Genomic DNA, 72089 nt, shown 5'->3' with positions numbered 1-72089 from the left:
TGTTTGGAGTAGGAGTAGGTGGTAAAGTGGTATGTGGGCAGGAAGCAGAGGCCTGGCTTAAGAGAAAAGGGAGGAAAACCTTGTGCTAAGGGGGCCCTTCTGCAGCCCTGATAGAACAGAGAGGAACTGATGGGTGAGCACTGGAGGAGCGCTACTGAAACACCTAGGAAACTCGCCAGAGTCTTCACCAGCAGGTCCCAACCCCATGATCTTTCACATTTAGTTATTTGTTTACTTATATATCTATTTATTTGACTGTTTTGGATCTTACTGTGAGCCACACAGGATCTTCAATCTTCCTTGCAACCTGCAGGATTTTTAATTGTGGTGTATGAACTCTTAGTTGAGACCTGTGGGTTCTAGTTTTCTGACCAGGGATTGAACTGGAGTCTTCTGCATTGGGAGCATGGGGACTTAGCCACTGGAGCACCAAGGAAGTCCCCCCACCCCATGATCTTATATCTTATCTTTCATATATCTTATCTTTAATCCTCAACAATGAACTCCAGGGAGCGAATGCTATCATCCCTATTTTAAAGATAAAGAGAACAAAGATCATGCCCACATGATGGGCCTTCAGTAGCAGACCCCACACACATACATAGTCATCAAAAGCAAGAGGACAAGCCCTATGCAAGTTACCAGCCAGCCCCACTAAAGAACAACTCCCTGCAGAATCATCTAAGACTACTATAAAGTCAAAAAGGACCCCTGGGCACCTAGCAGGGTCATGGGGAGGAGCCCCTCCCTCTTGTGCATGGGGATGAACTGAGATGACTTTGGCATCCCAACGTGGGGCAGTCACACCTCGTCACAGAGGAAGTAGAGAATGTTGTTCATCATTCCATCGTTCTCGTCCAGAAGTCAGATATACTACTGGGAGGTTGCCAATAAGGTTCCCTGAGCAGCAGAGAGAGACTGAAAGAGGCCTCTGGGAAGCCAGTTTAGGAGTCTACACCATGTGGTGGGACTATAGGAGAAGGGGGAAATATTTCATTTCAGACTTCTTCCTGGAGACAAACTATACCTGTTTAGAGGAAATACTCTGATAAGCTGCCTGTGGTTTGGGGGCAAGACTCCGGGAGAAGTTTCAAGTTATAAAGATGGCAAGCACACTGCCTGATAAAGAGGGTCCTGTGTAATCATCTGTATGTACAATGAACAAACAACAAGGTCCTTCTTTACAGCACAGAGAACTCTATTCAATATCCTATGACAAGCCAGAATGGAAGAGTATTTTAAAAAAGAATGTGTATATATACACACACCTATCACTGAATAACTTTGCTGTGCAGCACAAATTAACACACTCTAAATCAACTATTCTTCAATTAAAAAAATATTGACAAAGAGTATCTTATCCAGTGGAGGATGCTTTGTTTCATTGGTTTTGGGTTTGAGAGTTTGAGGGTAGGACTGAAGAAAGAGCAGTTTGGCATAAAGAGGAGAAAGATTTTGGATCCTGATATGATGAAGAGCCGGGTGCTGACAGTTGGGAATGCTCGACAGTGGTCATCAGTAACCAGAACTTCCTATTAAGGATGCTGTGCTGTGCTGTGCTGTGCTTAGTCGCTCAGTCGTGTCAGACTCTTTGTGACCCCAAGGACTGTAGCCCACCAGGCTCCTCTGTCCATGGGGATTCTCTAGGCAAGAACACTGGAGTGGGTTGCCCCGCCCTCCTTGAAGGGATCTTTCCAACCCAGGGATCAAACCCAGGTCTCCCACATTGCAAGCAGATACTTTACTGCCTGAGCTACCAGGGAAGCCCAAGAATACTGGAGTGGGTAGCCTATCCCTTCTCCAGGGGATCTTCCTGACCCAGGAATTGAACCAGAGTCTCCTTCATTGCAGGCAGATTCTCTACCAGGGAAGCCCATTGAGGATGAAGGTCATCATGCTATTACTCTCTCTGCCATCCCAGTGCTCATGAGTGCCTTCGGGAGTGAGGACTTGCAGAGTGCGAGGGCAATGTCTAAGTCAATACGTGCACAAAACACAAGCAGCATGCCTGGACACAGAGGCCAGGGGATGAGGTCAACTTGGCGTCAGGACTGGAGAGAAAACCCAGGGCAGGAGACAGAAGCTTGGGTGCAGGCCAACTCTACTGTTACTGACTTTTGAGACCTTGGAAAAGCTCCTTTCCCCTCTGGGCTTTATTTACCCAACCGTAAAATGGCCTCAGGGCCTTCCAGCTCTAACATTCTACAATTCTGATTTCAGTTCAACCCTCTGCACAATACAGCATGGGATAGTGCTGGCTATTAGCAGAGCATTTGTGCGTTTATATGGAATGTGTTTGCTGCCACTACAACATAATGAATTTTCTCACAAATTACATGTGCAAAGAACTGCTCAGATTGAACTGTAAGATCACTTCAGATGCACTATTGATTTTCATTATTTTCGTTTTCTCCATCCCTGAGTTCCCTGCCACCATCCCCCAATTTGATTTTTACCCAGCAGAAAAATCTCTGCCATCTCTAATAATCAGTTCATGAAGTCACAGAACTTGGGAGTCTGAGGAAGTAGGCTGGTCTGGATAGAATTTTATCCTTCCAGAGGAATGATGGTTTCTGACCTCCTGGAGCCAGAAGAGTTTCTCTGGCTAGAGCAGTAGGTGTCCTTCAGTGGCAATGTGAAGGACCGATCATGCAAGCACACCCAGTCTTCTCATATAATAAAGAAAAGCAACTTATGTTGTGAAAAATTACCCTGCTAAAGCACAAGTGCTTTTTTGCCCCTCCAATGCGGGTTCAATCCCTGGGTCGGTAAGTCCCCTAGAGGAGGGCATGGCAATCCACTCCAGTATTCTCGCCTGGAGAATGCTATGGTCAGAGGAGTCTGGTGGGCTATGGTCCATAGCACCGAAGAGTCGGACATAATTCAAGTGACTTAGCATGCATATGCATGCTGTACAACTGGGAGGCTGTACAGCTCTCCTCCATGGAAGCTCTTCCAGGGCCCAACTTCCCACACTTTTCACCTTGTTTCCTTGCACTGACTGGGCTTCTACACAGCATCAGTTTCCCAGAAGGACAAGCAAGCTGGTTTCCAGCAAATAAGCCTCTCCTGACTACAAGGGCCATCCAGGGGACTGAGATCCCTTGAGTGTCCATGCCAGTATTTCCCCTCTGATTCACTATCACCCCAGGACTGGTTAGGTCTGCATACAAACCCTGGGATATTAACACTGGACACTGCTCTGCTTCTGATATTGAGGAACAATCATGGATGACTGCTTGGAATGACTGACTTCAATGCCAGAGCAACAAGATCCACAACTCCAAAGCTATTTTTTGTAAAGAATAGAAAATAAAAGTAGAAGGACTGGCTCACCTAAAAACTTACAGGAGAGTGGGAAATAAGTCAAGGGACCATTAAAGGGGGAAACACCACAAAGAAAGAGGACTCATCGGGTGTTTAAAGGCTCAGGCACTGTCCTAGGTGCTGAATTTCTACATAGCCAAGAATAGCCAACAAGATCCCTGCTCCTTACGCACTTATAGTCTAGTAAGGGAAGACCAATGGTTAATTTGTAAACATATCATAGACAATTCAGAAAATGCTAAGAGGAAACAAAACAGGATGGAGTGATTGAGAGATACTGGTAAGTCAGAAAGACCTCTAGTACATGGGTGGTTAGTGAAGGCCTCTCTGTAGAGGTGACATTTAATAGAGACCAGCAGGCTGAGACCAAGCCAGCATGCAAAGATCAGAAAAAGAGCATTCTGAGCATCCATAACAGCCTATGTGAAGGTCCATCAGTGACTTTCAGGGCAGAAAGGAAGTCTGCATGGCTAAAGCACAGGGGGAGAAGGGTACTGGATGAAATTGGTAAGAGGAAGGAGCCCTGGTGAAAAACTTGGATTTTATTCTAAGGGCATCAGGAAACCCCAAAGGTTTTTAAGCGGAGCAGTGAAACAATCTGCTTTTTGCTCTTTAAAGACGACTCTGGCCACTGTCTGGTAAGAGGATTCCAGGGGGCAGGTGTGGCAGCAGGGAGACTAAAGGGGAGGGTCTCACAGTACCAGGTAAGTGATGATGGTGACCTGGGATGATGGCAGCAGAGGTGGAAAGCAGCAGCTGGAGTCGGGTTATTTTTTTTAAGATGGAGCCAACAAGACCTGCTAATGGGTTAAATGGGAGGTGTTGTTGTTGTTCAGTTGCTAAGTCATGTCTGACTCTTTGCAACCCCATGGACTGCAGCACACCTTGCTTCCCTGACCTTCATTATCTCCTGGAGTTTTTTCAAACTCATGTCCATGAGTCAGTGATGCCATCCAACCATCTCATCCTCTGTTGCCCTCTTCTCCTCCTGCCCTCAATCTCTAAGTGGGAGGTATAGAAACAAACAAACTCAGGGTGACTTCTGGAGTTTTTTAGCTTGGACGGCTCTTTGATGGAAATGACTTATTGGTGTGTCAGGATTAATGGTAAAATCTGTCCCAGGATTCTTGGGAGGGAGGCAAAGGGGTTTTTTGTTTGTTTTTGTTATTTTGGAAGTTTAGGAGCCAACTCATAAGAAATATAAGTGCCAGTAGCACTCAACTCTGCAACACGAGAGATGTTTTAGCTTTTGTTTGCATACGATGATTTTTTTCCCCTACTTTTTCAGAAAAACAAATGCTGAGCAGAGGTTAAGAAACAATCTTGGCATACATGTAAACACTTACTCTGTGGAGACTCATCCAAAGGTAGGTCCTTTCTCTGCCAGAAATGTGTTTGTTTCTAATCTGCAAAGGGCAGGAGAGGCCTTAACTCAATTGTTTGGTGGGGGAGCCAGATTTTACATTTATCCTAGGGGGTCTTGAAGCCAACCTCATGGAGTGTCTTTGCTGAGGATTCTAGTGATTTGGTAGATGCAAATGAGCAAAAGCAAACTGAGGGTTCAGAGGAGGCATGAGGTTTTAAAAGAGGCAAAATATCTAAGAAGATAAACTGCCAACAGATTTGAGGGAATTGATTGGCTGCCCAGTAACAAAATCACTTCTGTGATTCCTGTGAAGGAATCATGTGACTATTTTCAAGTGCATTAGCTTGCTGTGTGGATGGCCTCTGATGAGACACAGTTTCTAGCCAGTTGGATTTCACGTTGCTCAGTGCCAGCCTAGTGATTTGTTTTGCATGAAACATTGAGGCTGTTAACCTGGTGAGTTACAGGGCTGGGTGGACAGCTCAAATCCCTCGCAGCACTTAAATACCTTTTTCTTAAAAAAAAAAAAAAAGATGGTCATGGTGATGAAGATGATGATGATGATTATAAAGAAAATGGGTTGTCGGGTTACCATCTTGAAATCTTGAACTCATCCAGCTAAAATGACCCAGATAATGGGCCTTTTTTTTTTTTTAATCTTTTCTGGATCATTCCAAGGAAGAGCTCAATCCATTTTTCAACCTTTCTCTGTCCTCTGCTCTTGTTGAGAAAACTAGGCCTGTGCATTTCCTTCCTTTCAGGCTGAAGATAATTTAGAGCCCTGAAAGAAGCAGGACACTTTGGGAGTTTGGCCTGGGGCAGACTGAGCCTGAGCAGGGGGTGTTGTGGGAGAGGGGGGGAAGAATTTAGGAGCAAAGGCAACAGACTTCATTCGTCTCAACTGTAAATGGAAAAGTCCTCCTGTGTATGACATCACCAGGAAAGCAGGTATTTTCTTCTTTGCTGCTGCTGCTAAGTCGCTTCAGTCATATCCGACTCTGTGCGACCCCATAGACGACAGCCCACCAGGCTCCCCCGTCCCTGGGATTCTCCAGGTAAGAATACTGGAGTGGGTTGCCAGTTTTCTTCTTTAGGGGACTGAAAAAGCAACGTCCCCAGCAGCAGTCTGTGCCTGGACTCTCTTGTTGATTCAAATGTACTTAAAACCTTGGGCTGAGCTGAGTCTGACCTCTGAGCATGCTCACTGAGCTACATTAGAGTCTGCCATTGACCTTGAAAAGTCTGTGGTTATCCTCTCCACCTTCTTTCTCCTCTTTGCAGAACAGAAGGGAAAAGGACATACTAGCTCTGATACCAGGAAGTGTTCAGAAATGCATGTCCCTGCTCCCTTTACAGGGGGACATTTGATGGGTTAAATAGCTCTCTTCCACGCTTCCTTCACACAAGGTCAGGGCAAGACAACTCTGGTGGTTACAGTCTCAGTGGAGGGTGAACCTTGGTTTGCTGAGTTTTAGCTGCAACTGCTACTTCAATGAGAAAAGCTAATCAGAACACTGGGCTGCTGACAGGAGATGATAAAAGCTACCCTCCATCAATGCATGAAACTTAAATGACAATTATGATAAGGTTTGGGTGGCAATAACATGGATTTGACTTATGATGAAAATGAAAGTTCTTCTTAGCTTAGAGAAGTCAGGAAGGAATGTGAGTGTATGCATAGGCACATGCGTTTGTGAGTATCATGCACATAAGTGCACACGAGTGTGTGTGTGAGTATATTTGTGGATGCAAGAGACATCCCCTCAAAGTATTAGAAGCCAAACTGTCCACTGATTTTCTGACAAGCTGTACAGTCCCTTTCAACTACCAAAAACAGAAAAATGACCACAAGCAGACATATACTGTTAGGAGGTTCAGGAAGTACACACCAGACCACCCCACGCACCTGATTCAACTCACATTGGCAACTGATCACAGATGGAACTTGTGTGCTCCCAGCCCTGTGTCCCTGTGGGCCAGGCCCAGAAGTTGTGGGGCTCATTGGTTTTATGCCAACATGGGTACATTGAAGGGTTGTGCCCTGGAGAACCACAAATTGCTTTTATGTTTTATGATCTAATCTTTGTGGTTGAGTATTTCAAGCAAATACAGTCATGTTCCCCAAAAAGCATATTTCTCTTGTGCCTCTTTCAAAGAACCCAGTGAAACAAAGCCATGTGGGACTTGCATTTTGCTTGGTGATGTGTTTGTGAGGTGGTTCCATAGCAAGTATGCATGTTAGTCACTCAAATGTGTCCGACTCTGCAACCCCATGAACTGTAGCCCACCAGGCTCCCCTGTCCATGGAATTCTGTAGGCAAGAATACTGGAGTAGCTAGCCATTCCCTTCTCCAGGGGATCTTCCTGGCCCAGGGATCAAACCCCAGTCTCCTGCTCTGCAGGCAGATTCTTTACCATTTGAGCCACCATTGGAGCTCCCCATAAAAAGTAAATAAGCTTTATCAAGGCAGTATGTGGCAAGGTAGACAAGAGTTGCTCTAGAATCCAATACAGAGAGGTCCTGATAAGGATCAGTTCTCTGGGTTATGCTCAAACTCAGCTCCAGGAGTTTAAAACACATGTCAGCACACAAAGGAGCAGTCAGGAGGCAGGTCCATTCTGAACTACATAAATACATGCAGTTGTTTGTGCAGTTCAAGAGCTTGTCTTGTTAGACCATTTTACACAAGCATCACCAAACATATTCAATCAGCCCCCTCAAACTGACACTGTCACCAAAATTCAATCAATACTTCTTGTGAGATGAGAATAAGTATTTTATCTAATAATCAACTTATCTGAGATTCGCAGTGCTGGTTGCTATTACCAAAAGGCATTTATAGATTATTTACATTTAACTGTGCATTACTTTGATCTTTTTATCAGTTGCATTGAGATAAAATATGAGCTTCTAATTTAATTTTGTTTCGGATTTCCTTTGACACGTCTATTGAGGCCAATTGCCCAGGAGGAAACGACCATCAAGTATAAGAACAGTTATGGAAAATACTTATTGAGTACTTTTACCATGCAGACTCTGGGCTCAAACCGTCACCAGGATTGTCTAATCTTTGGGCAAGTCTACAAGGAAGTCGTGATCGGTATTCCTATTTTACGGCTGACAAACCAGGGCTGAGACATTATGTGTCACATTCCTGGGGTTTGACCCAGGCAGTCTGTCTTGAGAGGCCTGCTCCTAACCACTGCACGGCTCTACTTCTTAGTGGGCTGAGTCATTCTAAAAGGAGATGCCCACGATTCCTTTCTTCTGTGAGTAATAATCAAATAAATAATCAGAGTCACACAGATGCCACACAACTGACAGATGACACAGGCCCTGAGTAAGGCCCAGGTCACTTGTTCACTGTTCTCTTAGCTGTGGTTTCCTTTAAAGTATTTGCCCCTTCCCTAGGAGTGCCGTACAAGAGATGGAGCAACAGTCCATTACATTCTTTAGACAAAGGGCATTTTCTGAGGGAGAATAAAAGGGGAGAAAAGGAACATGTGGATATGTACAGCATGTGGGTGAAGAATGCCTGTGCAAAAATCCCAGCCCATCATCTGTTAACTGATAAAGGTCCTGATAAGGGTCAAGCCTCTGTACCTCTGTTTTCCACTTGTAATATGGGGATCAGAATACCTATCACAAAGAACTGACTCATTTGAAAAGACCCTGATGCTGGGAAAGACTGAAGGCAGGAGGAGAAGGGGATGACAGAGGATAAGATGGCTGGAGAGCATCACCGACTCAATGGACATGAGTTTGATCAAGTTTCAGGAGTTGGTGATGGACAGGGAAGGCTGGCGTGTTGCAGTCCATGGGGTCGCAAAGAGTCGGACACAGCTGTGACTAAACTGAACTGAAATATGGGGATTGGTCATCACCCCTCTGCAACATGAGGTTAGGGAGAGGGTTATAAGAAACAGTGCCTGTGACGACTTCCCTGGTGGTCCAGTGGCTAAGATTCCATGCTCCCAGTGCAGGGGGCCCATGTTCAATCACTGGTCAGGAAACTAGATCCCACATGCTGCAACTAAATGTCCACATGCTGAAAAGCCTACATGCTACAACTAAGACCTGGAGCAGACAAATAAATATATAAATAATTTTTTAATGAACATTTTTTTAAAAGTACATGTGAAGCACTTGCCACATGCCTGGTACAGAGTATGTGTTCGGTTCTGTTACATGAGTCATGATCACCTGCCAGGACCCACACCACTACACCCTGCGTGGCGCCTGCTCTGAGACTTTGTTTATATACACCTTCCTTCTCCACTGCATAGATTCCCTCATGCTGTGGATTGTCTTCATTCATCTCAGGACCCCTAGCCCTCAACAGAGTTTCCAGCTCAAGGCAGGCACTCATGGATGTCTGCTGAGCAAGTGAATGATTGCATACATGCACTTCCTCCAAGGCCAGTTCACTGAAAAGACAAAAGAACCGAAGCTCACAGTTTCCAAGCCACTAACTGAGGCCACAGTACTGGATGGTGGCAGAGCTGGAAGAGGGATCCAAGCCTCCTGACTTCCAGTCCAACATCTGCACCCCACAGCTGAGAGTCTTAACTTTGCATTTTCTTAAAAAGACCACGGCCAGGGACTTCCCCAGCTAATGCTCCCAATGAAGCGGGCCTGGGTTCAAACCCTGATTGGAGAACTAGACCCCACATGCTGCAATTAAAGATTTCACATGCCACAACAAAGATTGAAGATCCTGTGTGGCACAATTAAAACTTGGTGCAGCCAAATAAAAAAATAAATGTGCAAATAAATATTTTTTTAAAAAGACCAAAGTCAAACTGATAACCAGAACATCATTACTATTATCAAACTAGGGACACATTCAGAATCTATTTTTCCAACTTCCTATAACTTACATGTCAACAATCCATCACACAAAATTAAAAAAAAAAAACAGTTCTAAAAATATAGGTCTAAACACTTTTTGCGTCTTGCATCTTAAGTAATTACACAGCAATACTATGATAATCTAATAGCAATTGACAAGACAAATATGCATAGTAGTCATGCATTGTACCTGACACAAGCAATATTACATCACCTAATATCCTGCCTTTTACACAACTATTTCATTACTTGGAAGCTCCCTGGTAATGAATATGCTATTAAGCAGGGTTTTTTTAATTTGCATGTTTCTCTTACTTCTCTACTTCTCTATTGAAGTAATTCTTCAATAAATTTTTCTGACTTCCTTCATAAATATGTTTCATTATTCCTCATTATAAAAAAAAAAAAACAACCACATTCTCCTTTTCTGAAAGGATAACATATATTAGATGACCCTCCTATATAAAATCATAAGTGAAAAAGGGCCAGACAACTTGCTGGCAAACAAGTAATCAGACAATAGGGCACTAAATAGAGTTGGGCAGATTATAAGGCATTATGGTAGAGTTTAAAGTCTGCAAAAAGAATATTTTACAAAGCAAAAAATCAAGAGAATCTAGTTTTACTACAGTGAAAGACAAACCCCAGCTTTTGCACAATTAATCGCCAATTTCTTCATTTTGTTGTTTGAAACATTCTTTTAAGACAAACTGGCTAACTAGTAAAAATTGTATACAATGCAAATGACATTTCAGATAAGTTTTATTGACTTAATGCTCTGATAATAAAATTATAACAATCAGTATTATTCTGATTTATTGCAATTTTTACTTTCACTTTGTAATGGACTTGGTGCCTCACAGAATTGAATGTAATGTTGCTGCCACCTCAAGGTCACTCACTGAAAATGAGATGGCTCACTTCTATCTAATGCACTAAAGCACGTGAGTAACTGAGGGCTTTATGGATGAAAATATCACATTTGCGGTCATGTCGCAGTAAATCTAAACTTTTATTTGCTGTGAAACAATGGGTTTTATATGCGATTTGCAACGAAAACATACTCTAGTAATGCTAGGACAGCATGGTGAGTACCAGGTCTGCAAGAAGAAAGGCTCTTATTATCACAGTCCAGGGGAAGAAATGTCAATTCATCAAGCTGAAGAGCCATCTGTGCATAACTGGCATATTGACAGGGCATAATCCAGATACAGTGGTTTCTTTAGGAAAAGAAATAGTCCTTGAGTTTATTTTTCTTTCATAAAGCTCACTTGGCTTTTTTCCTCTCCTTCTTAAATCTTTCCCAGTTGGTGACCTCTCTGAACCTGATTCTCTTCCAAATGGATTTATCAAAACTACCCTTAACATGAACGAACAGTTTACAGAGGAGGAAATGCCAAGGCGCCGACTCACTCAGAGAGATACATGTTTTGCCTAACAGATTGTCAAAGATCAACTTTTGATCCCACTGGTTTGGCAAGGTGGTACTGTAAATTAGAAAAGAGGGGAATGTGGTGATATTTTTCAAATTTTAAAATGCACATACCCTCTGACCAGCAATCCCATTTCCAAAGATTTGTTTTTCAGATACATACATATATGTGCACCAAGATGTCTGTGCAAGGAAATTTATTACTGCCAAAGATTGGAAACAAACTAAATGTCCATCAACAGAAGACTTGTAAAGTAAATTACAGTAAATGCATAAAGTGGAATACTGTGCAGCCTTTGAAATCAACAAGGCAGCTCTCTACGTACCAATATGGCACAATTTCCAAGATCATGTGGGGAAGTAGGGGGGAAGAAAGCAATGTGCAAAAGAATGTATATAGTATGCTTTGTATATATGTATTTGCATAGAATCTCTTTGCAAAAAAAAAACCACAATAAATTTAACAATGGTTCCTTTGTAGAACTGGGGGTAACAGAGGTGGGGGAGACAGTTTTCCCTGTATACCCTTTTTGTCTTGAATTTTATACTGTATATATGTGTTAACTACTTGAAATATATAAATAAAAATAAAACATTAGGCTGTAATTCAAGGTGAAAGCCCAAATTATGAAGAGGAGATAAAGAAGGTCCTGAAAGGAAGAGGGAAGAAGGTCAGAGGAAGGAGTAGGGTTAAGGGAAGGTGTGCTGGGGTCAGGGCCTGCTGGAGGTGCCGCCTTCCCCTAGACTCTTCCTCTGCTCTGATCCAGCCTGAACTGGCATCTCTCTTCTTTGTTGTTGTTATTGTTGTTATTTAGTCACTAAGTCATGTCCCACTCTTTTGTGATCCCATGAACTGTAGCCTGCCAGGCTCCTCCATCCATGGAGAATACTGGAGTGGGTTGCCATTTCCTTCTCTAGGGGATCTTCCCATCCCAGGGATCGAACCTGCATCTCCTGTATTGGCAGGCAGATTCTTCACCACCAGGGAAGCATTTTTTCTCTAGTCTCCCCATTCTGTTCATTCTCCTCTGATTCTTCTCCCAGCTGTCAATTCTCATTTCAATTTCTCTGCAATTCCTTGTGTTTGGTCTCTCTCTCTAGGGATCCTCACTCCCTATAGCCCCCAGTATGAGGAGGCCAAGAAGCAGCCCTCCTGCTCGTTGTGCCAGTATGTGGCCAGGCTTGCCAGGGACATTCCATGCTCACTCTGGACACACACAACGTGAAGCAGCAGCATGGCAGTGGACACCTCCATCGACCACCTGCCCTCAACTGGAACTCAAAGCACAGCAGAGACTGTGTGCATTTTGATTCTTCTCTAAGCCCAGACACCACGAGGATGACCACTATATCTGCCCACTGAACAGTACTGGCCAGGATGCAGACGAAATGCATTTGGTACAGAATCTAGGAACCTGGAGATGTCTCACAGTTTAGGAGGAGGCATTGGGTAGGGAGTCCACCCACCATTTCTTGAACATAGATCAGGGTCACCGGGCACTCATTGGCTGTCTGTGAACTATCTCAGTCGAGGTGGTAAAGAGAACCCAGCAGAGAGAAAACAGAGATGAAGAAAGGAAGTGAGTGCCTCCACCTGCTCAGCTCCATTCGTTTACTGGATTTCATTTGCCTTTCCCTTTTCCCTTTTAATAAAGCAAATCTTGTGCTATTTCTGTAGCTCCTTTCAATGACACATCATTAACAGTGAAGCCAAATTTCTGTTTGACATTGCTTAATAATTCAAATTCCATCAAATATCTACCAAAACACTAAGCCACTGATATACTGATAGGCAGCATCTTAAAAGCACATACATTTTGAAACTTTTGAAAACTCCAGAACACTGTAGTATTCAAAGAATCTTTCATCCAATTAAAAAAAATTAAGTAGATAAATAACTAAAAAATAAAAGCCCATGCATTTCCCACTGAACCCACACTTGGGCTGTGTGATTTTCTTTCAGTTATTAATCTGAAGTGTCACGGTTCAAAAGATTAGGAATGTTCCTGCACTGACCCATGAAATGTTGCAAAATGTATCCACTTTGAAAACACCATTATTTTTATTATATTTGAAGGTTACTGAAAAAGTTAGAGGCAAAACAATAAACTGGGACTATTTTAGCTTAGAGGGACTACCTTTGTAGATTGCTGGTATAGATAAATTCCTCTCCCTTTTTCTCAGAGAGAGGTGCCAAGGGAAGGTACCATACTAAACCCTGCCTCATCATGTGAGGGGGATCCCTCAGAAAGGAGGGTGGTGTAGAAACTGGGCCCCTGGCAGGACCAGTGAGACCCCGCCTCTGTTCTCTGGGCCCCATGGTCACACGACCTCATTACTTGTCCCATCTTGGAGATCCTTCCAGCCCTAAAATCCTATACCATTCTTTCTGAAATTAACAGCGATGGAAGAGAAAGAAAACAGGGACTTCCCTGGTGGTCCAGTGGTTAAGACCTGCCAATGCAGAGAACACAGGTCTGATCCCTGGTCTGGGAATGGCCCACATGCTGTAGAGCAGCTAAGCCAGTGTGTTACAACTACTGAAGCCCACACACCCTAGAGCCGGTGCTCCTCAACAAGAGAAGCAACTTGCATCACAAGGAAAGAGTAGCCCCCGCTTGCTGCCACTAGAGAAAGCCTGTGCCCAGCAATGAAGACCCAGCGCAGCCAGAAATAAACAAACAAAAAAGAGAAAGAAAGCAAAAATCAGAAACAATGAAAATGGAGCTTTGAACATTTAAATCAAGACACACTTAAATCTGACTCCAGCCAGAGTCAGAAAATAAGTTTTCTTTGTCTTTCCTTTCCCTCACACAGGGTTTTACACAGATACAAATTACAAGAGACATTTTACTGAGTACTTTTGCCTCCAGGTCCCTTCTTCCACCTTCTGTGCAATCAACAGCAATCATCTCAAACATATAAATAGACACATTTAAAAATACCCCCACCTCATTAGGTGTTCCCAATTCGGTTTTGAGATGGCGCTCCAGAAATCCAAGATCTCCTGAAGATATAGGAGTGCCATAAGTCAGAGGAAAAAGGACCAGATTTGGTCTCTGAAAGTAATGGCAGGAGGCTCAGAAATTCAAGCCCTTAGCTGAACTAGCCAACCCAGGAGGCTGCAGAATAATGGCCCACAGAAAGGGAAGGCTTCTGAAGACAGAACCTGAGGCTGGGGGAAGGAATTCTCTAGAAGAGAGGCCCTGAAGACAAGGACTCCATGGCGGGGTGCTGACCTCAACAGCAGGGATGCTGAGGTGAGGGCCTGCCATGAATAACACCGGTGATCACAGATCTGATGGGTGGTCTCCTGCTAACTACATCCCAGCATTATACAAAAGTGGGTCGGATGGCATTAATGAGTACAGCTGTTGACGTTATAGGGTTTCGAAGATTTTTATTCCGCATTTAAGAGATTTACAGGAAATCTCCAGGCAGTTAAGGCAAGGGGCTGAGCTTGTCTCTCAGCTGGCCCGAAGCCAATCATTCGGCGGGTAACTTTAATTCCTGGGATATGGAGTCATACAGTCAGGAAGCAGACCTGACCCCTGTAAGGTCAGTGTCATGGCCAACTACCCTGGGCTCAATTTAGAGACATAACTATGGCAACGACTGTGCCCAATCGGTTATTAGAGGAGATTTATTGACGGATATGCTTGAATAGCAGAGCCATTAATTGCAATTACCAGACAAGACACTTTGTTCATCTCAGGGAACTGGATGCCAAAATGCCCTAACAACTTTAAAATCCCATTTGCTCTTGGGCTCCCGGCTGGCGTCGCTGCACCTGCCTCAGCTTCCCAGTACTGGGAGGGAGAGGAGAAAGGGTTCAGATGGACCTGGCACCAGCTGCAGAAAATGGCAAGTGCTGGGCACTGGGGCATGAGCTCTAGGAACCTTAGAGTCCCAACAATGTCCTTCCCAGCAGTCAGGGAGGAATAAGCAGCACTGCCCTGAGGGAGCCCTTTGTCTGGGTCCCACCAACAGAATACAGAAATGCCTTCCTCCTTCACTCTGCTGGTCCATGCCTATCATTTTCTTCAAGATTGTCTGGGTCTCCTCTTGGCCTTCCTGTGCTTGGTGTAGCTCAGTCCAGGCTCTGTTCACTCTGTGGTCCCCCAAGCCTGAAACAATCAGTTCCCAGATTTCATCCCTCTGGTCTGCCTCTGGGCAGCCTCTTCTGAACACCTCATTTGTCTATAACAGTGACTGACTCGCACCTCCCCTGTACTTTCTAACCTCTCATTTCGCTCTTATTTCTTCTTAGATTGCAGCCATGCTATGCTTGGTCTGCCTGTTGACCTGTGTGTTCACTGGAAGGACTGTTGTGGAAGCTGAAGCTCCGATACTTTGGCCACCTTATGCAAAGAGCTGACTCACTGGAAAAGACCCTGATGCTGGGAAAGATTAAAGCAGGAGGAGAAGGGGGCAACAGAGGATGAGATGGTTGGATGGCATCACTGACTCAATGGACATGAATTTGAGTAAACTCCAGGAGATAGTGCAGGACAGAGGATGCTGGTGTGCTGCCGTCCATGGGGTCGAAGAGTTGAACATGACTGAGAGACTGAGCAAAAACACTAGATTATAAGGCGCACAGAGGCAGAGACCTGGTCAGTCCTTTCCACGGCCATATTCCTCATGCCTCAAATAACACCTGGCACACAGCAGATGCTCAAGAAATATTTGTATTTTATCTACTTATTTATTTATTGGCTGTGCGAGATCTTAGTTGAGGTACAGGTGAACTTTGTTGCAGGGTCTTTCCTTGTGGAGCTCAGGCTTCCTCTAGTTGTGGCATGCGGGCTCTAGAGCGTGCAGGTTCAGTAATCGCAGCTTGCAGGCTTAGTTGCTCCAGGGCATGTGGGATCTTAGTTCCTTGACCAGGGATCGAACTTGTGTCCCCAGCACTGGAAGGCAGATTCTTAACCACTACACCACTAGGGAAGTCCCAAGAAATATTTGTTGACTGAATAAATGGATTCAGTACATTCTGCAATTGTGCTTACAGGGCCCTTCTCTCCAATTAGGTGATAACTTCCCTGAAATAGCATCTTATTTAGCACCACACATACCTTAGGTGCTTTAAAACAAAACAAGTGGGTGAGAAATTGCAAACCACAAATTCCATCCATGCATTGGAATAGGTAAAAGCACAACTCCCTCCACTTCTCATACAGAGTAGTAGCTAAGGCTGAAATATGTTTTCTACCGGGGCATGTTTAAAGCACTCTCCAGGGTATTCAGTCATAAAACCCACATGATATGACTGTGAGATCTGGAATGTTGTTCTTTGAATGTTGAAAGCTAGGAATCAGGACACAATGAGTCAACGTGATGTGCCCAAGATTAGAGAGCTAGTGAGTGATGGAGCCAGGAAATAGACGCAGGCATGGCCCAGACTCTGTGCCCTTAAACTCTATGCATGCCATTTTTCTTGACTTTGAAATCTAGGATAAATACACAAACAATTAGGAAAATACCCTGAGAAAAGCCTTTGGATGCTAACACTATGTCACCCTGAGTTTACTCTTATTTTTTCCAAAATAGATAACCAATGACAAATCTCCGCTCCAAATTAAGATGTTACCTGATCATCTTTCCCTTAGAGATAAAACATTAAGACTATACCAACCCGAGGCTAGTGAGATTCCAACCTGAGGTTAGTGAGGCAAAAGATTTTTAGAAAATTCTTTCCAAGAGAGAGTGGAAGGAGTTCTTCCCTCAGGATGTGAGAATCCAACTCCCATTCTTGGACTCCGCCTGGGTTTGGATCCCAAGAAATCTCAACTAACATCAATGAGACTGATGCTGAAGCTGAAGCTCCAGTACTTTGGCCATCTGATAACAAAAATGGCATCACTGACTCAATGGACATGAATTTGAGCAAACTCCAGGAGACGGTGAAGGCCAGGGAAGCCTGGTGTGCGGCAGTCCACAGGGTTGCAAAAAGTTGGACACATCTTAGTGACTGAACAACAAAACATCGATCAACTTCATCAAAGCAAAACTAGTTATACCAGGTGCCTCTTTAAAAAAAGTTTTTTTTTTTAAATTTATGGCTGTACTAGGTCTTCACTGCTGCAAGGACTTTCTCTAGCTGTAGCAAGCAGCAGTTACTCTCTAGGGGCAGTGTGCAGGCATCTCATTGTGATGGCTTCTCCTGTTGCAGAGCATGGGCTCTGGGCACAGTCTCTGTAGTCTGAGCACTTGGGCTCAGTAGTTGCGGTGCATGGATTTAGTTGCTCCTTGGCATGTGGGATCTTCCCAGACCATGGATCAAACATGTGTCCCTTGCATTGGCAAGTGGATTCTTAACCTCTAGACCACCAGGGAAGCCCGGGGTGTCCCCTTTTAATATCTTTTTTTTTTAACATGGACTATATTTAAAGTCTTTATTGAATTTGTTACAACACTGGTTCTGTTTTACATTTTGATTATTAGGCATGTGGGATCTTAGCTCGCTGACTAGGGACTGAACCCACTCCCTCTACATTGGAAGGTAAAGTATTAACCCCTGGGCCTCCAGGGAAGTCCTCAGTGCCTCTTTATTGTACAGCATCTCACTGATAATATTCAGGAGGACCTTTGATCAATGAGACGACTCAAGTGATTAGGATTTTCTATATCAGCACTGAGACATGGTGAAATATTCATTCAAATCAAATTTTCCTCAGTGGGTCTTAGGACTCACATACATACAACCCACATCATCTACCATCTAGTTTTCTATTTTGTACAATCAAATGGAGTGCTGTAGACTGAATGTTGTGCTCCCCCGAAATTCACATGTTGAAACCCATTCCCAGTGTGATGGTATTTGGAGGTGGGATTCTTGGGAGGAACTTAGACTACGTGGGTGGGACCCTCGTGGATGGAATTAGTGCCCTTATAAAAGAGATTCCAGAGAGCTTCCTGGCTCCTTCTGCCATGTGAGGACACAGCAAGAAGATAGCTGTCTATGAATCAGGAAGTGGGTCCTCACTGGTAACCAAATCTGCTGGCACCTTGATCTTTGACCTTCCAGCTTCCAGAACTGTGAGAAATAAATTTCTGTTGTTTATAAGTCCCTAGTCTATGGCTTTCTGTGATAGCAGCTGGAATGGGAATGGGCTAAATCAGAGTGATTTGACACTGGATTGATGAAACTGAAACACTATAAGAATCTCAGTCATTTACAACAAACTCCACCATATTCATCATTCATTCATTCATTCAGTTTATTTCTTCACTAGCATCTATTAGTGCCAGGCACTACACTAACACAACACGTTGGCTGATGCCACAGAATACAATGTTTATGAAGGGGGATTGACATGGAGGCAACAGACATACGATAAACTCCAGCAATGCCAAGAGTTGTGATCAAAGGAAGGGCACAAGGCTCTGAGAGAGGGTAAAAGGACTTAACCTGGGTGTGAAAGTTAGGGAAGGCCTCCCTGAGAAAACGGCTGTTTGCTGAGACCAAAGAAGAGTAAGAGATAACCATGTGAAGAGTAGTGGGAAGAGGCTGGAGGACACCAGGTATAGCTGGGAGACCAGAAAGTACGCCTGAGGATGGGCAGGTGTGATGGGACTGTGGCTGGAGCAGTGGCCAGAGGCATCAGGCCAGACCTTGAAGACAGGAGAAAGGTCTGGATCTCTATCAGGAGCCACCAGAGACTTTGAGGCACCATCAGAAAGGGAATTATTCGAGGACTCTTGGGAACGTGAAACTGACAGCCTAACAGTCTGTTCTATACATTCTGCTGGCTATGGCAGGAAACTGGACAAATAAGCTAAAGAGACAAACGTTCAACAGCGAAGGTTGGTAAGAAAGGATTTCCCGGCCCATCTTAAGATAATCAGAAAGTTAAACAATCGGGGTGCGCATTTCCAGAGGGGTACACTTGGGCCAGGTCTCCCAACCCTCAGCTCACTCTGTCATTGCATGCGTCCTCAGTCGTGTCTGACTCTTTGAGACCCCATGGACTGTTGCCTGCAAGGCTCCTCTGTCCATGCCAGGCAAGAATACTGGAGTGCGTTGCCATTTCCTACTCAGGAGATCTTCCTGACCCAAGGACTAAATCCACATTTCTTGCATCTCCTGCATTGGCAGGCAGATTCTTTACCACTGAGTCACCTGGGAAGCCTCAGTTCACTCTGTACAGGTCTGCAAATCAGAAGTGAGCCTCACAGCCTGATAATGATGAAGGTCAGCTCCAATTTTGCATTGCTTTCACTAGAACATAAAAAAAAAATCTATAATTCTTGTGTTGCTACCAACATTATTATGCATCAGTGTCACAGGGTACTAATTTTAATCTGCACAAAATCACAGAATTTTCAGGCTGAGAGGAACTTTAAACATCATCTGAATGTTTGTGAATTTTTCCAGTATGTTCATAGATGTTTTCATGTATAATTTATTTCCTATTAACATGTATGCTTGGTGTCCTCTAAACAAACTATGTTTTTTAAGGACTTAATCTAGGAGGATTGCTTTTTGGGCCCCTATCAATCCCACGGGACACACACACACACACAAACACAGGTGTGCACACAGATAAGACTACCCAGAAGGTGCTCAATCAACAGTTAGTTGACTGACTCCCTGAAAACAGACCAAAAGCTCCCTCTGAGTCTGACAGTCAAAGCCCCAAAGTCAACAGATTGATGCATTAAAAAGAATCTGGTAAAATCATAGGGTAGAAAGAGGTGAACAATCAAAGAATGGAAAAAACTGGAAGGAGCTAGAACCTGTGGTCCCAGCCCCTTTCCAAGCAGGAAAGGCAGTTCTGTCACTCCCAGGAAGAGCAGTCGAGACTCAAGCAGGAGAATGGAGAAGGATGCTATTATATCATTAGTTAAAAGGTCATGGGGGAAACAAGTATTTTCAGTAAGCCGAGAGGTGCTGCAGTTTTAGAAGGAACTGGTTTTCTCAGATGAAGCAGAAGCCACTTCTGGCTCTTTGCTTACTTTGATCCATCAGTGTCTCTCTGGCCACCGACCAAGTTCACACAGTCCAGACACTTTGGATGGAATCAATGTGTGAGCACCCCTTTTTTTCAAAATGTAGAGGACATATATCTAAGATTAAACCTGTACAAACCAACCCCTAGATGTCATTGTTGCTGCTGAAATATCAAATCTTGAGTCTTTGAAATTCTAAATCTGAAGAAATAGCAGTGTTAATCTGAATAAGCCACTTAAATAATGCAAATTCAATTCACTTTCAATTTTTCAAAGCCAAGTCCAAAGTCTTCTGGACTTCTTAACCATAATGTAACAAAATCTTAGGGTGTCAGCACACATTCTGTTGCCAATAAAATCTGCGTTTAGGAAAAACAGGCTGGAAACCCATGTAGTCGTATGTGACATGACAAACAGGGCTAACAACTGATGCGCTGATTGCAGAGTAGCTGGCTGATTCTGGCCTCTTCTTTTCCGCGTGTCCTCTGACTTCTGTGCTTGCTTCTGTCACGGGTCTTGGAGCCCAGAGCTGTCTGTCCTTCCCACCTCCCAAGAGGTAATCACTTGCCCGCCACTTCATACCCTAGTTGCAATTAACCTCAAATGCTACATGTTCTCTGATCAGAGTCCCACCTCCATCTCTTCCTGCATATTATTCTAGTCTAAACCTTTGCAATAATAATACTTGTTTATCCATTGAGCACATCAGTGGTTCCTATACATTATGTCCTTTAAAATTTTTCAACAACTTCGCCAGATAGGTGTCCCTATCCTCATTTTCCAAATGAGGTAGCAGAGGTAGAGAGGTTAAGTTCCTTGCCCCAGATCACACAGCCAGTGAGTGCCAATAGGTCTGGAAGCTCAGGATGATACCCAGTCCACAGCCTGGATTCTTAGAACCTTGCTGAGGCCAACTAGTTCCTGGACCCTCCTAAGCCCCTAGTTCTCAATTGAATGCTCCCCAAACACAGCTTTCAAGTAGCTCCTCAAATAAATCTCAGGTCTGGGAGCACATCTGCTGAATGAAATCACTTTTTCATTCAATCAACGAGTGTTTACTGAGTATAACTACACTCAGGGTCTTATTCTAGGCCACAAGGAATATTGATGCACAAGACTGGCAAGCTCCCTGGGCTCTTGGAACTCATTCCCTGCCAAGGTAGACAGATGCTGAGGCAGAGATTATGTAAGTAATTAATGATCGCTGAGCCAAGTCCACAAAGACGTGTGAAACAAGACAAGCAGAGCCCCTAACACAGGGCCCTACACCACCAGATCCCCCAACAGATGCTCGCTGCTTGTCTTTGCCTACGTCAGCCTCAACCCCAGTGTGCCTTTCAGACCAAAGATCTCCCTACTCCCCATTCCAATCCCTCTATGTCAGGCAGAGGTGTCTTCACAATCCAGACAGATGCCTGATGTTCACCCTCACCTCACACTTCCATTCATGTTGGTTCATATCCTTCCACATACCAAGACCTTAGCTCAAGCTTCTCCCTTCCCATAATCTGGGCACGGAATCTCCCTGTCTGGGGCCCAGAGTTGTAAGCTGAGGGAGAGATGTTGGTGCAAGAGAGGTGGATGACATGGAAGCCTGGCTCATGATGCTCACCTGTGCCCTGCATGAAGATGACATGGAAACTTGCTCATGAAACTCACATGTGCCCTGCAATCTCACACCATGCCTGACCCTGGATATGCCACTCCCATCTCACAATAGACTTCTGGTGGGTCCTCCCAATCTTACAGCTTGCTGGAGCCATTGATGACCAGTTCTGGCCTCATTGCCAGAAAAGGCATGACAGTTACAGTGTAGAACATCTCTGAGTGCTATATACTCCTTCATCCTGGGTCCGTGCCTGCAGAATGAGGAGAGGGGGCTGACACTATATGCATTTTCCCTTCCCTTTCTCACCCATGTCTTTTTCTCAAAGAAAGAAACATCCCAGAAGATCAAATAACATTCCTTATGCATGGTCTCCCATAGTATATGAAGAGCTCAGACTGGAGGACCGTAGAAGGAGGTCTACTTACTGTCTGTGGTTATCCAGTTACTAATGCCTTAAGGAAGCAAGAGGTGACACTCCCTGCCGGTTTCTCCCAGTCTATCACCTAGAGAGGACCTGTCAAAATAACAAATGACACATCTGGAGGTCATGGGATTATCCTTTAGCCAGACTCTCTTGGTTTGATTAGCAGCTACTTTTCCTCTTAGTGTCCTTCTTCATCTCCTTCTCTTCATTTTCTTCCTCTACCCCTCTCATCAATAAAGGTCACTGCGTTAAGGAAACCGCTTCTGTGAGAAGAATTTAACGGTGCCCTATTAGAATCACACTGTCTCATTCAGAGGCAGGTGGTATTATCTGTCAACAGGGTTGTGGACACGGCAAATAGCTGCCACCCAACTCGGCTGAGGTTCCTGGGCAGATAAAGTGGCCAGAGGAGACAGCCCTCCAGAGGCCTCAAAATCTCATTTTCATTCCCCTGGTGGAAAAGACTTTATTGACAAAGACGACTGAAAATTGCCTGAGTGCTCCAATAACCAGTCTGCATTGAAGCAGAGAGACAGTCTGGTGGAAACCAACTCCCTGCTCCTCCACGCAGCTCTGCCCAGCCCACAGTCCAAGGCGTATGCAGACCAGACTGAAGGGAGCCTCCTGACACCCTCCTGAACAGCCCCGCTCCACCTCCACTCTTAGCCTGCCTGTGCCTCTCCTGGACCCCAACCATAAATCAACATGAATGCAGGGCAGCTCTGTCAGAAAGCAAACTCTTAGACTGATTCAGAGCCCCAGGGGTCAGGCCGGGTGAGCTGGAGAAGGCAAACTCCCTGCTTCCCACTGGAGGGCTCTGTGGCTTGACTGCAACATCCCAGGTGAGCCACTAGATGTCACCACCACTGATGCCTGTCCTCACTCACAGATGCTGGTATAAGACGGTCCAGGGTTAAGGGAGCTCCATACAGAATTCCATCACCATTTGCACCACAGTGCTGCTTCAGATGTTGTGACAGTCTGAGCTCTTCGGGGACCTCTTCTAAACCAGTTAACAGCTCAGACCCAAAATCGCTGAGTTGAAAGTTAAGCAAGAACAAAGCCCCACTCTCACAAACAGATGCCCCCTGCTCCTCCTCCGGTTCTTCCTGGTCATTATTAGTTGTGTATCCTTCTAGTTTAATCCAGTCCTCAATAAGAAATAAATTAATATGTGTGCCTCATAGCACCAGAGATTTTAGATGTCAGTCTGCTATTGAAATGATGTAGGTCTGTGGCTTTTAGGAGTGAATGAATGACAGATGGATAATTTATGATGATTCTTGAGACCTGAACTATAATTATGAAGTATTTCTAGGTGTACATTCAGGATGCAAAGTGTAAGGAACCTAGTGCTAATGTTAATTTATTACTGACAGCTGTATATATAATAATATATCATGTCTTTTAATCTTACATTCCTTCTGACTTACATCAAGCAATCTTTTCATTCATTAATAAAATCAAGCCTTGCCATTATTCTTAATGATGAAGTCCCATTTTGAACCCAAAGGACTCCTATAATTAAACTCTGTACTTCCATATAGCAGACATTTGAAGCTAAAGAAGAGGATAAATTGAACTTCTTTTACAGACAGAATGGAAACACCAGAAAGACACAGCCCACCTGCTCACAGCCCCACAATGGCTAAATAGAAAGTCAAGAAAAAATTTGTGTGTACCTTCTCCACTCACACCATCATATCTTTTTCCCCTCACATTTAGTCCCCTGCCATCTCTGACCCTCCCACAATCTTCCCTTTTTTTATTGGAGTATAGTTGATTGACAGTGTCGTGTTAGTTTCAGATGTACAGCACAGCTGTTCAATTATATATATATATATATATATATATGCATATGTATATTCTTTTTTCAGAATCTTTCCCTTATAAGTTATTATAAGATATTCAGTATAGCTCCCTGTGATATGCAATAGGTCCTTGTTGCTTCCCTGTTTTATATACAATAACATGCATATATTAATCCCATGCTCCTAATTTACCAGTCCCCCCACCTTCCCCTGACCTGGTGACTCAAATGGTAAAGAATCTGCCTGCAGTGCAGGACCACCTAGGTTTGATTCCTGGGTCGGGAAGATCCCCCAGAGAAGGGAATGGTAACCCACACCAGTAATCTTGCCTAGAAAATTCCATGGACAGAGGAACCTGGTACAGTCCATGGAGTCAAAAAGAGTCGGACACAATTGAGCTGTTTAACACTTTCACTTTTTCACACCTTCCCCTTTGGGAACCATAAGTTTGTTTTCTATGTCTGTGGGTCTATTAATCTTTCCTTTTTTTGAGGCAGTTCATCCAAAGTATATTTTTTTAAGGTCATGATAAAAATGACAACTAAAAGAAACGCAGGCTAACATGTCTCCTGTAACTCTGTGCTGTGCCAAAGACTTATAATCATCCCTTTAAAAGAAATCTAACCTAATCCTATTACACCAAAGACAAGGTGTCCTTCACGAACATCATGGCTGGAAACAAGTTGGTCTTCTCCTCAAGTTTCAACTGGTTCCACGTCTCATTCAGTTTACAACCAGACATCACCTTGGCAACGTGCTCACCGCACTGTTGTGAATGTTCCCCAAATTTAAACTGTGCTCTGGCTTAAGTTGTCAAGCACACACAATGTGTTATCAGACAACCTATTCACTTTCAAAGATACAGACCCCTGACGATCGTAGAAGTGAAACCCTTAAGCTGATCAGCTAATTAATGACTCCAAAGTAGAATAATGAGATGTGTGGAGACAGGATTCAGTTATCTGGGTCATCTCTCGTCTGGAGACAACATAGGATTCCACTGAGTAGGTACTAGATAACTGGGTAAGCAAGTTTCCTATCTATAACCCTAAATCTTTCTAGGATTGGTTAATTAAATCATAACAAATGGTATTCTATGGCAAGTGGAAGGTGCCTAGAAGAGATTTCGGTGAGATGTCCACAAGTTCAGTTGAATTACACCTGAATGTCTTTGTGTTCCCAGACCTAAAAATGTTTACTGCAATTTTCTGGAGAGCTTTTTGGGTAGGAAAGCAAAACACTGAGTTTTGCTCCACTGAGTTTTTGAAGTTGCCTAGGTTTTTCTATTGGACTTTGTGTCAGAATATTCAAAAGCAGAGACATTACTTTGCCAACAAAGGTCCGTCTAGTCAAGGCTATGGTTTTCCCAGTAGTCATGTATAGATGTGAGAGTTGGACTGTGAAGAAAGCTGAGTGCCGAAGAATTGATGCTTTTGAACTATGGTGTTGGAGAAGACTCTTGTGAGTCCCTTGGACTGCAAGGAGGTCCAACCAGTCCATTCTAAAGGAGATCAGTCCTGGGTGTTCTTTGGAAGGACTGATCCTAAAGCTGAAACTCCAATACTTTGGCCACCTCATGCGAAGAGTTGACTCATTGGAAAAGACCCTGATGCTGGGAGGGACTAGGGGGCAGGAGGAGAAGGGGACGACAGAGGATGAGATGGCTGGATGGCATCACCAACTTGATGGACATGAGTCTGAGTGAACTCCAGGAGTTGGTGATGGACAGGGAGGCCTGGCGTGCTGCAGTTCATGGGGTCGCAAAGAGTCGGACATGACTGGAGCTACTGAACTGAACTGAACTTGTGTCTCATACCTTCTCTGCATTCAGGAATTAAGGTCCTAATTCTTTTATTAACATTCCTATCTGCCTGTAATGGTTTCTTCTTATTGATTCTGTCTCTTCCAGTTGCTTCAGTGTAGGGAAGAGGAGTGTCAATCAGCAGTGACCATGTGGTGCTGTGGTAACAAACAGCTCCAAAACCTCAGTGACTTCCTCATTCTACATTTATGCAGTGGGTCAACTAGAAGCTTAGCTCCTCACCACCACTCTAAAATGTGGACTGGGGGACTTCAATGGCAGTCCCCCAGTGGCTAAGACACCACATGTCCACTGCAGGGGGCAGTGGTTCTATCCCTGGTCAGGCAACTAAGGCCGTGCATACTGTGAGGCATGACCAAAAAACATAAAATGTGGGCTGACAGGGTGGCCACCATTTCAAACCATTTCATTATTTGGCTGGTCATAAAGCCAGCAGGGAGAGGGCACTCTGGAGGAAACTGCCGTGGCAATAAATGCCCCAGGACAGAAGAGGTGGCCCTCACTTCTGCAACACAATTCATTAGCCAACACTGGGCACAGGCCACACCTCTGAGCCAGGAAGTTTACTTTGTGCTGGAAGGGGAACATTGGGAAATAGCTTGTGAATATTAGAAAAGACAACCTCAGGAACTTTAACCTCTCACTTGTTTTAGAATTGCCTTATTTTCCCCCGTTTACAGTTTCTCCCCGTTTTTTCATACTCTGATAAAATAACGCTGATTTCTGTTCTGTCCATTTTTATATTCATGGACATTACAGTTAAGACAGTACTGAAGAAAAGCCTCTATTCCAATAGTTACAAACAAGGATTGTTCGTGTCAGTAGCTCTAGAAGAAAAAAAAGAAAGAAATTTGCCCATTAAGTGTTCTCACTTTCTTCCTTTTATGCATTCTGGTTTTCCTCAATTATTTTTCCTTCCACCCTTCCATGCTAGTCTCCTGCTCAATCTCTTTTAGTGAAAAAATTACTCACCCCTTTATCTTTCCTTCTTCTTAGCTATTTAGTCCAACTGGCAAAGAATTCTGTGGACTAGCAGAATTCTCACTTTGCTGGTTTCCCAACCTCCCCCTGCCTTCCCCCCACGCCCCCAATTCAGGTGAATTTGTATCCTCAGATACCTCATCTCAGGAATCACTGACCTGTCTGCACAATGACTAGGTTTTTCTGGACCTTTCTCCCACTTGATAATTGAGGGCCCAGCCGGTTGCAAAGGTCTCTGTATACACCTGGAAGTCCCCAAGAGATACAGACATAACTCATTTTATTGCACTTCATTTATTTTTTCCTTTTAATGAGCTTTGCAGATACTGCATCTTTTGCTAATTGAAAGTTTGTGGCAACCCTGCATCAAGTCAGTCTATCAGTGCCAATTTTTCAACAGTGTTTGCTCCGATTGCAATGAAGGAGGTATGAGTTCCATCCCTGGGTTGGGAAGACTCTCCCTCTCCTGCCAGAAGGAATCAGCAACCCACTCCGGTATTCTTGCCTAGGAAATACTGTGGACAGAGAAGCCTGCGTGGGGCGGGGGGATGGGGTATAGTCACAAAAGAACAGACACAACTTAGCGACTAAACAACACAACACATAATGTTTTTTAGGTACAATGCTATTGCACACTTAATAGACCACAGTAGAGTATAAATATAACTTCTACATACTCTTAGAGTATAAATATAACTTCTACATACTCTGGGAAACCAATTCATGTCAAATTCATGTGACTCACTTTAGTGCAATGGTTAAATCCACACTGTCCTCCAGGTACACCTGTATCTCAATGAAAAAGTGCATTACTATGACTGGAATCTTCAGTTTCACTCCCTTCCTACTATTCATGGCCCTCCTTCTCAGTCCGGATCCAACCACCCTGCTGTTGAGTTGCTAAGACACTCGACCTGCCCAGCACTCCTGAAGTTGGGCAGAAAGCTTCACTCACACTGCATTTTACTCTGTTAGCCAGGGACAAAACAGGATTGCTTATAAAGCTGGTGTGTATGCCATAAGACAGATCCAAATGACCAACACTATGTTGCCCTCAGAGGACTGCAGTTGTGCTACTGGTCAAGCAAGCTACCAAGTCTGGTCCTACAAGCCCAGGAATTTTCCTGAAAATCTTCAGTCTGACCAGCAAATAGATTTCCCAGGGCCAGCTCTACTCCTCACCAGGCACACCTCAAGTCCAGCCATGCACCTAGGTATGACCTCTACATTTTAGCCAAGAACACCACAAAAAAGTATAGCCCAGCCAAAAGCAGTAGCAAACTCAGAAGGATAGGGCTGAAAGAATGTCAAGGCCCACTGCTGAAAGCCAGTGAGGGAGAGGATGGGGTGATAAAGACAGCCCACAGAGGGTTTGGGCGACGTGTGGAGACTCCAAAGTGACGAGTTACTGACTTCAAGAACCAAAGACCGCTGACAAGGCCTCGCCATGGGACCTTAGGAGTCCGACAACTCGCTCCTTAAACCCATCCAAAAGCCGGGATGGCAATGAGAGGGAGTGGCATCGCCTTCGCGCCCGCCCAGCCCCAGGACCCGGGATGCCCATGGGCGGGGCCTGAGCATCGCCCCGCCCTCGCCGCCCGCCACTCGGGTCACCTGACCTACCCGCAGCTCACGTGATCCGTCCCCAGCGCCGCCATTTTGGAGCTCCTGATGAGGATGGGGAAAGCGGCGTAAAAGAGGGAAAAGAGCCGTGAGAGAGTTGGGCGAGGACGAGGGCGAGGGCACGGCCGGCTCCCGGCCGGCAAAGGAGGCTCGCGGAAGCAGCAGCCGCCGCCCGACCGCAGGTACCGCGTCCCCGGGCCGTCCCTCCGCCCGCTGTTAGCGCCACCGCCGGCCATGTGCGTCCTCCCCTCAGGCCTCTACCGGCGCCGGCTTCCTGCTCAGCCTGTCGACACTCCCGGTGCTCGCCACATGCCCCAAGTTTCGTGTCCTTTTTCAATCCTTTGTCCCGTCCACAGCAAGGGCTGTGGAGGCCCCAGGCTTGCCCTGCAGCTGCGGGTGGGGGGAACCTGCTGCTCCCGGCTTAACTCTCACCAGCCTGGCCCGCAAGCAGGCTCGCCGGCCGTCGCGTCCTTCCCTTTGCACAGGTGAAACCGCTTCGCCTAGGCGGGATGAAGCGAAAACGGTGTCTTCCCCACGTCTCTTGATTACTTTTCTCAATCCCTATCTATCGCCCCTGCCCTTCAGCCACTGCTTGATGTAGGAGGAGCTAGTGGTAAAGCAATTCTTGTCTCTGCACCTATTTCGAACCACTTCGATGAAGTAAGTGGTCTCTCTAAAGATCAGTCACTGAAATCACTGGGAAAAGCTCCCCACCGTTACGACCTGGGGGCATCCGGAGTGAACAGTTTGTGTGTGGAAGGCCTGGATGATTAATTAGGCCGAGGTCACCATCCCAACCCGCAGGCGATCTTTTTAGTTACCGCAGTGGGCTGTAATTTGCTTTCGGTCTGCATCTCTCTTATCCGGCAATTACTGGATTTATCACCTCTTTCAGTCTGTACTTTCTTTGCTGTGACTCAGTGTATGGGTTGTATTATTGATTAAAAGAGAAAGTCTGGTCCTGCGTTCCTTTACCCCACTAACTCGTTTAAAATTAATTTCAGGGGAGAGCCAAATATGTGCTTTTTGCCCTGGCAATGAACGGTTTACTTAACCATAGTCGATAAAGTTGCATTATAGGTGAAATGAATACTATTCTTTGATCTTTTAAATTCATTCTGGCTAGTATAAGAAATAGCAAAGAAATGTAGGACCGGGGCAAGAAAGTGCCTTAGATGATATACGTAGTACAGTCGACTGTGACTTATCAGTTCATGCTGCCTTTCAGTTGTAGAACTATTCGAAGTTTGCAGAATCAACCATTTAGACTGTATTTTTGATTAAGATTAAAATGGCAGTGTACAACTTACTGCTTTTTATTCATTAGAAAGTTATATCAGTAAAGCCAATAGTATTTTGAGTCAATTAGATAAATTTTGAGCTAAAATATGAAATATACGATTATTGGAGAAGTTGCCACAGCTGTTTTTTTCCAACTTGTGCCAAATCCTGAAGTCTGCTTGTTAGGTAAATTTTGTAAATTTGCATCACATAATTGGGTTCAATGAACATTCCTCTGAATTTCTTTACATGAAATATTGGGTAATTTTTCACTGTCCTCCCCCACAAAAAAAAAGAACTACTACTTGGTTTCACCAAGAAAGAGAAATGTTTGATACTATATACTTTCATTCTTGGCTACAGCTGGATTTTGAAGATTGATCCAAGGGACTGTATTAATTTCAGGAATTGATTTGAAAGACACTGGCTCTGCCACTTAACAGCCATGTAACCTTGGGTAAGTCACTTAAACTGCACTGAGTGTTTCCTTATTTGTAGAATTATGTAACACCCAGGTAACCTGTCCCAGAGACTTAATGAAGCTCAAACATACATGTTTGATACTGCCTAGCTGTAAGGGGCTATTGCTCTTTTCAATATTTATACTTTGTACATTTTTTTGTTCACGCTGAGAATTAAGAGGAAAATTGGTATGTTGAGAGGCCTGGCGTGCTGCAGTCCATGGGTCGCAAAGAGTCAGGCAAGACTGAGCGACTGAACTGAGAAACGATGGATTTAGAATAAGATAGACCTGTATTCTAATTCTTAAGCTAGCTATTACTTTACATCTGTGAGCCTCAGTTTCCTCATCTGCAAGTAAAGAGGCCACTATTCCCAGGTACATTAGTAATAGAAGAATCTGTACTGGCACTGTTCTCTGGTCTATGAGCACCTCAAGGGCACAGATTCCCTCTTACTTACTTTGGTAGTCTCCAGCACACTGCTTGGCATTTTATAGGTGCTCAGTGAATGTTAAATCTGAATATTGGTTAACATTAGTTTCGCCTTATGTCTTAATTGCAGCTGCCAACTTTGAATATTCTCCCAGGCTAGATGCCAGCTAAGGAATATTAGACATACTTTAATATTTACAGTCATTTTTTTTTCTTGGTGGGCAGTTAATTACATTAAGCTAAGGAGATTTTAACTCAAGTATGTTAGAGGCATTAGTAAGTTAAATCTACAAATAACATGTAAGCATTTTCAAAGTAACTTTTCAGTTTAAAGCCCAGAAACATGAAAATTTGTCCAGCACAACTCTGGAGTTTTACAGCTGCAGAATGTAAAACGCTTGGAAACAGTGACTTGCCTAAGGTCACACAACTGAGGTTCCTCTAGGAGAGGAACCCATGAGCTATGCCCCCTGCCACCTTTTGGCTAGAGCAAAATAAATATTATTCTCTTTCAGAATTACAATAGTGTGGAAAAATGAGGAATTGACCATTACTTCTATAACACAATTTTTTTTCTAATTGGAAGAACAATCTTAGTCTGAAAGAAAAGATGCTTTATATAACATACTGAACTGCCTTTTCTTCCACAGAAAATTACAGCTTTTATCCAGTCCCACCCAGGCCCACATGAATTGTTCAACTTGATTTTACTTATGATAACCATACTGCTATAAGTAAAAGGAACTAATTAGATGTACAAATAAGCCAAATAGCAAATTGTAAGGAAATAAAGACAGCTGATATAAGTTGGCTCTTTTCTTGGGAAAGACATTAATTACAAGCTTTTGCCTGTGGGAGTCTATTGTTTAGGAAAGTGGAGAAGGTTGTAGAACATTTCTGGTTTGGGATACAACATTTATTTACTTATACAGTTTGATATATTTGGTCGAATGTTATGTCTAAAGATTTCAAATGAGAAACACCCTGTTTTGCTGTGCCTGTAGTAGTAGTTTGCTCATCCTAGTAAACCTTACTGTTCAGCCATACTGGTCTTTTCTCTAATCTCTAGATAGCATGCTTATTCTGTCTTCTGAAAATCTACTGATGTTATGGTTGCTTTCTTGTCACCAAATTCCAAGAAAGCAAATGGCAGGCACACTCAGATTAGGACAATTCAGGGAGGATGTATTTTAAAAGATACTTATAAAGATGGAGGACCTATATAGTCAAGCCCCAGGAATCATTCAGTTATCTGGAGCTAGCAGCATCAGGAGAAAAGAGAGTCCTGTAGAACAGCCTGCCTGGAGATAATAGCCTTCTGTTGAGGATCACAGCCAGTTAAAGGTGACCTTGAGGGAGGGAACCAAAAAAATGAATGTCTTGATCTCCCTTTGCTGCCTCCTCCTGATTTCCTCTTATGGCTCCCCGTTGGCATAACTCAGCCAGAGGGCATGGGAGCCTAATGATGTAATTCCTCCTGGAATAGAGAGCAGAGTGGAGAATCAGTCAGTGAGCCCACAGGGGCAGATGGGTGACATCCAGAAGGCTCTTCTGTCAGAATGCAGTATGCATCTTACCTCTTCAGGGAGCCTTTGTTTCCCTTCCTGACCGAAATGAGTTCAGTCTGTTAGGATTTGGCCATAGGCTGTTGCCTTCTAACTATTTCGCCTTGGGTGATTGTTGTTCAGTCACTAAAGTCATGTCTGACTCTTTGCGACCCCATGGACTACAGCACGCCAGGCTCCTCGTCCTCCACTGTCTCCTGGAATTTGCTCAGATTCATGTCCATTGAGTTGGTGATGCTATCTAACCATCTCATGCTCTGCCACCTCCTTCTCTTTTTGCCTTCAATCTTTCCCAGCATCAGGGTCTTTTCCAATGAATCGGCTCCTCACATCAGGTGGCCAAAGTATTGGAGCTTCAGCTCCAGTCCTTCTAATGAATATTCGGGACTGGTCTCCTTTAGGATGGACTGGTTGGATCTCCTTGCAGTCCAAGGGACTCTCAAGAGTCTTCTCCAACACCACAGTTCAAAAGCATCAATTCTTCAGCATGCAGCTTTCTTTATGCTCCAACTCTCACATCCATACATGACCACTGGAAAAAGCACAGCTTTGACTATACAGACCTCTGCTTTTTAATACACTGTCTAGGTTTGTCATAGCTTTTCCTTTCAAGGAGCAAGCGTCTTTTAACTTCATGGCTGTGGTCACTGTCCATAGTGATTTTGTGGCCCAGGAAAATAAAATCAGTCACTGCTTCCACTTTTCCCCTTCTGTTTACTGTGAAGTGATTGGGACTGGATACCATGATCTTAGTGTTTTGAATGTTAAGTTTCAGGCCAGCTTTGTCACTCTCTTCATTCTCCCTCATCAAGAGGCTCTCTAATTCTTTACTCTCTGCCATTAGAGTGCTATCATCTACATATCTGAGGTTTTTGGTATTTTTCCCAGCAGTCTTAATTCCAGCTTGTGATTCATCCAGCCCAGTATTTCGCAAATATATTCTGAATAGATGTTAAATAAGCAGGGTGACAATATACAGTCTTGTATTGCTTTCCCAATTTTGAACAGTTACTCCATGTGTAGTTCTAAATGTTGCTTATTGACCCACATACAGGTTTCTCAGGAGACAGGTAGGGTGGTCTGGTACTCCCATCTCTAAGAGTTTTTCAGTTTGTCGTGATCCACACAGTTAAAGGCTTTACTGTAGTCAGTGAGGCAAAAGTAGATGTTTCTCTGGAATTCTCTTGCTTTCTCCAGATTCAGGGAATGCTGGCAATTTGATCTCCTGTTCCTCTGCCTTTTTTCAACCCAGCTTGTACACCTACTGCTGAAGCCTGTCTTGAAGGATTTTTAACATAGCTTTGCTAACATGTGAAATGAGCACAGTTGTACAGTAGTTTGAACTTTCTTTGGGATGGGAATGAAAACTGACCTTCTCACATTGGGTACTGCTGGGTTATTTAAAAGTGGTTAATTCTTTTTAACTTCTAAGTATGTGAGTCTTTCCCACTCAACTCAGTTTTAAACTGTGTGAGTAAAATTTTTTCCCTTTTTTCTTGATACCTAGCTTGATGCCTTGTGCATAACTTTTAAAATTCTTTGAAGTTTACACATGTAGAAAGAATAATATAATGAATTCCAGGGTACTCATCATTGCAGTTAGGAAATTTGCTGTTCTGGCTTGATTTGTCACCTCTCTGAGCGCCCCGACCCCTCCACCCTTGGTGATGTTTTTTTAAAGTTGCATTTACCTTGATCTCTTGGAGGCCATGGATAGTATGCAGATTATCTTAATCCAGGTTGTCAGCATTCTTGAGCCACTGGGATTGTATTTGTCGTCCTTATTTTTATCTCCTTTATTATGCAGATTTTATCTTAGGACATGTGATCTCAAATGCACATGCACATTGGTGGCCTAAGTGAAATTTTTGTGAAAATTTTAAGAGTTGGCCAGTATTCAACTTAACTTCCTCTCTTAGTATACTTTATTATGAGCTGTTTATCTAACCTTTTTTAACAGAGGCTTTTGTTATAATGAGACTTGTGCATCGACTTTGCCATGTGGACCCAAACTGGTTTTTCAGGTGTTTCCTGATGTATTTTATGTTGTGATATCTGTTTTATAGGTGCCATTTCTGTACTTATCCCCAAATGTATGCAGTCTCTAAAATGAGATACTTGCATAAATGTTCAGGGAAAATTGGAGCATCTGCTGCAAAGTTCCATTAGCTCTTAATGCCTGAGCAGACACAGCTTTAAAATCTGAATGTTTTGTCAGATTCTTTTGTATTAGTCTTTTTCTTGCGATGAGATGAGCTCCTCCTCTTCTTCATTTCACTTTCTTTTAAGGTACATGCTGAAATATCCTCAGGGAGCAATTTGCACTGCTCTGTCTCCCTCCTATTATGTCATTAAATAGTACAAGGATAATATGAGTCACCTTTGTAACCCTGTGGGTGTGCAGAGTCTGTGAGCAAATATTCACTTGTTAACCTCCAGATTATCAATCAGCCTACGTAGCTGTCTCATTTCTTGGGAAGGAGACCTTCCATCTGTAGTAGGGCACCAAATCTTATGTAAGAAATGGAATGTTCAAGGAGTCCTAGTAACTATTATTTAAGAAATTTGCATTAATCAATTGAACTGAAAGAAATAAAACCGTAAGTGAATGACCCTAGAGGGAATCAGCAATCACTTGAAGAGCCAAAGCTCCCCTGGCCTACACATGTGGACTTGTCAGGCAGCGCAGGCTTCCCGGGTGGTGCTAGTGTGAAGAACCCACCTGCCAATGCAGGAGACAAGATTCAGGTTCGAGCCCTGGGTGGGGAAGATTCCCCTGGAGGAGGGCATGGCAACCCATTCCAGTATTCTTGCCTTGAGAATCCCATGGACAGAGGAGCCTGGTGGGCTGCAGTCCATGGGGGTCACAAAAACGCTGGACACGACTGAGCGACTAACACTTTGATTTTCACTGTGAAGCCACAAAGGATTTTTCTAAAGAAACAAATTGTTCTCCCAATGGTCCCTTCTTTAGTGACTTAAGATTGACTGTAGAGATTTAAAAACATCCCTGTTCTTCCTGCTTGAGAGAAATATAAGGGAAATAGTCTTTTGAGAGGTAATGCCCTCAGATTGTTTAGGGGGACAGTGACCCAAGGGCCACTGGCCTTGGGGAGCTGGCATAGCTGTCTTTGCTGTAATGGCTGTGGAATGCATACCCTGCTGGGAGTGCAGCTAGAAGTAGGAGAGAGAAAAACCCCATCGTGCAAGGCAGAGTGTCAGGACGGAGGGGAGAAGTGGTACTAAAGAAACAGAGTAGAATGCTTGCCTTTTTGCATGATATGGATCTGGCTTTAGAAAGTTAGTGTGTAAAAAAAAAAAAAAAAGAAAGTTAGTGTGCCACAAAGAGTAGAAAATAAGAGCAGGAAAGCCATAACTGCTGTCAGCTGATGGGGGAGGAAAGGGCCTGAAACTGCTCAGAGGACTGGTGAGGTCTTATAGGAATTCAGGTACCATCTTGGCAGCAGCTAATGGGCCCCTAAAAGTTGATTCAGCCACCTGCAGGAAGAGGAGCCTTGCTTCACCTTCCGAAATGAATTCAGAGCCTGTACGGAGGTTTAAGAATATGATCTTTGGCCCTGTAGCTAGTTCTTGTAATTTTGCTGGCATTTACTGAATGTTGTGAGTAAGATTCCAGAATGCACCTAAAATGTGGAAAAACAAAACTTGGTGCTGGAAAAAAGCCTAAACTTAAAAATGTGTTCCAAGTCAACAAGTTAATCTCACTTTAAGCCAAAGGAAATGCTTGAAAGTTCTGCCAGAAAATAAAGTATTCAAGATTTAGGCTAAAAGATAAAGCATTTCATGTTGAATGCCTTCCTTGGCCATGACACATTACTTGAACCTACAGATAACCCCTTTTAAGGCCTCTGTGCTTTTTTAGGTCTAAAACACAACTGGGATATCAATTTTTGCCTTCTCTGCTGCCCCTTTCCCTTTCAGAAAAAAACCATATATATAATGTATATGTATCTGAGTGTGTGTGTGTATGAGTAATAGTTGACCACTAATATGACCTCTAAAAAAACCACAGCGTAGTTTGTGGTTTATCGTCAGGAAAATAAATAAAAGGAGGAACTGGATCATTGCTTTTATTTAGTTTCAATTGTATAATACTTCTCAAAATTCTCTAAGCCCTTTACATAAAGTTACATGCCCATACTTTCACAGTTGTAAAGATCTGGGGAGGCAAAAAAAGTTTATGGTTTTAGTAATAAATCACAGTTATACTTGGTGTAAGAAATTGTGTCCTGAGAATTGCATCATTCATGTGTTGAATTTACAGAATGGTGTTTCATAATACTTGAGGTGGTTGCATATGCCCTGAGAATGACTGTAGCCCTTTAATAATGGAATAGCAGTCTTTTTTTTTTCTGGCATTGTACAAAAGGAGTACTGATTAGGTCCAACTAGATGTTTAGGGGAAAGAAAGTCAAGAAAAAAGGAGATGTCGTTAACTCATTTACAAAGAAAGAAATGAAGGATTGAAAGACCTTGATCATCCGTCTCAATAGGGGACAACACTCCAAAGAAAATTTCTAAGCAATTTAAGTCTCTACTGAGGATGGCCAAGTATATCAGTATGGAGCTCCCAGGTTAGAAAATACTTAGATCAGCTTAAACTCCTAAGAGTAGTTTAGATTTCCTGAATTATATGCCTATAATGATCCTGTAACCTGGTGTTTCTGTCATATATTCTGTTTTTTTAGATATGGAAGAAGGCAGCAGTGTTGCCATGTTGGTGTCAGATATTGGGGAACAGGAAGCTATGTTGACTGCCAAAACTGTCATCAGTTCATCACTGGAAATTGATGAACAAAGAAAAGCTAAAACAGATCCATTAATCCATGTTATCCAGAAGTTAAGCAAGATAGTGGAACATGAAAAGTCACAAAAATGTCTTTTAATTGGCAAAAAACGGCCACGTTCTAGTGCTGCAGCACACTCTCTTCTTGAAAGTCAAGAATCTTGTGAGATTCCAGCTAAAGTAACCCAGTCACCTGCTACTGATATTAGAAGGGCTGAGATGTCTCAAATACATTTTACCCCTGACTCTCCTGCCCAGAGTGATGGGAAGGCTATGTCTTACCAGTGTAGCCTTTGTAAGTTTCTGTCATCATCTTTTTCTGTGTTAAAAGATCATATCAAGCAGCACGGTCAGCAGAATGAAGTGATATTAATGTGCGCAGAGTGCCATATTACATCAAAAAGCCAAGAGGAACTTGAAGCTCACGTGGTAAATGACCATGAAAATGATGCCAACAGCCACACTCAATCCAAAGCCCAACAGTGCATAAGCCCCACCAACCCCTTGTGTCACCAAACCTCAGAAAGAAAGAATGAAACCATTCCTGACATCCCAGCAAGTGTGGACAACCTACAGACTCATACTGTCCAAACAGCGTCCGTGGCAGAAATAGGTAAGAGGAAATGGTATGCCTATGAACAGTATGGCATGTATCGATGCTTGTTTTGTAGTTACACTTGTGGGCAGCAGAGAATGTTGAAGACACATGCTTGGAAACATGCCGGGGAGGTCGACTGCTCCTATCCAATCTTTGAAAATGAGAACGAGCCCCTAGGCCTACTGGACTCTTCAGTGGCTGCTGCACCCAGCGGTGTCCACGCAGTAGTCATTGCCATCGGAGACAACGAACTGAGTATCCACAATGGGCCGTCAGTGCAGGTGCAGATTTGCAGCTCAGAGCCATTGTCGTCTTCCTCTCCTTTGGAGCAGAGTGCAGAAGGCGGGGTTCATCTCAGTCAGTCAGTTACCCTTGACCCTAATGAGGAAGAAATGCTTGAGGTGATTTCTGATGCCGAGGAGAGCCTGGTTGGTGACAGCCTGCTTTCATCAGCACAGAAAATCATCAGCAGCAGCCCAAATAAAAAAGGCCATGTTAATGTGATAGTGGAGCGTCTGCCAAGTGCCGAAGAAACGCTTTCACAGAAACATTTCCTCATGAACGCCGAAATCGAGGAGGGGAAAAGCCTGAGCCCAACAGAAGCCAAGCTCGTGTGTGAAGGAAGAGGTGAAGTCTATCACGCTGATAAATGCACTGTTGATATCGGGGGGCTGATCATAGGCTGGGGCAACTCAGAGAAGAAAGACAGCGAGCTAATAAACAAAGGACTGGCTACTGATGAGAATGCTCCACCAGGCCGAAGAAGGACAAATTCTGAGTCTCTTAGACTACACTCCTTAGCTGCGGAAGCCCTGGTTACAATGCCCATAAGAGCTGCAGAACTAACACGAACCAACCTTGGGCACTATGGGAACATAAACCTTTTAGACCCGGACACCGGACAAAGGCAAGTAGACGGGGCAGTGGCAGCATATTCTAAAATGATGTCCCCACTGAAAAACTCTCCTGAGGGGTTAGCTAGTTTCAACCAAAGCAACTCTACCTTAGTAGCACTCCCAGAGGGTAGGCAGGAGCTGGCAGACGGGCAGGTTAAGACGGGCATCAGCATGTCCCTACTCACTGTGATTGAAAAGTTACGGGAAAGGACAGACCAAAATGCTTCCGATGATGACATTTTGAAAGAGTTGCAGGATAACGCCCAATGCCAACCCAACAGCGATGCGAGTTTGTCGGGAAGCAGCGTGGTGGAGTACATCCCTAACGCCGAGCGGCCCTACCGCTGCCGGCTTTGTCACTACAGCAGCGGTAACAAGGGTTACATCAAGCAGCACCTGCGAGTCCATCGGCAGAGACAGCCCTACCAGTGTCCCATCTGTGAGCACATTGCCGACAACAGCAAAGACCTGGAGAGCCACATGATCAACCACTGCAAAACAAGAATATACCAGTGCAAGCAGTGTGAAGACTCCTTCCATTATAAGGTAAGCGTGGGCTCATGAAGTCCTTCAGAAAGCCGTAGAGTTTTAGAGCAAAGAGGGAGCTTTCTAGGTACAGTCCACCCACCTCATTTTATAGATAGGGAAACTGAGGCCCAGAATAGTTTGGTAATGTGCCCAGGGCATGCCTATTAATTAATGTTAAAGTTGGGACTGGAATCTGGGTCGTCAGGATGTCTGGCATAGGATTCTTTTTCCCCGCATGCCCCGTCTTTAACAGATCCTGTGTTTATTGCTTTAGTGTTTTCATGTGTATATCTTTTTAAAATTGTGTTGATTTTAAAGTGCAGGGAAATTGCAAGGGGATGTACTGTGGAGGGACATTGTACACACATCTGACTCACATTTAGCCTTATGTCAATGCAAAAAAATACCTATTTTTAATCTTACGTGGCCCCTAAATGCAAGTCATTCACTTCAGCTGCCACACGACAAGCCAAGGGTGATTTATACCATTGCACAGGGAGAAATGGACTGTATGAGATATAATGAAAGATAGTGCAGTGGAAACAGAGCCATGTGTGTTATATTTTATGGGAAGTTTACAGGACTTTCAAGGATTACCTTGACTGATTTTCATTTTATGTGCCACCTAAAACCAGCAACCAGTATGAAGTACTGTTTTTGTAAAGGAAATTTGCATCCACCGAATCACTGGTTTAGAACTTTTCTTCAGTGTGCCAGTTGACTGGTGAGGGGGTGGGGCAGGGAATGTATCCCTAAAGGGGTAACTGAGGTGTAGAATTTTGCTCTTGTATTAGCCAGTCTTGGGGTCCAGGTCCACTGGTAATTAATAGGTAATCAAGAGTTTTAAAAAGAGCCTCTGAGTCAGAGATAGTTACTCTCACTTGGATTGCTCTCATGTAATTCTGAAGTGGCCTCTGGCCATTGGACAAGCAGCCCATACAGATGCGCTGCAGAGGCAAGTTCCAGTTTCTTCTGCTGATACACTTGATTCATGGGGGTGGGGATGAGGAGGAAGAGGTCCTTGGAGTCACAGTTCAGTGAAGTCTCTTTTACACATTTAGTTGATATTTAAAGGCAGAAGTGCAAAAGTTAACTGATTGGATTGATTTTCATGAAGGTATTGAGTTACTCTGAAGACTCTGCTTGTTCCTCCTCTGGACTCAGCAGTGGTTCAGGAAGCGCACACACACTCTGCACAAGCGCCCCTAAGACAGCAGTGGCTTCCTTTCAGAGACCGTGGAAAGAGGAACTAACTTGCCTTTTTGATAAGATTGTGTTTTCGCTAGTGTATTTCTTCCTGTAAGTTGTCAAATGTGTCAAGTTATCTTTTAGTGCATTTGGTTTTTAAATACTGGTAATGAAAGCAGTTCACTCCTTTCTGTAGCCTCCTAATAACTGTGCAACTGTGTTTATTGAAAACTACATATTAATTTCTCTCAATTTTTTAGAGTCAACTGAGGAACCATGAGAGGGAGCAACACAGTCTTCCAGATACCTTGTCAATAGCAACTTCTAATGAGTCCAGAATTTCCAGTGATAAAACTGATGGAAAATGTGTTCAGGAAGGTATCTGTGCATTTTTTTTTAATGTATATATAGATGAGATTGACTAGTGTACGAAGTGAAAAAAAATGCCCTTTGTTGTCATGTGAGTTATTTTCAGGACTAAGGCTGCGTCTCTTCTGCTCTGTTTTTATACTATGTGAGTGAATCTTATCTCTTATCTCTTGAGTACTAAGTGAATATTGTTAGGAAGTACTCAGCTTCAACTGTAGGTAGATGTACTCTGAAATTCACGCTGTCCTGTAAGAGCCAGGTACAGCAGAAACCCTGAGGTAACACGCCAGCAAGCCAGGGAAGCTGCAGCGCGGAAGGAAAGCCTCCTCCCTCTCTCGGCACCGGTTGACCCACTGAGAACGGAGCTTTTGCAGATGGTAGGCCCCCACCTCAAACTTTAACTGAGGCTTCCTGCTGTGATCTTATTCTTATCCAAGTGTGACTGCCAGATTTCATCTGCATTATTTAAAAAAAAACAACACAGGCTCTTTTTATGTACCAGTTAGGTGCCAGTCGGCCGAGTTTCTGCTAATAGGAATATTAGAATCAAAAGATTTAATTAGAGTTCCATGAAAAGGCGGATGCCACATCCGGAGAATTAGGGATAAAGTGTAATAAGCTGTGCTTCCTTGCATCAGCTCACTTAAATTGATATCCTTTAAATGTCTCAATTGTGGTACATAGCGTTTATGGGAAATAAAACATATTGGGGTGACTTTCCTTTTTAGATTTCCTCAGAATTAAAGTTAGAAACAACTGCAGAGTAAAATGTTTTACCATAATGTTTCATTAAATTATACCCCAGAAAGCATAACTGATTCTAGAATGTTTCTGAAAGAACTGATTTTGACACCACTGTAGCACCAAAATTCCCTTGTCAAACAGATGTCATCCCTGTAAAACTATCCAAAACAAAAGGAGTTTATGACATAGCATCTGTTCCCGCAGTAGATGGCTGAGCTGAAACTGTTTTGTTTCCTTTGTACAAAATAGCCCTAACTGCCTCCTTTTATTTTAATTCATTATGTTTCCATATCCCCTTTAAAGGAGACATTAAAACATTTGATATCTTTGGACCATAAATCCCTAATGAAGGAATAAAGTAAGTACTACTCACTGGTACCACCTGCGGTTACTACCAGCGGTGGAATATGTCTTTTCTAGCCCCATCTCCAAAAGCAATAATTTAAAACTGTCCAAATGAGTTAACAAATTAAAACCCACAATTTGAATTAAAAAGATTGAAATGTCAGCTCAGAATTAAAATAACCAGTTTGGGCTTCATAGCATTACATCTCTCCACCACATTCCATTTTGCAGCAGCTTTCCTTTGTGGCTCAAACTCTTGTTTCTTAGGGTTACATGTATAGATTTTAAATTGCTTCTTCATGCCTCACCCCCCCACCCCCTATTTAACTCTATTTGCTGGTAGGATAACAATTCAGATGACTGAGAATTCCTGCTTGCTTAATCTGCACTGATGCTTTATTGATTCAATATTAGATATTTCAGAATCTGGTGGTTGGGCTGAAGAACAAGCTTTGAGCTCGCAAAGAAGGTGAAAATGATTCACATTTTATCCAAACACTTTTAACCATTTAATAAACTTATTAAACAAGAGGGGTGATGTATATTTCTGTGGCTTCGAGTCTCTGTCACGATAGCCCAGGTAACTTGTAGCTCATTTTTGACTCAGAGGCCCAGTGTAATAGCACCTCAGACATTTGTCCTGCCAGAAGGTAAGGAGTGCCCATCGTGAGCTGGATTCTGTGCTAAGTGCTTGAAGTGCAGTCGAGGTGTCAGTGCCCTTGAGGGGCCCAGCCCAGTGAGGAACACACAACGGTATTAACGAGTACATTAACAAACACCACAGATACTCAAGGAGCGGTAGACAGAGCACTTTCATATGGAGTTTCTTAACGAAACTTAATTCTTCTTTATTGTAAACCTGTGATTTGCCAAGCCCTGGGGATTTTATGTAAGCAGAACAGGCAGATCCCTGCCCTCAGGGAGGCTCCAGCTAGTGACGGGTCAGACTGACACCAGCACACGGGTAACGTACAGACTGCGGTGAAGTAAAGCATGCTCCTGGGCTTACAAACCATGCAGGAGGTTCCAGTATTTCCATTTTGTAGATGAGGAAACCAAGTCCTCAAGAGGGGAAATAATTTGCCTGTGATCACAGTCATACTAAGTGGCAGAGCAGGGACTGAGCCCAAGTTTTTGAAATTTAAATCTAGTATTCTTTCCGTTGGAAACAGTTGCTTGAAGTAACACAGCCTCTCATTCTGTGCTATATTAAGTTTTCCCATCTGTCATTTTTATTAGTTGTCATTGGTCTGTAATATTTCTCACACAGAACCATTATACAATATTTCACACTTCTTTTTTTCGGGTTTTTTTTTTTTTTTTAAACTATATCTGGAGTAGTGCCACTTATAATCAAGTCCAACTTTTTAACCCACCAATTAAGAGCAGTGCTTAGATTATAATTATGATTAGTGTGTATATTAATGTTACAGATTTATACCAGGAAATTAGGACATTTTTGTTCTGCCTGGCAAAAGTAGTTATTAGCCAAAGAAAATTGCAATTTTAGAAAGCTTAAATTTAACCTAAGGATTTTCTTTGTTTTGTTAAAATTTCCATATGGGAGTTCTTTTGTATCACCAATTTTACTTTTCTGCAGCGGGTGCTGGTGTTCTACCTAAGCTTTCTTCCTGTTCTGCCTTGTTCTGCAATTTCTATGCTCGCTCTGTTTCTGAATATAAAGCATTCAGGCTATGAATGGCCTATGAACTTTGTGCTGACAGAAGAGTAAATAAATTGTTGAATATCTTCAGGAATAGTTTTCTGTGATCAAGTCATTCTGCTTGTATTGCCTCAAGCTTACCCTGATTTGAATCCTGCCCAACCCTCACACCCAGCGCCTTGTTGCAGAGTGAGTTTAGTAACAGGGCCTAATTCCATGGATCTGTGATTCCTGGATTTCAGAGAGCTGCATGTTTACCTTAGTCCTTGTTAAACTGTCCGTTTATGGGGTATAATTATACTGCATTACATAGCACTTAATAATTTGCCTTTGCTTTTCCTTCTGTTGTAAGTTACAAACAAAGGAAACCTACAGAGTGAAAAGGCTTTGGACTTTGTATATTGAGTTTGTTGTAGATGCTTTGTAGCTGTACTTTACAGTACTGGATTATAGTATTAAATTACAGCTGGTTGGCAATCAGTGTTTCCTGAAGGCTATATCCTATATGGGCTATATAAGCTATATCCTATAAACCAACACCTTTCAGATTCACAGTTTATCTCTGGTTAAATCAGTTGCAACTCAGTCAGCAGGGCAGCTGGCATCAGGTTCATTATAGTTTAGAATTTTGTACAAGGTTATGTAGAAGCTAACCCAATGTATTTTTACAGATCAGATGATCCTCACTTTATATCCACACAAAGTGCAGATTCAGGAGAACCTGTAAAGCTTGTTGACTTTATTAACCAGTGAGAAAACCTGCATTGAAATGTTAATACTGTGTGGTATAAATTCTCATTTACAGTGGAATGTAAATATTGTTGTTTTAATCTAATCCAATCACATCACTAAAACTGAAATGCTTTGTCCAGGGAATAAGTCTTCAGTCCAGAAACAGTATAGATGTGATGTATGTGATTATACAAGTACAACATACGTTGGTGTCAGAAACCACAGACGAATCCATAACTCTGACAAGCCTTACAGGTAAGTGTGAAGATCCTGGAGTTTTAATACTTGTATTACAATACTGTAAAGGAAAAAGTGGAAGTAATTAAAAATTCGAAACAGTTGTTTAAGCATAGGTTAAGCGCTAAGAAACTTTCACTTCCTGGTTTCACGAGTATTGTGTAGTTTGTTAAAGAACTTGAATTTTAAGCTTTAGTCTCAGGATGATAGGCCTATTTTTGACTAGATTTTGCCTAGCAGCAATAAAGGAAGATGTCTGTATCTGTCAGTTTCATGTGGGTATAAATTATCATAGCAATTTTCATTGCTTAGAGTACATTTCAATAATTCGGTAGTTAAGTATTCAGTAGTCCAGCAAAAGACTCTTAAAACTTAAAAGCAATAAAATTCCCTGTGAAAGATTCTGTTTTTGAAAATAAATCTTACCATGTATAGACTAAGATCATTTAATTTTGTTACTTGATTTTTTACAAAAGCTCATTCTAATATGTATTCAGAAAATATAGGTGTTCTCAGTTGATTAAGATAGGCTGATAAATAGAAATAATTACTGCTTAAACTTTGCCTCTGGAGAATAAACTACCTGTTGTTTATGTATAGTAAAGATACAGATATTTTTGCAAAGGTTGTCCAGCTGTCACAGGGCAGTGTGTTCTACTGGTAGCCATCAGGGAACATCGAGTTTCCAGTCAAAGCCAAGCCAAGTCACTGTGACCGATAGTGCTCAGCAGTGCCCTGAGCTTTTCTATCCCCTTGACAAAACTTGGTTGCTGTTTTAACTCTCTTCCCAGGTTTTATAGGTGTGACCCAGGTCACTGTGGGAAAGTTACTATATTAATATCTAAATGAGGACCTGGCAGACTGTACCTTAAATTGCCGTTGCTTGATCCCATACTGTGGCACACTCTCTCTCACTCTCTCTCTCTATATACGTGGTTTTAATATAGAGAGTATATGTGTATGGGTTTAAATAATTATATATGGTTTTAAATAATGAATACATACAGTGAGAATCTTCTTCCTGTTACATCAGAGAAGTCTTAGTAGGTTATTTTCCAAATTTTTTCACACTGTACTTTTTCACTGTGTTTGACCTGAGTGCCTTAGAAAAAATGTCATGCCCACCCCTCCATGTAATTATTACCTTTCACGTAACACTTGTTTTCCAACTTTCAAATGCTGTGATTCTTCTTTTAATCTTCTTTAAATACTTCCCCTTTGTCTTCATGAGATTTGCACTCTACAGAGCATTATGGGTTACCATATTCTTTTCCAATATGTTTCTAGGACTTTCTGATAGAAAGCATAGCCTTCTTGATATCTGATTTAATATTGAGTTATCATAGTTTTCCTGGCTTATTTCATGTATGCTTCATTCGGTTTTGCTGCCTAGCACACTTATGGTCAGAATTGAGGCTTGCTTTCTCAGAGCGCGTACACTGTGCATTTCTGATAGCGTGTTTCTTGGAGCACTGAAGGGCCTGGCTCATGAGGACATCTCAGAAACCCTGTCCTCACTGCAGAAGGAAGAGAGCTATTTTCCATTCCCATGTTAGGACAGGGAAAGATTAAAAAGACCTCATCCTGTGTCAGATCTACCAAATGTAGCAAACTTTGTTCTTTTCAGTGCTTTATTAAGGAACATTCTAAGTAAACCACATACCACTTACGATAATTATAACATTGACCCCAAAATTAGTTAAAGGTGCATTCAAAATTTTCAGATATTAGATTGTCTCTGGTTTAGCTTAATATTGCGGTACTAGAGTTACTGCTGGTTTCCTTCCTATGATACCACTTTTATGAATGACTAGCTGGAGATGGAACAACAAAACACTTTGCTCTTGGTTCCTCCTGATTGTGGCTTTGAGCCCATTTTCCCTTGGAAACATAATTATATAAGTACTTGGGTTCCAAAACTACATGGCAAAACGGAAGGCAGGAGGAACAACATGACAGACAGGGACATACGTGGGCTTTGGACTGAAGCACTCAGCACGCTGCCTGTACATACTAGGTACTCAGTAAATGACTGATGTGCTTGTGTGCTAAGTCACTTTAGTCGTGTCCGCCTCTTTGCAGCTGTATGGACTGTAGCCCTCCAGGCTCCTCTGTCCATAGGATTCTCCGGGCAAGGAAACTGGAGTGGGTTGCCATTCCCTCCTCCAGGGTATCTTCCCGACTCAGGGATCGAACCTGCATCTCTTAGGTCTCCTGCATTGGCAGGTAGGTTTTTTTACCACTAGCACCACTCGGGAAGTCCAGTGTTGGGCTCAAATGACTGATAGTTATCTGTATACTTTAGTTTTTCTCATCTATAAAATGGCTCTGGTTCTATATATTTATTGTGTTTTGAAAATAAATATGTGGTAATATACTTCCTTAAGTAGAAGAGTCGCCCAGATATATTACTATATGTTGATTTTTTAGTACCAATCCTATTTTAATACCCAGTCTAAAAATACCCAGTATTTCCTTAAATGTTTCAGAAGTATCTTTTATTAGAGTTATTTTGTTTATATCAGGAGGTCCAAACATTGCATTTGATTGATGTGTTTCTTAAGTCTCTCTTTTTTAAAATTTTGAAATAGACTTTATAACTTAATGCAGCATATATCCTGAAAATTACATAAATCAAAAGCATACAGCTTGATGAATGGTCACAAATTAAACCCATCATTGTAATTCCTCAGACCAAGAAATAAACCATTGCCAGTTTCTCAGCAGCACCCTCTTCTTAGCCTTTCCACTCACTACCCCATCCCCCACCAGGTAACCACCATCTTGACTTCTAACATCATAAATTAGTTTTGCCTGTTTTTGAACTTAATGTGAATAAAGTCATACAGCACATATTCTTTTACGTCTAGCTTCTTTCATTCAGCACCATTGTGTGTAATTCAGTGTAGGATTAATGTGTTCCTTTTTGTTGCTGTATAGTATTCCATTTTAAGATTATGCCACAATTTATTTTTTATTTACTCTTGATGGGTATTTAGATTATTGGCCAGACTTTCCCCCATTATGAATAATGCCAATATTCTTTTACATATTTTTTCATGAAATGGGTTCTTTTCCATTGGTGTATACCTAGGAATGGAATATGGGGGTAATAGAACATGCTACTTGGAGAAGGAAATGGCAACCCACTCCAATATTCTTGCCTGGAAAATCCCAGGGATGGGGGAGCCTGGTGGGCTGCTGTCTATGGGGTCACACAGAGTCGGACACGACCGAAGCGACTTAGCAGCAGCAGCAGTAGAACATGCTACATTGAGGTGTGGTGGATATTGTCAACAGTTATCCAAAATGGTTATGCCAGTTTACAGTGGTTGTACCAGTTCAGACCCTCATCCATACTTTGTTTTATCAGTCTTGAATTTTGATCCTTCTTGTAGGTACATATGTTGTGGTGGTTCTCATTTGCATTTCCTGATGATTTATGTAGTTGAGCATCTTTTCACGTGTTAACTGCACATTTCTTTATTGGTGGTCTGCTTTTTTCTGACTGATTTTGCAGCAGTTCTTTATGTGTTCTGAATGCAAGGGTTTTTGTTTGTTTTTTGGTCTATTATGTGTATTGCACATATCTTCTATACTTAAAGCTACTCTGAGTGGTATCTTTTGAAAAAAAGAAATTTCTAGTTTTAATGTAATCAGATGTATTAATCTTTTTCTTTGTGCTTAGGCCTTATATATCTTTATACTCTGAAACTGATGCTGATTTTTCTGAATAGTCATGCAATTAAGGTAGATGATGAAAGGAGAGGTAAAATGTGTGCTTATAAAATAATGATGCTTATTTTCAGGGATTCACATTAACTGAGTCAAAAATTCTGTGTGCTTATGTATTAATGACCCTAGTTTTATAATATGACACAAAAAGTAAAAGAAAAATCTCAAAAAAAAAAAAAAACCAGAAAGGGTTTAAGCAATGGAAATGACATTTGGAATGACAGAGTTGCCTCCTATATGTGGTCAGTCATTGTAAAAAGTCTGGTCTTTATACAGCTATATTACAGATGGTAATGGCTACAGAATGAAATGGCAACCCACTCCAGTATTCTTGCTTGGAGAATTCCATGGGCAGAGGAGCCTGACAGGCTGCAGTCCTTGGGGTCACACAGAGTCAGACACAACTGAGTGACTAACACACAAGAATAATAGCTAACATTTTTCATGGGCCAGGCAATGTGCTGAGTACTCAGTCTGTGTCAGCTGTCTTGATCCTCATGACAGCCCCGTTCTTAGGAATGTTACTACTATTAATGTTGTATTAATAGATATGGAAAGGAGGCTGGGTAGATGAAACGATCTCCCACGATCTCCCCAGGTAGCAGAGCCAGGCCTTGAACCCTTGCTCCTGTTAGCTGTGCCACTCCGCCTGTATCTGCTTTGCCAGAGAGAACTCTTCATGAGACGTGCTGCCAAACCACCCCCAACTTAGTGGTGTAAAACAGCAGCTCTTCTATTCAACTCAGGGATTCTGCAGCTCAGGAATTCAGAAAGGGCATTATAGGGGTGGCTTGTCTCTGTTCCATGAGGTCTGGGACTCAAGCGGGAAGACTTGAAGTCTGGAGGTAACTGCGATGACAGGGGTTGCAGGCATCTGAGGGCTCCCTCACCAGTTGAACTGTCGACTAGGGCCTCAGCTGGAGCACGTACACGATTTCTCCACGTGGCCTTTTCCAAGTGTGCTGGTTCCACAAGTGAATGCTTAGGTAAGAAGCAGATGAAAGCAGTATTACCTTTTATGACATACCCATGGAAGTCACATGTCATCACTTCCACCAACTTAGACTTCATTTTTTTTAATTTATTTATTTTTAATTGGAGGATAATTGTTTTACAATATTGTGTTGGCTTCTGCCATGCATCAACACGAATCAGCCATAGGTGTATATTAATATATGTCCCATCATTCTTGAACCTCCCTCCCTCCTCCTACCCTGTGCTTACTCGCTTCAGTTGTGTTCAACTCTGTGTGACCCTATGAATTATAGCCTGCTGGGCTTCTCTCTCCATGGGATTCTCCAGGCAAGAACACTGGAGTAGGTTGCCATGCCCTCCTCCAGGGGATCTTCCTGACCCAGGGATCGAACCCGTGTCTCTTGTGTCTCCTATGTTGGCAGGCAGGTTCTTTACCACTGGTACCATCTGGGAAGCCTGCCTTCCACTGTACAGATTTCTTAAATCTCTTTTAATCTGAAAGCATGTTGAATTATCAGTTGCATTAGCTTGGGAAAAATCTCAAGTCTTTGAAAACCCTGAATTTGTTTTAAGGAAAACAGTTTAGCTTACAGTTTAATTTGGAGGGAAAAGAAATGTGTTTTGTTTAGAAAGAATGAACTGATGGACTTTGATTCTTACAGTGGCACAAAGAGTTCTTAGATTCATCACAAAATTTGAAGTGAATCTTCTCTGGGCCTTAGTTTATGTATTCCTTTAAAAGCACAGAAAACTAATTGAATGTGGTAAGACAAATCCTATTGCAAGGTTTCTACTTCAGTCTTTTCACATATGTTCAAGTCATACCTCCAGTACTGCAGGACATCTGGTTTTGCTTTCCTCTGCCTAACCCCTCAAGACAATTGTTCCTAATTAAATCAGATCTGGAGTAAAGCCCCAGGCCAGGGAAATAGGGTAGTGTAACCACATTCTTAGCTCTGTGGGGATTAAAGTAACTGACCTATTAGCAATGGGAAAAAGCCTATAGAAAAATTCAGTTCAAGTTTTTAGCCAGATTCAGAAACCTTGGATTTTCTGATGTCGAATGTTTTCCATACCACTGAGCAACTCAGTTCTCAGCAGCATTAGCTGAGTGTCCTGCAAATTTAATTCAATCTTGACATTGTCTACCCAGAGACAGCATCAGATCCCACCAGTGAAGGGCTCAGTCCCACAAGACTGCCCTCACTTCAGATGCCAATCGCAAATCTAGTTTGTTACCTGTGCTTCTACTGGCTGGCCATAAGTCAGGTAAATAAGGTTCTTGTGACTCCCTCCTCAGGTTTGATTAATTGGCTAGAAAGGATACAGGTGTACAATCAGATGAAGAGACACAGGGCAAAGCCAGGAGAGGTGGAGTTTCCGTGCTTTCTGGGTGTGCCACTCTCCCAGCCCTTCACGTGTTCACCAACCTGGGAACTCTCTGAACCATCCTTCAAGTTTTTATGGAGGCTTCATTCCATAAGCACGATTGATTAAATCATTGGCCATTGATGGCTGAACTGAATCTCAGTAGTCTGTCCTCTGAGACTGGAAGTTCCAACCCTCTAATCACATGGTTGGTTCCTCTGGCAATCAGCTTCCATCCTTAGGTTACCTAGGGCAGGGATCCCCAACCTCTGAGATCTAATGCCTGATGATCTAATGTAATGATAATAGAAATAAAGTGTACAATAAATATAATGCCCTTGAATCATCTGGAAACCATCTCCCTCATCCCCTATCCATGTAATAATTGTCTTTCATGAAACCAGTCCCTGCTGCCAAAAAAGCTGGGGACCACTGACCTAGAAACTTTCCCCCAAATCACCTCATTAACATACAGAAGATCTTTATCACACTATCTCTTGGGGAATTCAAGGGTTATAGGAGCTCTGTGCCAAGAACTGGGATGAAGACCAAATATATATTGTTAAAAATCATGATATCACAGATTTCTATTGAATCATTAACGTTCTGTTTTTCTGACTCAGCAAAACGCATAGTCATGGAATTTACACCTTCATGAAAGAACACAGATAATAAAAAAGTAAAACTAGAATTTCAGAAAATAAGTGCAGTGAAGTGAATAAAACAAGACAGTAATTAATAGTGGTTCATTCTAATTTTTTTTTTTAACTAAGAGAATTTGGTTTGCCCCATGAAATTATACAGGAAAAGCAGAGAAGGAATGAAAATAAGAAACTATTTTAGCTGATAGAAATATTTTCTTTAAAAGGGAGTAAAAATAGATTTAAGCTACCTTTACGTAACTTTGAAGTTAAGGTTCTCTTATCGTATTCTTTCTCCTCTAATCAGTTAAAAATCATTTTAGTAAATGCTTACCATTTTCAGATTGTTCCTGCATTTTTTTTTTATACTTAGATCTTTAAATGAATATTCACCATTGTAAGTGTTCCTTCAGAATAACCTTTGTGCCAGGCTAAGGTAGGTATTCATAGAATTAGGACTTAGTTGTTCAGCACATTGCTCTTGCTTTATCTCTTCTCTTCTTACAAAAGATTTTAAGGACCTCATATTAAGGGATATTGAACAACAGCAAAATTTACAGAAATAAATCTTTATCCAGTAGAATGAGAAAGAAATTTGAAAAGTAAAAAAGGCTTCATCTATATGCCTTGTTTACATAGGAAAGCTAATGAAAGTGATAGACCCTGAATTGTTAGAAAAGAGCATTTCTGACCATGAGTAGTATTTCACAGTAAATTTTAGCTTTTCTCCAGCTCTGAGAGATACTCATCCTCAACTGAACAACAACAACAGTGTAAAGGATATAGATTATATAATCAGGGAAATGTTTAAATAAAGACCACATTTGCTGACCAGTTGAGTTAGAACAGAAATTGGCTTTGCAATTCTAACTAAACATCCAAAAGCAGAGACTCTGATTTCAGACAGTATAGTGAACTAGATAAAATTGAACAACTGTCCCAATGAAGATGACTAAAATGCTGGGTAAATATTTAAAACAATGTTTATGTGTATATTTTATCTATCAGGGAAACTGGGAAACTACAGAGATAAAAATCAAAGTAAAGCACATAACCTGTAAGGTAAATAAATGATCCTGTCAGCATGAATGAAACTCAGACACATTGAGCTAAGACAAAGAAGCAAGTCACACAAGAATACATAAAGTGTGATTATATTTATATGCTCAAAAAATATGTGAATAAACAATATTTTGGGATTGCTGTTGTTCATTTGCTGAGTCGTGTCTGACTCTGCGACCCCACGGACTGCAGCACGCCAGGCTCCTGTCCTCCATTATCTCCTGGAGTTTGCTCAAACTCATGTCCATGGAGTGAGTGATGCCATCTAACCATCTCATTCTCTGCTGCCCGCTTATCCTTTTGTCTTCAATCTTTGCCAGCCTCAAGGTGTTTTCCAGGAAGTTGGCTCTTGGCATCAGGTGGCCGAAGTATTGGAACTTCAGCATCGGTCCTTCCAATGAAGATTCAGGGTTGATTTAGGATTGACTGGTTTGATCTCCTTGCAGTCCAGAGGACTCTCAGGAGTCTTCTCTAGCACCACAGTTCAAAGGCATCAATTCTTTGGTGCTCAGCCTTCTTTATGGTCCAACTTCACATCTGTACATAACTACTAGAAAAACCATAGCTTTGACTCTATGAACTTTTGTCAGCAAAGTGATGTTTCTGCTTTTTAATATGCTGTCTAGAATTGTCGTAGCTTTTCTTCCAAGGAGCAAGCATCTTTTAATTTCATGGCTGCAGTCACCATCCACAGTGACTTTGGAGCCCAGGAAAATGCATCCACTTTTTCCTCTTCTATTTGCCATGAAGTGATGGGACCGGATGCCATGATCTTAGTTTTTTGAATGTTGACATTCAAGCCAGGTTTTTGACTCTTCTCTTTCACCCTCATCAAGAGACTCGTCAGTTCCTCTTTAAAAAAAAAAAAAGTCTTTTTATTTTGTATTGGAGTATAGCGGAGTAACAGTGCTGTGAAAGTTTCAGGTGAACAGGGAAGGGACTCAGCCATATGTATACATGTATCCGTTCTCCCCCACATTGCCCTTCCATCCAGGATGCCGCATAACATTGAACAGAGCTCCATGTGCTAGACAGTAGGTCCTTATTGGTTATCCATGTTAAATACAGCAGTGTGTACATGTCCATCCCAAACTCCAAAACTATCCCTTCCCTCCATCCTTCCCCCTGACAGCCGTAAACTTCTGGAATTCTGTGAGTCTGATTCTGTTTTGTAAGTTCATTTGTGTCATTTCTTTTTAGATTTTAGGGATACGTAAAGATAAAACTAAGAAAGTAAACAAATCATATACACAATTCAGAGAGGTAATGCCTCTTTTGAGGAGGAACAGGTATGAGATCTTGGAGGAACCCACAAAGAGGTCTTAAGATAAAGGTAGTCTTCTCCTTAAGCAATTATTGTGAACCCAGGGTTTATCATTTTGTAAAATTGAATGGACACTTTATACCACTCTTTTTCATTTCGCAAAACAAAAAATCATTTTTCCAATTGTATATGCAAACTATTCCAAATTCTTTGGGAGAAATGGTGATAAGGAAGTGAAGTATGTAGATTTTGTGGATAATTCAGTTTCTTGTTTGAGGTTTTGATTGGGTAATACATACGTGCACAGACGAACTTTAGAATCAGCTTGTCATAGTTTCCTCTTAAAAATAATTCTGTTGCTATTTGTATTGGGATCGTGGTAAGCTTCTAGATTAATTTAGAAGGAATTGACAACTTTATGCAAACAAGGTTTGAGCTCTTCCATTTTTTTCAAGTCATCTGTTGTCCTTCATAAGCATGCAGAGTTTTCTCCATTTGTGTTATTGTGAACATTTCTTGTTTTGTATGTGCACATATCCATGCATACATATATGTACGCATTAAGTATACAGGTAGTTCTCAGTTTGTGCAATAGTATGGGACCGTAAACATGATTGGCAAGCTGAAATTATGTAAAGCCATCTTAATTGTGAAACCTACAGTTCTGTGATTTTTTAAATTAAAAATTAAGCTCTTTTACTGTTAGTTACAGATGTATAAGGAAATGAAAAATAGTAAAAGTAATATTAACTTAGTACACGGTAGCTTAAAACTTAGAAACACTGAAAATGAGTGTTCTACTCAAGCATAGTTTGCACAGTGCTTGTGTTCTCACTGTTTGCCTTACAGCACAGGGTGAGCGGTTTTTCTGTGCCCTGGCCAATGGCCATACTCCTTTCTAAGTAGGGATCAACTTTGAACATTTTATCCTTTGCTCTTTAAATGTCATGAAACATCTCCAAGAGTTTCTGTTATATGAAGTTTTTCTCTGGCGTAACTTTCCCTGGGAACAGCTTTCCTTATTTATGTCATGGAGATCCTCTGGCTGCATACCTAGAGCTGCTTCAGCAGTGGCAGCATCAGCTTTCCTCTGGTCAGCTGTTTGTTCTCTAAGTCCATTTACGTTTGTGTCTAATTTCACTTCCAGCATTACCACTTTTGGGTTTCTTGCTGTGTGTTCTTCCATTTTGTTGGCCAGTTCTCTTTTTGGATCATCAATTTTTGTAAATTGTTACATGAATTTATCACTGGGATACAAGGAGGCGACATAACGACACGCTTTGCTGTCTGTGACTGAATTAATAGAAGCAACTGACTAATCACTGACAGACTTTGAAAGAAATCACATAAATTAGTCGCTGATTATATTTTGTTTTATTGTTTTCAGAGTGGACCAAAGAGCTCCTGGTGAAGTTTGTACACTACAGTTACTCACAGTTAATAATACTTTGAAATTTGAACAGTGGTGTTAGGAGACTCATCTAACTATATTCCATAGTAACGAAAATCCATTCATGTCAGAAATACTCAGGGCAAGGACTGCTTACACACACACTTGCTGTTAGGCTTTTTCCTTTTTTTTTTTTTTTTTCTATTGCTCTCATAACTTGGATCCTTTCCTAGTTTTCAGTATTGTTATGTGGGGAAACTTGATGTATACAGCATGTTAGCTTTATACGCTTATTGAATTATCTTATTACTTGTAATTAATTTCCTGTTGGATTGCCAGGTTCATAATTGTATTATCTGCAAATACTTTTCTCAACTATACCTTTATGATATTTACACATATTCTTTCTGTTATCTAATTGTACTGACTAGTAACTGAAAGGAAAGTCATATGCTATAAAGAACAATATTGCAATATTCTTGGAATGTTAGGTCCATAAATCAAGGTAAATTGGAAGTGGTCAAACAGGAGATGGAAAGAATGAACATCAACATCTTAGGAATCAGTGAAATAAATTGGACGGGAATGGGCAAATTTAATTCAGATGACCATATTATCTATTACTATGGGCAAGAATCCCTTAGAAGAAATGGAGTCGTCCTCATAGTCAACCAGAGTCCGAAATGAAGTACTTGGGTGCAGTCTCAAAAAGGACAGAATGATCTCAGTTCGTTTCCAAGGCCGACCATTCAGTATCACAATGATCCAAGTCTATGCCCCAACCACTAATACCAAAGAAGATGAAGTTGAACAGTTCTGTAAAGACCTACAAGGCCTTCTAGAACTAACACCAAAAAAAGATGTCGTTTGCATCATAGAGGGTTGGAATGCAAAAGTAGGAAGTCAAGGAATACCTGGAGTAACAGGCAAGTTTGGCCTTGGAGTACAAAATGAAGCAGGCAAAAACTAACAGAATTTGCCAAGAGAACACACTGGTCATAGCAAACACTCTTTTCCAACAACACAAGAGACAACTCTACACATGAACATCACCAGATGGTCAATATTGAAATCAGATTGGTTATATTCTTTGCAGCTGAAGATGGAGAAGCTCTATACAGTCAGCAAAAACAAGACCAGGAGCTGATCAGATGATAAACTCCTTATTGCCAAATTCAGACTTAAAGTAGGGAAAACCACTTGACCATTCAGTATAACCTAATGGTCATACAGTGGAAGTGACAAATAAATTCAAGGGATTAGATCTGATGGAGTGCCTAAAGAACTATCAACAGAGGTTCATAGTATTGTACAGGAGGTGGTGACTAAAACCATCACCAAGAAAAAGAAATGCAAGAAAGCAAGATGGTTGTCTTACAAATAGCTGAGAAGAGAAGCAAAAGGCAAAGGAATAAAGGAAAGATAAACCCATCTGTATGCAGAGTTCCAAAGAATATCAAGGAGAAATAAGAAAGCCTTTTTAAGTGAACAAAGAAATAGAGGAAAACAATAGAATGGGAAAGACTAGAAATCTCTTCAAGAAAATTATAAATATCAAGGAAACATTTCTTACAAAGATGGACACAATAAAGGGCAGAAGTGGTATGAACCCAAAGAAGCAGAAGAGATAAAGAAGAGGTGGCAAGAATACACAGAAGAACTGTATAAAAAAGGTCTTAATGACCCGGATAACCATGATGGTGTGATCACTCACCTAGAGCCAGACATCCTGGAGTGTGAAGTCAAGTGTGCCTTAAGAAGCGTTACTACGAACAAAGCTAGTGCAGGTGATGGAATTCCAGCTAAGCTATTTTAAATCCTAAAAGATGATGCTGTTAAAGTGCTGCACTCAGTATGTCAGTGCTGAGATCTTCCAGAGGTATAAGCTGGATTCGAAGAGGCAGAGGAACCAGAGGTCAAATTGCCAACATCTGTTGAATCATAGAAAAAGCAAGGGAATTCCAGAAAAATACTACTTCTGCTTCATTGACTATGTGGATCACAACAAACTGTGGAAAATTCTTCAAGAGATGGGAATACCAGGCCATCTTACCTCCCTCCTGAGAAACCTGTATGCAGGTCAAGAAGTAACAGAACCGGACATGAAACAATGGACTGGTTCAAAATTGGGAAAGGAGTATGTCAAGGCTGTGTATTGTCACCCTGCTTGTTTAACTTCTATGCAGAGTACATCATGTGAAATGCCCAGCTGGATGAAGCACAAGCTGGAATCAAGATTGCCGGGAGAAATATCAGTAACCTCAGTTACGCAGATGACATCACACTAATGGCAAAAAACAAAGAGGAACTGAAGAGCCTCTTGATGAAGGTGAAAGAGGAAAAACTGGCTTAGAATTCAGCTTTCAAAACACTAAGATCATGGCCTCTGGTCCCATCACTTCGTGGCAAATTGAAGGGGAAAAGATGAAAACAGTGACAATTTTCTTGGGCTCCAGAGTCACTGCGGACAGTGACTGCAGCCATAAAATTAAAAGACACTAGGTGCTTAGAAGAAAAACTATGACAAACCTAAACAACATATTGAAAAGTAGAGACGTCCCTTTGCCGACCAGAGTCCATATGGGCAGAGCTATGGTTTTTCCAGTAGTCATATACGGATGTGAGAGTTGCGCTATAAAGAAGGCTGAGTGCCAAACAGTTGATACTTTCCAACTGTGGTGCTGGAGAAGATTTTAGAGAGTTCCCTTGGACAGCAAGGAGATCAAACCGGTCAATCCTAAAGAAAACCAACCCTAAGTATTCTATTGGAAAGACTGATGCTGAAGCTGAATCTCCAATACTTTGGCTACCTGATGCGAAGAACTGACCCATTGGAAAAGACCCTGATTCTGGGAAAGATTGAAGGCAAGAGGAGCCAACAGAGGATAAGGGGCCAACAGAGGATAAGATGATTGGATGGCATCATCGACTCAATGGACCTGACTTTGAGCAAACGCCTGGAGATTGTGATGGACAGGGAAGCCTGGCGTGCTGCAGTCCATGGGGTTGCAGAGAGTCAGACATGACTGAGTGACCAAACAACAGCAACAGAGTACCTCCACAATTCTAAATAACAGTGGGGATAGTGACCATCCTTACTTTGTTCTTGGGCTTAATGGGAAAGTTTCTGATGTTTCTGCTTTAAGCTTTATGCTAGTTTTGGGGGTTTAGGTAGATATATTTTTTCATGTTGAAGCATTATTTGCCTAGCATATTTTGGTGAGAAATTTTATTGAGTGTTAATTGGGTTCAGGTGTTATCAGCCTGATTCAAGTGCCTCCTAAAATGTGGTAGGGAACACAACTGTACCCATCAAGTTATGTTTGAAAAAGAATAGAAATGGAAAAAACTAACCCTGAATCTGATAAAACCTCTACATCATAGTTCCCAGATGAGACATTTGGCAGTGTCTGGAGATATTGTTGGTTTTCACAAGAGGAAGAGAAGATGCTAGCAGCACCTAGTGGGTAGAGGAAAGTGATGCTCTGATGCACTGATGCACTCAGTGCTCAGAGCAGCCCCCACAATAAAGAATTGTCTAGCCCAAATGTCAAGTGCAAAGGCTTAGAAACTTTTCTAGATCTCTCACTGCTACTGCTGCTAAGTTGCTTCAGTCATGTCCAACTCTGTGCGACCCCATAGACTGCAGCCCACCAGGCTCCCCCGTCCCTGGGATTCTCCAGGCAAGAACACTGGAGTGGGTTGCCATTTCCTTCTCCAATGGGTGAAAGTGAAGTCGCTCGGCCGTGTCCGACTCTTAGCGACCCCATGGACTGTAGCCCACCAGGCTCCTCCATCTATGGGATTTTCCAGGCAAGAGTACTGGAGTGGGGTGCCATTGCCTTCTGACTGCTTACAAAAAAAAAAAAAAGATGTGGGGAATATAGAAACATGACACTAACAGAAAGTAATCAGTACAGCTTGTGAAATGTTCTAGGAGCCAGATGACCTGGAGTCTTCAGCATACGAATGGCATGAGGGGGATGGGGAAAAGAAAGAATTATTACATATTAAAAGAGTTCAAGATGTGTGCCAACCAAACCATTTCACATGAGCGACTTGAGCATCTTCAGATTTCGATATCTATGGGAGGTCCTAGAACCAGTTCCCTGCATATACCCAGGGATAACTCTATAGATCTTATTTGGATCCTCATTCAAATAAACCATTTCTGCAGAAATCAGGCAAATTTGAGGGATTACATGAAACAAGATGAGCAAAATGTCAGTAATTACTGGAGTTGAGAAATGGAGATTCATTATACTTTCCTACTTAGTTTTTGCTTCAGTTGTCCATAATAAAAATTTTTCTTAAGATGGATATTGAACTTCTTTGGATTAAGTTACAGTAACATCAGTGAAAATGACTTGTCTCTTTCTGATCCTTTCAAATAATGATTTATTATAATATATTTCCTAATACTAAGTTCTCTGTGTTCCTAAAATAAACCTCCCATGAAGAACATGGCAATGCCTGCTAAGTCACTGTAGTTATGTCCGACTCTTGAGAGACCCTATGGACTGTAGCCCTCCAGTCTCCTCTGTCCATGGGATTCTCTAGCTAAGAATACTGGAGTGGGTTGCCATGCCCTCCTCCAGAGGATCTTCCCGACCCAGGGATTGAACCTGTGCCTCGTATGTCTCCTGCATTGGAAGGCGGGTTCTTTACCACTAGTGCCACCTGGGAAGCCCTTCACCTTTTTATAGAAGTTTTTTTCTTTTTTCTTTAATATAAAGCCTTTATAAAAAGGCTTTCAAAGTCTTTTTATAAAATTAGAATAATATTGATACTAAATTTTGGCAAGGGCAACAGAAAACTATATATATACACCAATCTCACTTAGGACTATCAGTGCAGGAATACTGAATAAAGTGCTGGAAAACAGACTTCTATAGTAGATTAAAAGAATAATAGTAAATAATGCCATGTATATTATTTTTATAAAAACTTCATATTTAAAAAAAACTTTTATATAAAGGTCTTTGGAACTTTAAAGGTACAAACTAAGTTAAATACGAAGAAGCTGGCTAGGCTATTTAGTCACTGGAATAGTAAGCCTTTAGGGAAAAAAATTAATATCTCATCATTTCTGCTTTATTGACTGTGCCAAAGCCTTTGACTGTGTGGATCACAATAAACTGTGGAAAATTCTGAAAGAGATGGGAATACCAGACCACCTGACCTACCTCTTGAGAAACCTGTATGCAGGTCAGGAAGCAGCAGTTAGAACTGGACATGGAACAACAGACTGGTTCCAAATAGGAAAAGGAGTATGTCAAGGCTGTATATTGTCACCCTGCTTATTTAACTCACATGCAGAGGACATCATGAGAAACGCTGGACTGAAGGAAGCACAAGCTGGAATCAAGATTGCCGGGAGAAATATCAATAACCTCAGATATGCAGATGACACCACCCTTACGGCAGAAAGTGAAGAAGAACTAAAGAGCTTCTTGATGAAAGTGAAAGAGGAGAGTGAAAAGCTCTCCTTAAAGCTCAACATTCAGAAAACTAAGATCATGGCATCTGGTCCCATCACTTCATGGCAAATAGATGGAGAAACGGTGGCTGACTTTATTTTTCTGGGCTCCAGAATCACTGTAGATGGTGATTGCAGACATGAAATTAAAAGACACTTACTCCTTGGAAAGTTATGACCAACCTAGACAGCATATTGAAAAGCAGAGACATTACTTTGTTAACAAAGGTCCGTCTAGTCAAGGCTATGGTTTTTCCACTGGTCATGTATGGATGTGAGAGTTGGACTGTGAAGAATGCTGAGTGCCGAAAAATTGATGCTTTTGAACTGTGGTGTTGGAGAAGACTCTTGAGAGTCCCTTGGACTGCTGCTGCTGCTGCTAAGTCGCTTCAGTTGTGTCCGACTCTATGCGACCCCAGAGACGGCAGCCCACCAGGCTCCCCTGTCCTTGGGATTCTCCAGGCAAGGACACTGGAGTGGGTTGCCATTTCCTTCTCCAATGCATGAAAGTGAAGTCACTCAGTCGTGTCCGACTCCTAGCAACCCCGTGGACTGCAGCCTACCAGGCTCCTCCGTCCATGGGATTTTCCAGGCAAGAGTACTGGAGTGGGGTGCCATTGCCTTCTCCACCTTGGACTGCAAGGAGATCCAACCAGTCCACCCTAAAGGAGGTCAGTCCGGGTGTTCATTGAAAGGACTGATGTTGAAGCTGAAAATCCAGTACTTTGGCCACCTGATGCGAAGAGCTGACTCATTTGAAAAGACCTTGATGCTGGAAAGATTGAGGGCAGGAGGAGAAGGGGACGACAGAGGATGAGATGATTGGATGGCATCACCGACTCGATGGACATGGGTTTGGGTGGACTCCGGGAGTTGGTGATGGACAGGGAGGCCTGGCGTGCTGCAGTTCATGGGATTGCAAAGAGTTGGACACAACTAAGCGACTGAACTAAACTGATGCCCCCTGCAGTGGAAATGCAGAGCTTTAACCACTGGACCGTCAGGGAAGCCCCACTGTCAGCTTATTTTTAATAGGTTAATTTTTAGAGGCAGTTTCGGTTCACTGCAGTATCAAGCAGAAGCACAAAGATTTCCCATATACTCTGTGCCCCACACATTCATAGCTTCCCCCGTTATCAGCATCCCCCACCAGAGTAGTATATTTGTGAGAATTGATGAGCCGATATTGACCCGTCATTGTAATGCTGTCTGTAGTTTATAATTGGGTTCACTCTTGATACTGCACACTCTGTGCATTTGAGCAAATGTATAATGACATGTATCTACCATTACAGTATCATACAGAGGAGTTTCACTGCCCTAAAAAAGTCAGCTGAACCCCACCTATCTATTCCCCCTCAGTGACTCAGACCTTGGTGACTACTCATCTTTTATTGATTCCATGGATGTGGGTGGCACACTCCCAACTTTGTCCTTCTCCTTCCACATTGTGTTGGCTCTTCTGGATCTTTTGCCTTCCATGTCAACTTTAGAGTCAGTTTGTCAGTATCCACAAAATAACTTGCTGGGGTTTTTATTGGAATAATATTGAATCTGTAGATCAAGTTGGGAAGAACTAACATCTTGACAGTATTGAATCTTCCTATCCATGAACATAGACACTCTCTACATTTATAACTCTTTGATTTATCAGAGTTTTGTAGTTTTCTTCATAAAGGCAGACCTTGTACATATTTTGTTAGTTTTATACCTAAGTATTTTGTCTTCAGTACTGCTAAGGTAAGTGGGATTAAATGTTCTTAATTTCAAATGCTGCTTGTTTATGGCTGGAATATAGGAAAGCAATTCACTTTTTTTATATATTAACTTTGTTTCCTGCAATCTTGATATAATTACTTCCTAGCTCTAGGAGTTTTTTGGCATGTGCTTTAAGATTTTCTGTGTAGACAATCAGATGACACATGAACAAACTGTATACATGTATACACACACGCACATGTATTGCATTAACTAGGACTTCAGTTATGATGCTGAACAGGCATGGTGAGACAAGACATCTGTGCTTTGTTCTTAAACTTACCAGGAAAGCTTTTAGTTTCTTATTAAGTATGATGTTACCTATAGGCTTACTGTAGATATTCTTTATGCATTTGATGTGTGTCTTTATAAAGAGAGTTTCTTATAGACAACATATAGTTGGGTCTTGTTTTTGATCCAGCCTGACAATCTCTGTCTTTTTCTGTATTTTTAGTTGTGCTGGGTCTTCGCTGGGCTCTGCACTGGGACTGCATGCGGGCTTTCTCTAGTTGCACCAAGTGGGAGCTACTCTTCATTGTGTGGTGTGGGCTTCTCGTTGTAGTGGAGTCTCTTCACAGAACAGGGATTGAACCCTTGTCCTCTGCATTGGCAGGCAATTCTTATCCCCTGAGCCACTAGGACAGAGAAGGCAGTGGCACCCCACTCCAGTACTCTTACCTGGAAAATCCCATGGACGGAGGAGCCTGGTAGGCTGCAGTCCATGGGGTCGCTAAAAGTCGGACAAGACTGAGCGACTTCACTTTCACTTTTCACTTTCATGCATTGGAGAAGGAAATGGCAACCCACTCCAGTGTTCTTGGCTGGAGAATCCCAGGGACTGGGGAGCCTGGTGGGCTTCCGTCTATGGGGTCGCACAGAGTCGGACACGACTGAAGTGACTTAGAGCCACTAGGAAAGTCCCAATCTCCATTTTTTAATTGGTGTATTTAGACCATTGACGTTTAAATGATGATTGATAATAGTTGAAATTATAGTTGCATATTTGTTACCGTTTTCTGTTTGCTGTGCTTGTTCTATTTTTTTCTTTTATGCTTTTTCTGCCTTTTGTGGTTTTCATTGAGCATGTTATGTGATTCCATTTTCTCCTTTCTTAGCATATCAGTTGTACTTAATTTTTTTTACTTTTCATTAATGGATTCCTAGGGTTTGGCATACACATTTACAGCTAATCCAAATCCACCTTCAAGTAACATTACTGGCTTCATGGGTATCCCAGGTACATTATAATAAAATAACCTCATTCTTCTGTTCCATTATCTGCATTACTTCTTTCATTTCACTTATACATAGAGAGTGTGTGTGTGTGTGCGCGTGCACGCACGTGGTGCACACATACATAAGCATACATAATCGAATATATTGTTGCTATTATTATTTTAAACAAACTGTTATCTCTCAGATCAATTAAAATTAAAAACTTTTATTTTACCCTCTCTTACACCTTATCTGGGACTTCCCCTGGTGGCTCAGTGGTAAAGAATCCTCCTCCCTATGCAGGAAACACTGGTTTGATCCCTGGATCAGGAAGATCCCCAGGAGGGAGCAAGGACAACCCTCTCCAGTATTCTTGCCTAGGGAATTTCATGGACGGAGGAGCCTGGCGGGCTACAGTTCACGGCATGGCAAAAATTCAGACTCAACTTAGCAACTGAACAGCAGCGGCAGTGTGACGTTTCTCCTTTGTTTGTGTAGATCCACATTTCTGAACTTGATCATTTTCCTTCTTTCTAAAGAACTTCTTTAACCTTTCTTGCAAGACAGATTTACCAGCAACAGATTACTTCAACTTTGTTTGTTGGAGAAAGTCTTTATTTCTGCTCACTTTTGAAGAGTAAGTTTGCTGGTACATAACTCTACCTTGGTTGATTTTTCTCTCAACACTTTGAATAGTTCACTCTACTTTCTTGCATTGTTTCTGAGAAGTTTAATTCTTCTTTGCTTATGTTTCCCTCTGGCTCCTTTTTTCTTTTTCTTTTATTTTCTGTAGTTCAAAACTGACAGGCTTACGTGTAGTCTTTCTGCCGTTTATCCTGTTTGGTGTTCTCTGAGAGGCTTGTATCTGTGGTTTGATATCTGATGTTAATTTAGGGAACTTCTCAGTCATTACTGTTTAAAATAAATTTCTTCTGTTCCTTTCTCTCTTCTAGTATTCCCATTACACATAGATTACACCTTTTGTAGTTGTGTATTCTGTTTTTTCCAGTCCTTTTATTTATTTATTTATTTTTTGCTTTTTGGTTTGGAGGTTTCTATCTGTTGTGATATCCTCAGGCTCAGAGATTCTTTCCTCAAGTGTATCCAGTCCACTAATAAGCCCATTATAGGACTCCGAATTTCTATTATCTATTTTTTTTCTCTCATTTTATAGGGTTCTGACCTCTTTGATTTCCCTCTGGTTCTTTTTTGGAATTTCCGTCTCTCATCTTTGTTACTCATCTGTTTTCCCATGCTGTGTATTTTATTCATTGGCGCTCTTAGAATTATTCATCATAGTTGTTTTAAATCAGCGGTCTAATAATTCCAGCATCCTGCTATATCTGACTCTTGTTCATGTGCTTGCTCTGTCTCTTCAGCTTTGGTTTTTGCCTTTTAGTATGTCTTATAATTTTTTCGTGATAATCAGGCATGATGTACTGGGTAAAAGGCTCTGCTGTCAGTAGGAATGTGATGGTTAAAAGTAAAGGGAGGGAAAATGTTCTGTAGTCCATGCCTAGGTCTCAGTTTTTTAGTGAGCCTGTGCCTCTGGGCTGTCAACTGTGCTTCTCAGCCCCCTCCCTCCCCAGCCCCTGGTTGACAAGATAGCTGGAATGTCCTGGAGTTGAGTATTTCTTTCCCTCAGGTCAGTTATGCTCTGATAAAACTCCAGTAGGTTAGGCTCTGGTTAAATAATTTATCCTGAGAGCAGACCTTGTTAAGAACAGAATGTTCTGGCATGTCTCAAAGTGGTCCTGTTACCCCTCTGCTGACTCTCTTGTTGTGGTGGTGAAGAGTTCAGGTAAGTTACCTGATTTGTTAGATTGGTAATTAAGTGTTTAATAAAAATGACTGTTTAAAAGTATGTTTGCAGTTTCCTAAAAAGATAAACATTCTGCTCTTAACTATTTACACAAATGATGAAAACTAATATTCACAGAAAACCCTGCACATGAATGTTTAATAAAAGCTTTTTTCATAATTGACAAAACTTGGGAGCAACTAGATGTCTTTATTTGATCATAATGTACCTGAGCTATCCATGAAGCCAGTATAGTGTTACTTGAAGGTGGATTTGGGTTAGCTGTAAATGTATTTGCCAAACACTAGGGAAACCAATAATATAAAGTAAAAAAATAAGTATAACTGACATGTTAAGAAAGGAGAAAAATTGAATCATATAGTATGCTGAGTGAAAACCACAAAAGGCAGAAAAAGAGTAGAAGGAAATAATAGAACAAGAACAACAAATGGAAAACAGTAACAAATGTGGTAGCTTGGTGGAATATTATTCAGCGATGGAGAGAGGGGCCTCTCAAGCTCTGAAAAGACATGGAAGAACTTACATGCAAATGGCTAAGGGAGAGAAACCAGTCTGAAGAGGCTGCATACAGTATGATTCCAAATGTGCAACATGCTTGAAAAGGCAGAACTGTGGAGACAATAAAAGGATTGGTGACTGCCAGTGGTTAGGGCGGGAGGGCTAAGTAGGCGGAGTGCCAGAAGGTGTTTAAGGTTGAGAAGTTATTCAGCGTGATGTTATGATGGATTCATGGCATTATGCATTTATCAAAATACATCGAACTGTACAACATAGAGAACCCTAATATAAACTGTAGACACTAGTTAATAATAATGTATCAATATTGGTTCATCAGTTGTAGCAAATATTCCATACTGATGCGAGATGTCAATGATAGGAACTGGGTACAGAAGGAAAAGAGGAGTTTATTCAGTTCAGATTTTACTGAATGTGCCCAATTATGTCAAACAGTTGTTACTTGGACTAGAAACTTTAAGATAAGTATCTGTTTTACTTATGAAATCTACATTGTTGAAGCATTTCAGGACTACTGCTTACATTTCCTGTGAATTTATAAGTAAGCACAGAGTTAATGTTGAAAATTATTTAATTCCTTTTTGCTTTCTTAAGAAATAAAGTGGTATAGAGAATTGATTTTGTGTATGTGTGTGGTTAAATAATTTAGTGCAAAGATTTAGCATGTTAGTATGTTAGAAAATCTTTCCAAATACTTAATAGCTAAAGTAATTTGAGATGTTTGTGTCCTGACTCTTATCATTTCTTTATAATGTAAAATACTTTTATTTCATTGATTCTGAGAGATCTGCACTAGGACATTTTAGCCTCTGATATCAATATGTCTCTTATAATCAGTGGCATCTTAGATTCAGTGAAATGTGATATCTAGTAAGTCCTCAGGAGAACAAATTTAACAGTTGTTATGAAATTGTGGGGTCATCTGATTTCCTTCTCGGTTTTTCAGATGCTCATTGTGTGGGTATGTGTGCAGCCATCCTCCTTCTTTGAAGTCTCACATGTGGAAGCATGCCAGTGACCAAAATTACAACTACGAACAAGTGAACAAGGCTATTAATGATGCAATTTCACAAAGTGGCAGGTATTTGATCTTACTGTTACATATAAATAAATTACTGTTGCATATCTATATATTTTCTGTAAAGTTAGAGTTAAATCTACTAGTCTACATTATAACCAACTCAGTGTTTGATGTGTTTTAAGGATTCGGGGGAAATCCTCTGGAAAGATGGTATTAAACAGCAATGAAGAAAGAGCCGATTCTCTCACTTCTGGAAGTTCAGAAAATTTGGTGTCATCCTCAGAGCTGATTCCCCAGGCTCCCAATGAAGTCAGAGGTCCCAACGAGAATGAGAAGCTAAGCCCTGCAAGTAATACCTCAAAAAACTCCAGTCTGGCCCCTCCTGGCGTGGAGTACTGCGTTCTACTCTTCTGTTGTTGTATATGTGGTTTTGAATCTACCAGCAAAGAGAATCTCTTGGATCATATGAAAGAGCATGAGGGTGAAATTGTAAACATCATCCTGAATAAGGACCACAACACAACTCTAAACACAAATTAGATGGAATTGTTATCCAAAGAGGAAACCAGCCGAGGAAGACTCCTTTAAACTGCAGTCTGCCCTTCGTGCTGTCCAGCAACTTACTAGACACAGAAGAAATAGTTGGTGTGATTCTTGAGGAAATGACAGATGGTACTTTGGAACCAAATTTGTAATGTAATAAAAGAAATTCCAAATAGATAAGGGGTAATAATATTTAAGCATTTGAGTGAGGGGAAGTGGGTTGAGGAGGCAGCAAAGATATAACCTTATAATAACCTTCTGTTACCTCTTAGTTTGAGTGTATTTATTATTAAAAGCTTATTATAGTGTAGAAATGCAAGCAAAAGAGTTAAGAAGGGGCTTTTCAGGAACTATTCCAAAACATACTGTTAACTAAAGTGTCACAGTCTTAAGCAGACCTTAGTTTTCTTTATTCTCAATTTTAACATGAATGACAGGCCTCTTGTGAGAAATGGGAGGCAAGTGTCTGAGGGTTTGTGGTATCAACAAGAAAAAAAAGATTATTACAGGGCTTTGAGATGATCGATCCAAATCTTTCACCAGATTGATAGGAATAAATCTACACTCAACCTGAGATATATTAATACTTTACTCTTTAGAAAGAAAAGAGATCTCTAAATCCAAATCTAGATTATAAGTAACCATTTACAAAGTAAATTATTGTCTTAAATTTACAGTGAATGTCTTGTGAGCAAAAGAGGAGAAAGGTGAATTCCTACCGACCTCAAATCAAAACTCAAGGTTCATAAAAACGTGGAGCACAGTGCACTTCTCAGAGATTCTTTTCAGAGTGTGGATAGAAACCCCAGTTTCCTCAGTAGTTACCTAGGCCTTCTAATCCGCTCTTCTAAACTAGGCCAAGCTTGCTGTCTAAAAAAGTCTGTTAAAACAACGAAGTAGGCAACTGCGTCTAGCCATGAGACCTTGGAAATAGTTTAAACTGTTAAATAAAAATCATTTAGGGGAAGTGGGATGAAATTCAGAAGCCCCTTCAAATGAGTAATACTATTGAGATTTTATTTCCTTTAGTTTTTTATTTAGTTACACTTAGCATACGAAGTATAACCAAATGTGGCTAAAATATAGTAAAAAAATCCAAGTTTTTCTAAAACTTTTAATAACAAAAAACATTTGGGTTTCTCCTATCCAGGAAATTGCATTTTTTTTTTGTTGTGCAATAGGACACATGGGAAGCCAGTGAAAACGCGCCATCAGATAGATGAAATCTTCTCATTAATTACACATTTTGTATTCGAGCGTATTTCAAAGGGTGAAGATAGCAGTTGTTGGTTTGCTCTTGTAGCCCTGATCATTGTGTGTGCATTGTTCTGCTAATGTCAGTTCTGCCTACAAATCAGAAAGCGGCGGTGCACCATGCCCTGAGCCATCTTCATGGTGCTCTTTCTGAACCTGACTCTTCATCCTCTAGAGCTAAGGCTGTGACTCTCATAAGCTTAGAAAACAGTGAAACGGAAGTTTTTGAGTAGGATACTCAATGGACACATTTTAGGAAAGAATTCTCTTCCCAAAGTCCAGGTTTGAGTCAAATGAATTAACATTTTTCAGATAGCCTTAGGAACTACTTAAGCGGGGCCAGGCACTTGAAATATTGTCTGATTTTTTTTTTTTTTTAAATCTCATTTGATGGTGATATTTGAACAAACAGAATTGATTGTAACTTTGCAGCTGTTTAATTTAGGTAGCTTTAATTTATTTGTGAAAGTTAATCCATTTCTGATATCTGGTTTTTAAAGAGAAGATGAATTCTTATATACTAAACTGCATTACTCAAGACCCCATACAGGCCATCCAAGTTTCCCTCTTCTTCCCCCATAAAGAGGTCTCCCTCAGAGCTTCCTGAGGAAGGCCTCTGAAAAAAAAAAAAAAAAGACCCCATACAGTCGGTTTTCTCATTTTCTCCTGTTTTCAGGATTAAAACACAGTGAAATTTTATTTCAAATTCAAATGATACATTTTAAATGGTTCCATTATTATTATATTGTTTTCACTCAGATTTTTCATTACTGGTGGCTCTGGCTCAGTGTTTCTGTATAAAAATCTATTACTCTGAAAACTGACAACCTTAGAAGAGTTTTTTTGTTTCATAAATTTTCCTTGGCTTTAATTTTACATAATCATTTGGAAAATATTAATAACTAAAAAACGTTCCCAAAATTTCAACAATGAATTTTTGAATTAACTTTCTTCATTTCCTTAAACCACTTCCATTGGTTGTTAAATTTTCCATTTGGAATCACAAATTTAAATTTTACCTAGCTCATGGGAAAAAAATTAACCCAGAAGTTCAAAAGTCTTAAATATTCATCTGACTCTAGCCTAAAATATCTCCAAAAGCTTTCTCCTGGCCTGTAGGAGGAACCATACACCAAAAATGTTTTGTACTTTCCCATAATGGTTTTGTGACAAGCCTTAAGTTAACTGTCTCCACCAAGAACAATTGAGTATTTCTAAAAGTACTGATGAAGACTAAATATGCAATTTTAATTCTAGAAGAGATAGGTATTAAAATAATCAGCAGGAATTCTCTTTGTATAGGAATAACATTTACTGGTACTCGATCTTTTGTTATAGAAAACTCAGTATGTGTTTTCCATGCTGAACACTTAAATTCTAAGATTTGGTAGTGAGCATAGTTTTTAAAACAAACTTACTGGATAAGGCAAAGGTGGGGAGGGGGAAGATGATGCATTCTGATCATTATAAATAATATTTTATCAGGGCTCTATCATTTTCTCTTTCTCTAGTAATCCCGAATATGGTTGGTATCCCCAGTGTTCTAACAGTACCATGCCTGTATTCCAGTTGACCTGTAGACTTCAAGCTCTGAGTCCAACCAGCGCAGTGTAGTGACACTGACTGAAGCCTTTATTCTAGATCTTTGGTCCTTCGAGGTAGCTATCAGTGGCTTTGCTACTATTTCTTTTTTTTTTGTCTCTTCTCACAAAGCGAATGGTGGGCACCTACGTTTACATTGTATCTTCCTGCAATGTACTTGGCTTGACAGAGACAAGCAGGCTTCTCTTTGAGACTTACTATATTTTTAGTTTTCATAGACACTTATTTAATCTTTTTTTATTGTACAGCAAGGTGCTCTAAGTAATATTCTATAAAATATATTTAATAGAAATTTGAGTTTGATATTCATGGACATGAATACATGTATTTTTTTAAGAAATAAGTATTGTGTAACACTACGGCATTGCTTCTATAGCCAAAGTCTGAAAATTTCCGAAACACTGACATGTAAAGACTACAGTTAATTCTGACACTGTATCTCATTAAAATAGGATGATTTGCATTTTGTAAAATTATCCTGCACATCAAGCTGCATGCCTTAACGCCTAAAACTCTAGGATTGTGTTCATGGTAGAACAGTTTATCTGTTCAATAAACAGCGAAGCAAGGTCTTAGCGCTTCTTTAACTACCTTTGGAAATACTGTACAATGTTAGAATAATTTATTTTGCTTTACAGGAGTTTGTCATGTATTGACTTTAATATTGTATTTTGGTAATAAATTTTTTGTTAAAAACACTTGCCTCTAAGTTTTATTAACAAAAAGTTATGTCCATTCTTAATTTGGAAATGTTGATTTAATCACTTAGAAATTTGGGCTTAAATAATGAAGAATTTCCCCAGGCTTAAAATAAGGGTTATGATTGCCTCTTAGTAACATGTTAAACTATTGGTGACTAGCATTATACTGTGTTGGACAGAGGTAACTGAAAAAGCATTTAGATTGTTTTAATCTTTTTAAAAATTCAATTTAATTTTTGAGGCTTTTTTTTCCTTGCTACCCAGCTATCTTTCACATCCATATATGCTTTAAATTCGGATACAGTCTAAGTGCTAAAGACTAGCTCTCTTAACGGCAGTTGCATTTTGCATGTGCATTGACTCACTGCACTGGCGGTGGAGCTACTCTGACTGTATCATTGGTCTAGTTACATGGCCCTAGAATCACGGGCTACCTCAGCTGCTAGTGTCCGAGGCCACATATTTCTTCCCAAAAGCTTTAATCCCTTGTCCTGTCTCCCAGAGGCAGCATAATTATATCCCCTGTCTTTTCAAGAGCCAAATCCCAGTTCTGTTGCCAACCTCCAGATAGCTGTAGAAATCCCAGCACAGAAGATCCAGAACATACGGTGCAGTTTGGTAGCCACCAGCCACATGTGGCTGCTGAGCACTTGTAATGACGAGGATGCTAAGTGTACAATATACAACAGCTCTGAAGACGTATTTTTTTAATGTATCTCATTGATAGCTTTTTATATTGATTACTTGTTGAAATGATATTTGGGATATTTTGGATTAAATAAAATATTAAAATGAATTTCACCTGCTTATTTTTTTGTGTAGCTGCCATAAAATTTTAAATTGCACATGGGGCTCACCTTGTTTTTCTGTGGTAATTTATTTAGAAGAGGGATTAGTAAACTGACAGCTCTTGCTTGGAATCTGGCCTGACACCCATATTTGTAAAAATAAAGTTTTATTGGAACACAGCCATACCCAGTCATTTGCATATTGTATACGGCTAATTTTGAGGTACAACAGCAGCACTAAATAGTTGTTAGAAAATACATGCACCATGAAACCCAACTTACGATCTGTTTAATAGTAAATCATTTGGCAGAGTTTGCTGACCTCTGACATAGAACTGTGGTATGATCTGTGCTTTAAAGCTCTGAAAAAGAAAAAAGGCTTCTTATAAAGAAAACATTATTATATAGCACTATTTTATAATGATATTATCTCTCCCTCTATAATATTTATAGTCTTCTACAGCCCTACCCATACTTTACAACTTCAACCTAAGTGTTTCATCATCCCTACTTAAAGCCAAACATCATTTGTTTAAAATAACATAATTAAATAATAATGCCATTTTAAAAAGTACCCTTTTCCTCCTGACAACCTTATGGTGCTGATGTACCTTCCCTACTTCACCCCTTCAGTGATGTCACTGTGGTGGGAGTTAACTGTGGCAGCTAATCCACTCAACCATGGTGACCAGTTGACTTGCATAATCCAGGATATAAAGAGCCTCAGATACACTTCTTTATAATGAATAGCTTCTCTGAGCCTAGAACCAGATTCAGGTCGGGTATGGTTGTGGTTGGCCTTGATGTAGAACTGTTGATTAAACTGGCAGACCTAAGAAAAAGTCACAGTGTTCACCTACATAGATTCTTCTGTATCAAGCAGCAAAGATGTAAAATAAACATTCTT

General features: G+C 41.4%; 1 protein-coding gene across 2 annotated transcripts; it reads left to right on the top strand.

Moving 5' to 3' along the window:
• Positions 1 to 28210: 28210 nt before the first annotated feature.
• ZNF507 (zinc finger protein 507) lies at positions 28211 to 71190 on the top strand. Of its 2 annotated transcripts, XM_027516024.1 has the most exons (7): positions 28211 to 28384; positions 29847 to 29940; positions 36651 to 38788; positions 40219 to 40336; positions 43952 to 44066; positions 66220 to 66354; positions 66477 to 71190. In XM_027516024.1, the coding sequence occupies exons 3-7, from the start codon at positions 36653 to 36655 to the stop codon at positions 66832 to 66834; spliced, it is 2862 nt and encodes a 953-aa protein (XP_027371825.1). In that variant the 5' UTR covers positions 28211 to 28384; positions 29847 to 29940; positions 36651 to 36652; the 3' UTR covers positions 66835 to 71190. The 2 variants fall into 2 exon arrangements, with proteins under 2 accessions (XP_027371825.1, XP_027371826.1); XM_027516025.1 differs by lacking the exon at positions 29847 to 29940.
• The last annotated feature ends 899 nt before the right edge of the window (positions 71191 to 72089 follow it).

The sequence above is a fragment of the Bos indicus x Bos taurus genome, chromosome 18, assembly GCF_003369695.1.
Source record: "Bos indicus x Bos taurus breed Angus x Brahman F1 hybrid chromosome 18, Bos_hybrid_MaternalHap_v2.0, whole genome shotgun sequence".
In the NCBI taxonomy this organism is placed as follows: Eukaryota; Metazoa; Chordata; class Mammalia; order Artiodactyla; family Bovidae; genus Bos; species Bos indicus x Bos taurus.
This window is presented reverse-complemented; position numbering and strand designations above follow the sequence as displayed.

What these genes read in the sequence shown, in the direction of transcription:
- ZNF507 (XM_027516025.1), top strand. Translation starts at nt 36,653, where the DNA reads ATGGAAGAAGGCAGCAGTGTTGCCATGTTGGTGTCAGATATTGGGGAA. An exon ending in AACTCTGACAAGCCTTACAG is followed by an intron (nt 44,067 to 66,219) that starts GTAAGTGTGAAG and finishes TCGGTTTTTCAG; the next exon opens with ATGCTCATTGTGTGGGTATG. An exon ending in GCAATTTCACAAAGTGGCAG is followed by an intron (nt 66,355 to 66,476) that starts GTATTTGATCTT and finishes ATGTGTTTTAAG; the next exon opens with GATTCGGGGGAAATCCTCTG.